The sequence below is a fragment of the Saccostrea echinata genome, unplaced genomic scaffold, assembly GCF_033153115.1.
Source record: "Saccostrea echinata isolate AGI-Se365-2 ecotype Australia unplaced genomic scaffold, CSIRO_AGI_Sech_v1 ptg000083l, whole genome shotgun sequence".
NCBI lineage: Eukaryota > Metazoa > Mollusca > Bivalvia > Ostreida > Ostreidae > Saccostrea > Saccostrea echinata.
Window position 1 is genome coordinate 1,021,827 of NW_026889832.1, and position 72,089 is coordinate 1,093,915.

Genomic DNA, 72,089 nt, shown 5'->3' on the forward strand with positions numbered 1-72,089 from the left:
TTCTTTTAATGGAGATATCGTTGTTTCGCAAGAATGGGGCTTCCTGAAATTAAAAATAATCATTTATAAGCCTTGATGATGTTTCACTTTTTTGATCGACGGAAGATTGTTGTAAATCTATTGTTATCAAATGATACATATTTTAAAATTTAATGAGATCTATATGCTATTTTATCTAATTTCATATTATAATCACCAAAATTGAAAACCTTAATAGTTACACAGAATAGGATTTTATCTGTGGTACAGAAGTTAGCAAAAGATCTGAATTCTTTTAAAAAGAGTTGACTTTTCAGACTGCATTTTCTTTTCTTTTATATACCACATATCAAAATCTGACCTGAAAATTCAGGTATACCCAAAAGAGTTACCAGCCTTTGCTGGTCATGTAATAAGTGCAATGATAATAATCCGCAATGCAAAATTGATTTAATCTTATAAGTATATGAACAAAATTCAATTTCATTAAACTTTTTTGTCGAAGACTGTTGCAAACGTAACTTGTTGCCATACTTTTACGAATGCCTATGTACCAATTTTTATATATGGATATTTTAACATTTGCGATATATGAGACCGTATAAAACGAGGTCCAGTGTCGCAGTAGATGTTGACAAGAAAAAGATCCTTTACTGCTCCATGGCCCTATAAAATTGTATAAAATTGGAGCCCTCCACAGGCATAATTTTATATCTTTAAACAACAAACAAACCTCAAAATATTTTAAGTTCAATTCAGTTTAGAACGTTGCTTATGTTTCATTTCTTGCTTATTGTTTATTATTTTTTTTATTTTGCTAGGGACCTTCGTCATTTCCAGAAGGCTAACATAATTAGCTAGATATTTTAAAAAACGGCACGACCTTATTATATTTCTCAAATGTGATCGATACTGTGCAAAACAAGAGGCCTATGGGTCACTTCGCTCACCTGAGTTCATTGGCTAGGAAGAAGCAGATATCAGTTCAGTACTGAACGGAGGAGGGGGGGGGGGCTTTAATTTATACTACCTCAGGATGCATATCAATACTATTAATCATGGCCTTGCTGATGGTAGATCATTCTGAAGAGTGCTCGCTCCGTGATCGGAAGGTCGTGGGTTCGAGTCCCCGCCGCGACTGACCTAAGTCGATAAAAAAAATACATAACATCTGTTCCTTCACCAAGCGCTCGGCATACTGAAGTGAAAGTTTAGATGAGACCTTAAAGCCGATGCCCCGTGAAACGGCAGGTATGGTGCGATAAAGATCCCTCACTGCTCAATGGCCCTGAGTGCTGAGTAAAGGTCTAAATTTGAAGCCCTTCACCGGTATATGGTGACGTCTCTTTATGAGTGAAAAATTCTCAAACGGGACGTAAAACAACATACATGTACAGTTAATCAATCTTATGTTTTCCTATGTAAAACTCTGATCTCTCATTAATTGTGGCCCCACCCAACCCACTCTAAATTTGAACAAATTTAAATCATTCTACACTACCTGAGGATGCTTCTATAATATGACTAATCATGACTCTGCTTTTCTTGAGCAGAAGCTTTTTCAAGATGACTCCTCGATATTTTCTTATGCAGAACCTTGACCCTCTGTTGTGCCCCCATGATTTGAACAAACTTGATTCTACAATACCTATGGTTGCTTCTGTAAAAATATGACTATTTATGGCTTAGTTGTTCTTAAGTTAATTAAGATTTTAAAGATATTTCCTATGTATAAGCATATATTGGTAGAAAAGAATTAACCAAGAGAAAATTTCAAAAAATTTAATCTAATTTACAAAGCAGTAATTAATTAAGAAAGATTGCATTGAAATCTCTGGGGACAAGCGATTTCTTTAAAACAAATTCAAACAAGCTTTCTGATAGTATTGCATTAGCAATACTAGTCCCCTACCGGCAAGTGTAATCTGGTTCCCATTAATAATCGAAAATACCATAATTCAGTCAAAAATCAATCAAGCGTAACGATATGCAAACTTGATCTATAACTCATCAAGATACACTCACATACCAAAAATCAGTTCAACATCTGCAAGCCTTTAGAAAAAAATTGCGGAAAACCCTGAAAAATTGAAAAGGTTGTAATTCCATCAAAAATCATTGAAGCGGAACGAAATGCAAACTTAATGATCTGTAACTCATCAAGATACACTCACATACCAAAAATCAGCTCAATATCTGCAAGCTTTTAGAAAAGTGCGGAAAGGACTAATAATAAGAATATCAATAAAAACTGTGGTGGAAAGATGCATTTAAACAACAGAAATAGAATGACAATTGTAAACGGGTTTTTTTTTCACCAAATAAGATCTTAACATTGATTTTTTTTTTATTCATTAAAAACAGAGGAAGATAACTCACCAAAATTCAAGATCATAAATTAGTACACATCCCATCCTTACATGCTAATAGTAATAAATGGGAATTATGTCTAAATATACTGAGTATTCAACACCTGCACATCTGTTATGTATTCATTTCATTGAATCTGTTGCTATCAGGGTTGGAATACCTTAACTTCTGTATTGCTGATTCAACATCCAACTTCTTCAGCTAGCTTCTGAATGCCTGACTTTCCCAAACCTTTGCCTTATATACCCTTTAGTTTGGCTAGTCCATTCCAAGGGTTGTCAAGTCATTCCATTATTTGAGGACTTCAAGGCGTTTTTTTCCCTCGAAAAAGCATTTGCTGAATAGATTTGTGTAATTTCAAAAAATTGCAGTAAGTTGTCGAATAACTTAAGTACACATAAAAGTAAATTTTTCGCCATCAATTTACAACAGTTGTATTTATGCATTTAACAATTAATGCCAGTATTTATGTAAATGTTTTCACTTTGATTTCGTTTTTTTTTTCTGTAAATTCATGGATCCACGCCTTGGCCGATCTATTCGATGCCATGTTCAGTGCATTTTAACACACATTCTCTGTAAGCACTAAAAATCTTGGAAACGACATGTCTCGGATTTTGATGAAATTTGCATCACAGGAAAATATGGTGTCGGAAGTTCCACACGTGCATCTGGTTGCCATGAAACCGGATCCATTGAATTTGGCCCTTTTTGGCCCTTTTTGACCAAGTGAAAACATGAAAGTCGAGGAAATGTATACGAATATTTATCGGTATCTAATATATATACTCTAACAAAAATCATTGGATCATATGATAACATGAACTTTTAAGGTACGCAGGGCATATAATCATTTATTCTAGAAATATTCCCATTCTAAGAAAAAGGTCATGCAAACTGACATGGTTTCTGAAAATTTAAAAAATTGGAAAGTTAGTATTTTTTAAGATCTTTAAGGCTAAATAAGAAAAATTGTCAGTGGAAAATTTCCAAAATTTATGTGTGTTTATAAACTTGACAATTATCGGTGGGCTTTTAATCCTATTTTTAGTAACATGTATCTATAAATAGATAGATTTTAGAAAAATGTTAAAATCACATTTTGGCAAAGATTTAGATGTCACTGCTTGATATATAGGACGTATATTGTAAATTTTAAGATGTTAATGACAGTAGCTGGACACCCCTAGCTGGAGTGGACAATGGTTGAGGGGTATTCCCATTTCTATTTATAGTATCAAGCACCTAAATATAGATATGTCTCTGAATATTAGGAAAAATGACAGTTTTATGCTAATTGGAAGCTTTATAGAAAAAGTGTTAACAAATATAAAGCTTTCTACAATATGCCTTCAAAAAGAACAAGTGTTTTTACAATAATTGATGCAATATTGAGGGTCGACTCTTGTTTCCTATTATAGCAACAATGGTCTAAAAATAGATTCCTCGAATAATCGAGAAAATGTAGATTCTTGCACTTTTTCAGGTAATGTCGGATGGAAAAAAAGCAGACTAACTCTTATAAACATAGTGTGACTGACAAGTACTAGGAACCATTTACTGAAATACTCACTATCTGAAGGGGGTTCCCTTTTCTATTTATAGTACCAAACACTCATAAATACAAACATCTCAGCATATGAGGAAAAATGACTGTTTTCCACCAGTTGTAAGTTTCATTGAAAAAGTATTTACAAAATATACTGCTGTCTACAATATGTCATGAACAAGAACATTTGAGCAATTAATAATTAAAAAACATTGAAGATGGGCTCTCTTTTCTTTTTATAGCAACAGTTGTCTAAAAATAGATGCAGTGAATTATTTAGAAAATATACATTCTTGCACAATTTTAGACATTATGGATTGAAAATTTGAATACTCTCTATTATAAATATAATGTGACTGACAAGTACTAGAAACAAGTGACTGAAATGCAAAATGTTTCAAGGGGATTCCCATTTCTATTTATAGCACAAAAAATAAAAACTAAGATACGTCTTAGTATATGAGGTAAAATAAAAAATGTCCACATACAAACATGTATTATTGAAGGTAGGCTCACAATTCTTTTTCTTTTTTAGCAATAATTGTCTAAAAATAGATGCTGTAAATTTGCACCATTTGAGATATCATGGATGGAAAATTTGCAGACTAACTGAATGGTGAAAGCATAATGTGACTGACAAGTACATATACTAGTTACCATTTACTGACAAGCATAACAACAATGAGGATTTCCAGTTCTATTTATAATTGAAATACACAAAATCAATGGGGATTTCTATTCTATTTATAGCAACAAAATTATACAAGAGACCAGAGGGTTTTAACAGTCATCTGAGAATAACCCTGTAACGGATCAATGAAATGGCAATTTAACAAGAGACCCAAGGGCCAGAATCGCTTTCCTGATAAATTTTACAACCGTATCACTTCTATTCTAAGCTTCTTAGTATCTTATATATTTAGGTAAATCCTTGAAATCCCAAAAGTAGCTCTGTGACCTACTTTTTGGATAACAACTCTGTGAATTTTATTGTAAGCATCTTATAATTTGAAATATTTAGATATTGCCTTAAAAGTCCAAAGCTGGGTCACTGTAACCCATTTTTTGTTCACAGATTTTGAGGACCCAAGATGCTTTAATTGACAAAGTTTGATGACTCTAAGCCTCTTATTATCAGAAATATTTAGATATAGCTGTGAAATTCCAAAATTAAGTCACTATGACCTACTTTTTGGTTAACATAGTCCGTGATCCCAAAATGCATAAAATGAGAAGATTGATGATTATTAGCCTTTTACTATTTCAAGTATTTAGATATTCCCTTAAAACTACAAGTGGCCTACTTTTGTTTGACACATCCTGAGGGCTAAAGATGTATAACCAGACAAAGTTTGATGAATGAAATATATGGAGATAACGAACAGTATCTAACAGAATCTAAGCCAATTGGTCTCTGAAATATGTAAATATCGTCAAGAAATTCTAAAAGTAGGTCACGTTGATCTACCTTTTAGTTGATACATTCCGAGGACTCAGTATGCATCAACTGACAATGTTTGATGATTCTAAGTTCACAATGTCCAAAATTAGCCTCTAAAATGATTTGAAAATAAATACCAGCAAAATTTAAATGCATCAACGTACAAGGTTTAATGAGTCTAAACCTTTCAGTATCTTAAAATATGAAAGTATTTTTTTTTTTTTTTTGAAAATGATTAGCCATATAAGTCAGAAAGTAGGTCACGGTGACTTAATTTTCTACTTTTTAGTTGACACATTTTAAAGCCACCTGATGCATCGACTGATAGGTTTTGATGATTAGAGGCTTCAAAGTACCCGAGATATGCATCAAAATCAAATGAAAGATGAATACCTGCAAAATTAAAAAAAAAAGGTGATCATGATCTACTTTTGAGTCAACTTGACATGAGGTCCTAAGATTCATGAATTGAAAAAGAATCTTAATTCCAGTCATTATATTGGGCAATAAAATAATGCCCCAGGGTGATACCTTAAACAATTTTTAATCAACAATATATTTTCATCCATGTTAGCGTATAATTAAAGTTTGGTGATAATCTTCCCAGTGGTTCTCAAGAAGAGGATTTTTTTAGCAACCAATAATTTTTTATTAGCTTACCTAAGCTGAACACCTCTTGTCTGTCGTCCGTCCGTCTGTTTAGCTGTTTGTCCATCCGTCTGTAACCTTTTCACATTTTCAACTTCTTCTCAAGAACCACTGGGCCAATTTTAAACAAACTTATTAAAAAACATTCTTGGGTGAGTTTTAATTGTTTAAAGAAGAAGGCACGGTTTGGGCTTAATTGTGCCCTAAAAATCTAATGTTCTTAAAAAGATGAATTTGGCTATAACATGAGTTGAGTAAATGAATATGATAAACCATTAAAGAATATTGCATGAAGGATGACCATTCTGGAAATATGATGTCATTAATTTGGTATATTTCTTAGTTTTATGCAGAAAAGCCTCAAAATGACTCATTTCTGTGCTTATTTTCCTTTAGCAAACATTTTCCGCAGCCCTCGCCCACTTCAATTTTTAGATATATTGTGTAAAATGCTTTGAAAAATGACATATCTCAAAATCTTTGTGGGCGATGCATGCGCTGTTTGTTTTCTGAAAGAAAATGCCACTGAAAATTGATGTCTTCTGCAACTTTAAAAGAAAATACGGGAAAATGCACAAGTTCATGACGTCACAATTAGCATTTAGGTGGTCATATTGGAAAATGATTCGTATGTTTTTACTGCATGGAATTTCAATAATTCAGAAAGGATGAATTTTTTTTTTTTACATCACTTTTAAATTTTAGAAAAATACAGGGCCAGATTTGTATTGAAACCGTACCTTGTTCTTAAAGGCCAAGCCCCATTATAAGGGGAGAAAATCAAGAAGAAACAAAAATAGTGTGGGGTCATTAAGACATTTTCTCAAGAATCAGTAGACCAGAAGAGCTGAAACTTATGTGGAAGCTTCCAGAGGTAGTGTAGATTCTAAATTCTTCAAATCATGATCCCCAGGGGTAGGGCGGGCCACAATAAGTATGACAAGAGGAAAATCTGGTTAGGAACAGGAGGGACAAAGTTACTTAGCTGCATGAGCGTTGTGGCCCATGGGTCTCTTGTTTCCCTAATTATTCCCCCTTGTTTAAGGGGCACATCCCTATGTTTGGTAAAAATTAGAGTCAAGGATATTCTGTGACAAATTTGACGAAAATTGGCCAGAAGGTTCCTAAGATACGGTCCATATTCCAGAAAGTTGAAACACACCACAGAAACGGCCACAGAATAAGATCTTTGAGTCTTTGGCGAAGAAGAATTAAAAACTAAATAGAAAAAAGTAACTTGCAGATAAAAATACATTGCTCAGAGACAAGAATTAGGATAATCAGGAATTGGACAAATAATTAGCTTAGTAATCAGCAACAACACAGAAAGTAGATGCATGTGGTCCATATTGTCTAAAAGAAAGTACCAATGGTAATTGATGTCTTCTGCAAGTTTTAATGAAAATACAGGAAAATACACAGGTTCATGACGTCAAAATTGGTAATTAGGAGTTTATATATAAACTAGAAGTCTCTGATGACACTGTACATGTAGCTCTATCGGTATGTACTTATAACAAAGGAATAGGAAAGAAGCACCTTGACTTGAAACAATGGAACAGCATTCAGTACATAATGATCCTTGGTTTTGTCTCTTTCTGTGACAAGAATTATTGCAATCAGTCTATATAAATCTGTAGGAGGAGTAGCCTTTAGAAAAAAATACAGAATTTTTTTATTTTTAGTAAACATAGCAACATCAAAATCAAAAAAAGGATAAAGATAATTTGTGTTTATGTTTAGTCTACTTGCATGTTATTATGAAAATCAGACCAAAACTGTAGGATGGGTAGCATTTTGAAAGTATTTCACAGAAATTTTTATATTTAGTAAACATGGTAGCACTGTTCATCGAAATCAAAAACCAAATTATAGAATTGTATAATATATCTTAGTGTAATTTACTTGTGTGCCAGGTTATATTGAAATCAAACCAAAGCAGTAGGAGGAGTAGCGTTTTGAAAGTGTTTAAAAGAAATTCCTATATTTAGTAACCATGGCAAAACCGTTCATCGAAATCAAAAACTGATAAATAGAATTATGTATCTTAAAGTAGTCTACTTGTGTGCCAAGTTATATTGAAATCAGACCAAAACTATAAGAGGAGTAGCATTTTGAAACATTGTTCACAGATAGACGGACAGACATATGACAGCTTATTATGGACACCTTACTATCGCATAAGCTCTTCTGGTCTCTGATCAGTTGAGCTAAAAACTGTGTGAACTTTCTGCATGGGAATTGAACGGTTGAGAAAGCATTAGTTTCTGACCACAATTTCATATTTAAAAAATACAGGGATAAATTTGTATTCAAACTGTACCTTCTTCTTCGCCCTTAACAATATCTGATATAGTGCAAGAATCTACATTTTTTCTGTAATTCACAGCATCACTTTTCAGACAATTATAGCTATAAAAAAATTGAGAACCTACCTATAATATTCAAAGTGTTGTCTAACCACATGTTCTTGATGTTAACAGATTGTAGAGATCAGTTTATTTGTAAATACGTTTTCTATGAAGTTTCTGATTGGTGGAAAATTATCTTTAATGCCTGAAATAGTGCAAGAATCTACATCTTCTTGATAATTCAGGGTTTCTAATTTCAGAAAATTGTTGCCATAAAAACAAATGAAAGTAAATGTTCTTGTTCATGACATATTGTATACAGTTGTATTATTTTGTAAATATCTTTTTAGATCAAGGTTATTATTGGTGGAACTCTGTCATTTTTTCTCATATGCTAAGACAGATTTTTTTTTTTAGGTGTTTGGTGCTATAAATAGGGAGAGAAAAAAACCTCATTCAAATAGTGTACTTTTCAGTAAATTGTCACTAGTGCTTGTCAGTCACATAATGGTTATAACAGTGACTGTTAGGATGCAAAGTTTTCATCTGTTATGTGTGAAATAATGCAATAATTTACATATTCTGGATAACTCACAGCATTTGGTATTTTTTGACAATTTTTGCTATTATAAAAAAGAGAGTTCACCCCTAAAATAGTGTCAAAATAAATAGTTTTAAAATATTAATTGACTATCTGTTCTTGTTAATGACATATTGTAGAGAGTAGTAATTTTGTAAATATTTTTTTCTGTGAAGCTTCTTACTGGGAAATTGTTATTTATTGTCATATATTGAAATATGTAAATTTTAAGGTGTTTTATTCTATAAATAGAAATGGGAACCCCCTTCAAATACAGGGCATTACAGTAAATGGTCACTAGTACTTGTCAGTTCCTGCTGTTAAAATATTGTAGATAGAAATATGTTTGTAAATACTTTTTATGAATCTTCCAGAATGTGGAAATTTTTATTTTACCTCATATACTAAGAAGTATCTCAGTTTTTTTTTTTTATTTTTGTGCTAAAAATAGAAATGAGAATCCCCTTGAAACATTTTGCATTTCAGTCATTGGTTTCTAGTACTTGTCAGCCACATTATGTTTATAATAGAGAGTACTCAAATTTTCAATCCATAATGTCTCTAAAATACTGCAAGAATGTATATTTTCTAAATAGCTCACTGCATCTATTTTTAGACAACTGTTGCTATAAAAAGAAAAGAGAGGTCCATCTTCAATATTGTTTGAATTATCAATTGCTCAAATGTTCTTGTTCATGACATATTGTAGACAGCAGTATATTTTGTAAATTCTTTTTCAATGAAGCTTACAACTGGTGGAAAATTGTCATTTTCCTCAAATGCTGTGATGTTTCTATTTATGGGTGTTTGGTACTATAAATAGAAAAGGGAACCCCCTTCAGATAGTGTGAATTTCAGTAAATGGTTCCTAGTACTTGTCAGTCATACTATGCTTATAACAGTTAGTCTGCATTTTTTCCATCCAGCATTGCCTGAAAAAGTTAAAGAATCTACATTTTCTCGATAATTCTAGTAATCTATTTTTAGATCATTGTTGCTATAAAAAGAAACAAGAGTCGATCCTCAATATTGTATCAATTATTGTAAAAACACTTGTTCTTTTTGAAGGCATATTGTAGAAAGCTTTATATTTGTTAACACTTTTTCTATAAAGCTTCCAATTAGCATTAAACTGTCATTTTTCCTAATATTCAGAGATATATCTATATTTAGGTGCTTGATACTATAAATAGAAATGGGAATACCCCTCAACCATTGTCCACTCCAGCTAGGGGTGTCCAGCTTCTGTCATTGATATCTTAGATTTTACAATATACTTCCTAATTATCCAGCAATGACATCTAAGACTTTGCCAGAATTTAATTTTTTACATTTTTCTAAAATCTATCTATTTATAGATACATGTTACTAAAAATAGGATTGAAAGCCCACCGATATTTTTTCATGAGATGACACTTCGAATACTCAAGTATAAAAACACACATATGTTTTGGAAATTTTCCTCGGACAATTTTTCCTATATAGCCTTAAAGATCTTAAAAAATACTAAATTTCCCATTTTTCAAATTTTCAGAAACCATGTCAGTTTGCATGACCTTTTTCTTAGAGTGGGAATATTTTTAGAATAAATGATTATTTGCCCTGTGTACCTTGATAGTTCATGTTATCATATGATCCAATGATTTTTGTTAGAGTGTATTAGACACCGACAAATATTTGTTTACATTTCCTCAATTTTCATGTTTTCACTTGGTCAAAAAGGACCAAAAATGGCCAAATTCAATGGATCCGTTTCCATGGCAACCGGATGCACGTGTGGAACTTCCGACACCATATTTGCTAGTTTTGTACCAAGACACACCTGTGGTGCAAATTTCATCAGAATCCGAGACATGTCGTTTCCAAGCCCTATAGTAAATTTGTTGGTGCTTATAGAGAATGCGTGTTAATACGCCGCGCTGTCCGTCCTTTACGCAACAGCCTAGATGACTACATGTATTTTGAAGACCCACCACTACCAAAGCAATCCTGTCTCTCTGACTCTTTTTGATTCCCCTCTGTGTGTGTGTGTGTGTGTGTGAGGGTGTGTGAGTGTGTGAGAGGGTGTGTGTGTGTGTGTTGGAATGGCCTGTTAATATTTTGTTTGATAATGAGACAGATCGCTCATTCTTTGAGCAGTATAGGATCTCTATATTTAAAAATCGCGTCATTTGCCAGACCACCAGCTTATCAATGACAGCTTACACTAGATTTCACATCCGGGTTTCAAACTTAATGTCATCTCTCGAGAGAGATGACAATAAAGCTTTCACATAAGTTTCATCTTTTCCTACCCAGTGGTTCTTGAGAAGAAGATTTTTAAATGATGCCACCAAATTTTTACGAATTCTTAATTATCTCCAATTGAAAGAAGGCGGGGCACTTCCTTAAATCCCCTTCACCGAAGGATGTTTTGTGGCAAGTTTGGTTGAAGTTTGCCCAGTGGTTCTTGAGAGAAGTCAAAAATGTGAAAAGTTTACGGACTACAGAAGTCAGACGACAGACGGACGCCGGACACTCTTTGATGACTCCATTTACAATTTGCCTCTGGGACCTTGATAAATATTTGTATGCTCTAATGCATAAAATTTCAACAATGAAAAGTTTCAATGCATTTTAAAAACTTCCTCGTGCATGCATTGAACAATTTTTTTAAAACTTCCTTGCTGTACAAAAGCACATAATGAAAACCTATAGTACTTACTTCTACCATTGCTACACTATCATTTCAAAGGAAATGTTCTTTTAAAGTATTTCAGTAATTAACAGTTTTGAGCAATTGTCAAGTCGTCATGTTTTATATAAAATGCACATGTTAATTACATGTATTAATGATGTTCTTAATCAAGTTGAGGAATGTCAATTAAATGCAAGCCAATGCAGATAATCCCAAGGAATGCTAAGACGTTAAACTGTTTCTAAACGCATATTCTTCAAATTTTGATTTGAATCATGTCTTTTTTCAAAAAAAAAAGTATGGTAAATGACGATAAAAAGGTGGACACTAAACCATCTTATATGGATTTGTATAATGACGATTCAATTCTAATAAAATTTAATAAAAAAAAAAATGTTGTGTCAACTCCATCTCATCTTACATAGAGTGTTGCAGTCTGTTAGTATATTAAATAGATATTTATAGCCTGTAATATTTACTACTTATCATTATTGCTAATGAATTTTTAGTAAAGCCAACCAAAAAAAAAAATGAAAATTCGGTTAAAATTAATATTTCTACTATCTGTATAATTAGAATGTATAATTAGAATGTATAATTAGAGTAATGTCAATGACAAACTGGTTAACATGTATAAGACTAATGTAGTGTAATACATGTAATTATCATTTTGTAAATAAATAACCATCTTTCCTAACGATGTTTTCATCCTGTATATACAGATGGGGATGTCACATCGTTATCTCGCAAATAATTGACACTTAAATCAAAACCTAAAAACTTGTACTCAAGTTTTTTCCTCATAGATTAACGGATGAAGGAAGAAAATCTACAGCATTATTAAGATACACCAATTATTCAGATATACAGTCATAAACCAGGATGCTACGCTCATATCTGTACATCTGATGGATAATATATTGTATACTTTTGTATCATTATTGTGGGCAGTCATATTTATTCTTTCAAATTGCTCAACCATTCCGAAATGCGAGAGGTAAGTACCTGTAGGCAATTTTACAGAAATCGATGGGTGCCACGCAAGTGAGAAAAATATTTTGCGGTCTTCATACACTTATATCATCTCATTTGGCAACTACAGTACCAGGATTTTAAGCATTTTCATTGATGGAAGCCTTAAATTATAATTACATGTATGAGTGGAGTTGTATCTTATTACTTATTATCTACGATATAAGTAAAGTCATACGAATAAACTATAATTGTATTTCGCTCAATACATGGTTTATTTTGACTAATTCATAAAAAATGATTTTACTATTATAAAATTCTTTCATACAGAGGTTTCAAAGGTTGCTGTCCAGATTACTCGTGGGATGTTGAAAGTCAAAAATGCCAAAGTAAGTGAATAAGAGAATCTGCTTCCACTGAAATCCTGTAGTTAAATTTTAACGTAGAACAAAATGTCACTTTTAAAGCTTCCTCTGTGCTATTACATGAAATATATGCAAGTTGCTTTGGCATGCTAATGGACATAACATAATCTGGCAGCATTGTTAAGGCTACGTAAATGTGGCGGGGCCAAATTTATGCTGGAAATGTTTACTGTGTCACAAAAATATCGATTCCTTGAAATACCAGCAATTGAAATAATTTTCGGTTTAAAACTTCTTGAGTAATGAACTATAATATCAAAACTTACCACTTTTATATTTTTGTTGCTAGTTAAATCCCGTACGCCAATGCATAAACAAGTAACTGATCGCAATACACTTTTCGACATGAGGTCGTCATGGTAAAATTTGATACATTTTTTGAGGTATTATGACTTGCATCCTTATTTCAAATGTAGAGGAGTACATGTGTATCTCATCTCTTTATACATGCACATGTGATTTATAGGTTAATGATATGTCCATGCATTTCAGTTTAAATAGAAATATTCAAAGCAAAAAAATAATTTTAAAAAATCAAAAAAAAAAAAAAGAAGAAGATAACACTCCTCTCGAACGCAATCGGACGAAGTAAGCAGATTTTCATGCTCGAATACTTCATAATTACAAGGAATAGCTCATTATCATTGTTTTTTATGCATCATACATATACACTGTAGAGTGATAAAATTTCAATCTCAATAAAACAAACCACGCTGAGAAAGTTAGTATATGAAGTGGTACTCATGATATTACATATTAATAAGCAGCCCAAGTTTTGTGCATGTTATGTTTTACAGGGCCATTATTCTTTGTACAGTTGACCAAAAGATAAACAAGAGGTCCAGGGACCACATCGCTCACCTGAGCACTCTGGCTAGGAAAAAGCAGAAATCAGTTCAATCTTGAAAAGTTTTGATATAAAAGTGGTTGGGGGGGGGGGGGGGTTGATTAGAACTAAATTGAGTCTATACTTCATAGGGATGCTTTTGAATTAATATGACAAATAATGGCTTTGATGTTCTTAAGACGACAATTTTTATTGATAACTCATTTGTACTCCTTTGGATAACAATGATCCCCTGTTATGGCCCCTCTATCCTCCGGGGGAGGGGAGGGGGAGGGGGTCATGATTTGAACAAAATTTGAATCTACATTACCTGAGGATGCTTCAATTAAAATTTGACTAATTAAGGCTTTGCTGTTCTTCAGAAGAAGGTTTTTAAAGATTTTTTCCTATTTATTCCTATGTAAAACTTTGATAGTCCATTGTGACCCCAACCTACCCCAGGGAGTCATGATTTGAACAAACTTGAATCTGCACTACCTGAGGTTGCTTCCATATAAAAATGACCAATCATAGCTTTGCTGTTCTTGAGAAGAAGATTTTTGAAGATTTCTCCTATGTAAAACTTTGATCGCCTTAATTCGGCTCAGGTGAGCTAAAAACAAAAAGTCTGTGAGCGAATGCTTACTAGTAATACTCCTGCTGTGAGGTGAATATGCTCAGATGTAATATTTCCGCTGTGATGTGAATATACACTCTCATGTTGACATCAAATTCATACAAAAATGAATCCCACCATTTGGCATGTCTAAAAAAAAAAGACTGTGCTGAAATTTCAATTATCTGTGATGAGTAGTTGCTGAGAAAACTGCAACGAAAATTTGTTACGGACAGACACACACACAGACACACACACAGCTACACGGACACACACACAGACAGGCAGACACCAAGAGTAAAACAGTATACCCCCCTCTCCTTCGGAGCAGGGGTATAATTACTGAAAGTTAAGTTTCAACCTAACCTTTGTTTATGTCAAAATTAATGTTAAGTTAGTGTCTTCTAGCAACTCTGCCCGTTTTGGCAATGTTTTCAATTTGACATAATGACACGGCCTTTTTTTCTTGTTGCCTAAAATGTTTTAAAACAGCTATTGTAGAAAGTAAACTTTTTCCAAGCTAACCAAGAATTAACATCACTTTAGAATGCTTACCAGGATATGGTGGAATAAACTGTACAAAATGTCCATTTCCTTACTATGGGGAAAAGTGTCAAGGATCCTGCCAATGTTCAATGGAATTGTGTCACATTTCTCAAGGTTGTCCAATTACATCAACAGGTAAGTCTATCTCGTTCCTTTAGCAAAATCGTTGTATATATGTATATTGTCTCGGAAAAAAGGAGGGGTATCTAAATTCTCCTATTATGAGATAAAGGACGACTGACCACGACACTTCTATCTCTTAAAGTTTTCAAACCAAGAAACATGTTAAAACCCCCTACCAACACTTTGACTTCTCCCAAAATTAACAAGATACAATTCCTTCAGTGTTGAAAGACACTAAACCCGCATTTTTGTTCAGATATTCGTTAGTTAAAAATACAAAAAAAAAAATAATAATAATAATAATTATACGAATACAGATATATTCAAAATATTGTTTATGCAATATTTTATTCATAGAATCGGAAGAACTATCTACGGTCAGCAGTATAGAAGTGGAAAACCATACCATTTGGACAACAGGGATATCCACGTACACACAAGATACAAGCAGTGTTCCGACAAAGGAGCATTTCAGTATAAACATTATTATCCTGATTCTTATAAAGGTGTTTGGTTTTGTGGACATAGTTATGATTCTTACTTGCGTTGCTATTTGCATTTATGATCGGAAATATACCTCCAATACTCGTGAGTTGAGAGACACAGTTGTAACGTTTACCGAAAACAACTCGATGTATGAAAACGTTCAAATTATACTTCCTCGTACCTGAGTTTATATTAGACACATCACTGTTTTTTTTTTTTTTTTTTTTTCCTTCAAAGTTTACGTTCATATTATGTACATATACACTGAGTGTTTCATAACATTTCTCGATCTCAATTACCCGATAAATCTTAGATATGAAAGAAATATGATAAAATAAAAATACGGTATTATTCCAATGGAAGGGATTTTACATCATATATACAGTTTTACATCATACGATTTCATGATTTGTTTACGATATGATATTGTAGATAGTTATCACGTCATAAGTGGCTTATGACTTAAAATGACTTAAACCAAAGTGTTACCAAATAATTATCTACTGAATGATTCGCTTTGAGTTGAATTTAAAACCTCATACATGTATGATAATCATGCAGCATCTAATTCAATTGGACACTGAAAGTACTCTGGTTCAGAGGACGATCACAGGAATTTCCAAACAATGTTGACGAAATTTGATTTACAGATAAAAAAAAAAAAACATTTGAATGCTTCTGCGAGTAAGAGAAATTGCTGCTCCCGGGGAACAATTTTATCCCGAAAAGTCAATACGAGGAAATACTAAAGTTTTGGGCATTTATTGCATCAGGTCTGATGGTTCTTGGATGGCAACGTTCTGACTGTCAGTGTTAACCGCTACCAGAGAGTTTATATATTTCAGCCTTCGCTAAGAAAGGCATTTATTTTAACAAGGAACTGTTACACCCACACACTCTCTACCATCGGCTCATACATTCACCTCTGTCGTTGGCTAGCGTAGATCACAGTGATAAGCACGAGAAAGAGTGGCCTCTTCATTCTCAAGATTCTCCACCCCCTTACATTTATTTTTTCTTTATGGTTATCTGATAGATGATTTATACCAACTTGTTCCCAAAAATTATCCTCATATGTTTGTCTGCTATCAATTAAGTGAGAAATTAAATGACATCGCAATTACCTCATCGACCACAAAAGTGACGTTATCTGAAATACATGATGTAAAACAGAATAACTGATTATTTGTGAAGATGGCTCAACTAAAAGCATGGTAATCGGAAACTTCATATGATATTTGATAGTCGGGCACTGTCCAGCTACTCTTAGAGCGATTGAAACGCTATAACTACCAATTGTTACTATGAAAGGCCTGATTTTTATGGATAAAACCTGGTCTGGGCCGCTTGGCCTGACCTCTAATTTAGCCTCTATTAATTTGACTCCAAACCAAATTTGGTCCCAGGCCTCAAAACTTGGCCTAGCCTCAAATTTGGCCTCTGTAAAAAAAATTGGCCTCACCCAAAAATGTCTTCTTTTTTTTTTTTTTAGAATTTGATTGATTTTTTATTTGGTTTTACTTTTTTCAAAGTCGATAAATATTTCTGTTGCTTTGTAAATGTGCACATCAAAATAATCATGCACTTCCACCAATTTTAACGCTATTAAAAATGTTAAGCAGCCGGAGTCCTGAAAGGAAGCAAGGATCCAAGCTACTATTAAAGTACATAGCAAGAGCGATAACTTTTGCAAACCTGACAGACATATTAATCAATATGCATGAAATATTTTAAGAAGCCTTAAAATTCTTTTATCCATCACTGACGAATCTGTAATAATAAACTGAGAGAGCTAGGTATTTCAAAATTGATCCCAATGTGACAGGTAAAGATTAATCTCTGGGTTTCAATGACTTTTAAAATCGCCTACCTTGCAGCTTTCACAGTAAACATTAGGAATATTTTCAGCAGTTATCTCTCTTAATTCTATCATCACGACGTCAGGGGTCCTACAACGAGCTGCCTCGTATGTTGGCCCCACTCCTCAAGTCCCAATGGGAATAAAATTCATTAATTCTGTTTCTTTACCCATATTTAATTTGCTGCACATCAAAATTTGTTGTACTATGTTAAGTCATTTGAAAGAAGCAGGAGATGTTCAAAAGTTTACCAAAGATGATGGAAAGAATAACAAAACATACATTGTAATAATAACAAGCATTCTGAGAGTATTGCATTAGCAATTCTAGTCCCCTTCCGGCAAGTGTAATCTGGTTCCCGTTAAACATTAAAAAATGCCATAATTCCGTCAAAAATCAATGAAGCGGAACGAAATGCAAACTTCGTCTATAACTCATCAAGGTAAAGTCACATACCAAAAATCAGCTCAATATCTGCAAGCGTTTACAAAAAAAATTGCGGAAAACCCTGAAATATTGAAAAGGGCGTAATTCCGTCAAAAATCATTGAAGCGGAACGAAATGCAAACTTGATCTGTAAGTCATCAAGATACACTCAAACTCCAAAAATCAGCTCAATATCTGCAAGCGTTTAGAAAAAAAAGTGCGGAAAACCAAGTGGGACAGACTGACAGACAGACAGAGAGACAGAGAACAGACAGACAGAGAGATGGACGGACAGACTCAGAGGAAACCTATAGTCCCCTCCGGTTTCACCGGTAGGGGACTAATAAAAAATGAATTCACATTTGCTGCAGAATTAGAATTTATCATTATTACCTTGGTGTATAAATACAGTGTGACAAGTGGATTAATCTAAACTGCTTCGTTTTTTTTAATTAAAACCTGAAAATTTCCAATTTTCTAAATCCCCCCTAAAAAAAGAAAGAAAAAAAAAACAGGAGGCCCATGGGCCACACCCCTCACTAGAGCAAATTGGCTATGAGAAAAAAACATCGGTCATTATTGAAATTTAAATATAAAAATTGTCCACGGAAGGGGGGGGGGGGGGTCATGATTTAAACAAACTTGAATCTGTACTTCCATGACTAATCATGGCTTATGTAGATTTTTTACTTTACATTTATCTGCTATTCTATTGTAAAACTTTGATTGCTCAGTGTGGCCCCTAACTACCCTCGGGGGTCAAGATTTAAACAAACTTGATTCTACACGTAATGAGGATGCTTGCATATAAATATGATCATAGCTTTGCAGTTCTTAAAAGACTTTTCCTATACATTCCCATATAAAACTTTGATCGCCCATTGTGGCCCCATCCTACCCCTGGGGTCATTATTTTTACAATTTTGATTCTACACTTACTGATGATGCTTCCATATAAATATGACCAATCAATAACTTGCTGTTCATAAGAAGATGATTTTTAAAGATTTTTTTCTACATATTCGTATGTAAAACTCTGATTTCTAATTGGGGCCCAGATCCTTCTCCTGGGGCCAATAATTGGAACAAATTCGAATCAACACTACTTCAGCAATTCACCTTTTCTTTACAAGAAGAATTCTTAAGATTTTTCCTATATATTTCAAAGCAAAAATTTGATTCCCTATTGCGGCACCAACTTACCCTCGGGGGCCATGATTTGAACCATTTAGAATATACACTACCTCAGAAAGATTCCACATAAGTTTCATCTTTTCTGGCCCAGTGGTTCTTGAGAAAAAGATTTTTATGACCCCACCCTATCTGAGTCTTTTCTTGGTTATCTTCAACTGGAAGGGGACTTGGCCCCTTCATTTTAACAATTTAAACACTCCTTCACCTAAGAATACTTTGTAGCAAATTGGCCAATTGGATCTCGAGAAAATGTTGAAAATGTGATAAGTTACAGACACACGGACAGACGGACAGACGGCTGGACAATGGGTGACCAGAAAAGCTCACTTGAGCTTTCAGCTCACGTGAGCTTAAAAAAAGAAAAAGAAACAAGATTAAAAAATTCAAACATTTAATGAAATTTGACAAGCACAATGCACTGATTTCACATTAATAAAAGACAAACATTTATACATCCTATTTACAATGATTAATATATGTATGCTGTAAAACTTAGATTCAGATAACTAGGAAGTCAAGAAAAAACTCTTCCAAAAGACACAGTAAAACTCTGAGAAATTGTGATGACAAGCATCGCTAAATGCAAAAAGGATAAACGAAAGAACAGTGATCAATTCCTTTAAAAAAAATCCAGTAAGTAAATCAAATTGTAAAGCAAAAACACGGACTTCTGGAAACACCGGAAGTGGGATCAAATGCCAGATCAGAAGAGAATACCAAATTTAACATCACAGTATAACTCGGTTAAAGCGAAGTTCTTTACGTTGTGATTTTAAATCGCTATATCCGTAATTCATTATATCATAACATACAGCAAATTCGTGATATACATTTTCGAATGACTTCCAAATATCTTTAGAGAATTATTAAGTACAAAACGACCTGCCGAACTAATCATGGCGTTGCTGTTCTTGAGAAGATTATTTTACAGGTATTTCCTATATATTTCCATGTTTAACTTAGACCCACTGTTGTGGTCTTACCCGACGGTCATGATTTTCACTAGTATGAATCTTCACTGTGTAATGAAGCTTTCACTCGTACCTTCTTTTCGGGAACAATGGTTCTTGAGAAAATTAATTGATTGTATGTTGTTTAACGCCCCATCCGAGAATTTTTCACTTATATATAGACGTCAACGTATGCCGGTGAAAGGCTTCAAATTTAGACCTATACTCGGCACTCAGGGCCACTGAGCAGTGGGGATTCTTTATCGTGCCAACGCATACCGTGAAACGGGACCTCGGCTTTTAAGGTTTCATCCGAAAGATCTGTGACAAGAATTTGTCTGCGAACTTTTCTAACAATTAACCTTAACATAATTAGTATAACAACATGTATATTTACGCAAAATTATACATAAGTGCCAGTTGACAAGATAGCATTAATACATACATACATGTATCAGTTTCCAAGCATTAGCAACATATCTTGAAAGATTAACATTATTTAAAAAAAAAAGTTTTAATCTGGTGGTAAATACTCATTTTCTTGATCCTTCTGTCTTCGAAAATACCTCTCCAGGGACTCCAGTTCTGCTATGTGTTCATGTATTGCTGTAGAAGTCTCATTCGAAAAGTTTGTTTCGTTTTCATATATTTTTCTTGCAATTACATTCAACTTTTTATTGTCTTCATTATAATTTTCACTGCTGTGTCCTGACTGAAGAATTGCCAACCTTTCTAGTCCATCACTAAGCGCATTAACCAACGTTTGACAATCATCTTCCTGAAAAAAAAAAACTGAATAGTTTAACAATTTAACTATATTTACAGGACAGGTACATGTATAATAATTTGAGCACTATATTATCATTGGTTGAAAATGATCCATGATAATGAGAAAGACTTGTGTTTATTTGAACAATAACGATAAAAAATTTAGTCTCAATGGCCTCATAGCATTGTTTAAACTTGAATTTATGTGATACACATTGCCTGCACTTTGGAAGAAATGTGTATATACGACAGATATAAGATGACATATTTTCATTTCATATATTTCCTAACTCTCTTGAAAATAGGAATTAGGCCTTTATTTGAATATGCTTGGGGTCAAGTTTGGTTGAAATTGCCCCAGGGAATTATAGAGGTCAAAAGAGCGAAAGCGTTACACACTTCATGTGAGTATTGGTACTATACTTCGAGTAATTACCTCAGTTACTTCTTTTTCTGGCTTTATCAGATTGACTGGAAAAAAAAATGGAAACAAAATTTATGCACCCTTTACACTTCATTACAAAAATGTCTTTGCCTGCCGAATGGCACGAGAGAGAGAGAGAGAGAGAGAGAGAAGCATAAGTGTCTCAACAATCACCTGAATATTTGCACATATTTCGGCTTGTCTGTAAATATGTGCCGTTATCAAAGCTATTCTCCTAATAAGATTGTATTAAACTAAAATTGATTAGGATTAATGTATTGTATATATCTAAAATTTTGTTTATTTAATTGATAATTTTGTGTATCTGCCTGTGCATCCGCACTTCCTCTTTCAATCAACGCCTGAAATCCCCTCGGAGCTCCTCGAGTGGCTCGTGCCTCGCACACTAACCTCGGACGTAAACGGTGTTCTACCAGTTTGCTGATACATTTGAAATTCCTCCAAATGTTATATTTTTGAAATCTGAGTTACTTTGTGGCACGCCCAACACTACATGTATGTTTTTGCTTTCAAACATTACTAACATAAGGTTGTAATCAAAAACAATATATAAAGGAAGAATTAGACAAGTTGAAAAACTTTTTGAAGAACTTTATGTAGAGCGAAATATGAAATGAGTTACAAGGCAGTTTCCGGCGGAGAAATATATCGATTTAATGCATATTCCTCCACCAATTACATCCGAGGTTTGTATGGAGCATAGCGAAGTCAGCCGAGGATTGACGATTGCCTGAAACCAGAAGACGGTTTAGAAATTCAGGGCTAAAAAATTTTAAAATACCCTCCCACCTCTACCCCATATGATATCTTTGTTTGACTTGTTCAGTGTTTCTGCCGTTTAAGTTTTATACTTTCAGATACCATAAGCTGTCTGCAGACACAGGAATCCTTAGACCTACATCTCTTCACAGGGTAATTTTAATGGTTTGAACAAAATTGAATCTACGCTAACTAAGGATGATTACATATTTCTTTGACTAACTGTGGGTTTTTTTCCTACAAGTTGGAACTTTCATTGTGACCCCACCCTAAGCCCGGGGGTCATGATTTGAACAAACTTGAATCTACACTATCTGAGGATGCTTCCATATAAATATGACCAATAATTGCTTTGCTGTTCTTGAGAAGATTTTTAAAGATTTTTCCTATGTAAAACTTTGATCGTCCGTTGTGGCCCCACCTTTCCCCCGGAGATCAAGATTTGAATAAACTTGAACCTACACCACCTGAGGATGCTTTCATATAAATATAACCAATCATAACTTTGCTGTTCTTGAGTAGAAGAGTTTTGAAGATTTTTCCTATATACTCCTATGTTAAACTTTGATCGTCCATTGTGGCCCCATTGTGGCCCCACCCTACCCAGAGGTCATGATTTGAACAAACTTGAATCTACATTACATGTACCTGACAATGATTCCACACGAGTTTCATCTTTCCTGGCCCATTGGTTCTTGAGAAGAAGATTTTCAAAAGATGCCATTAATTTTTCACTATTTTGTAATTATCTCCCCTTGGAAGAGGGCGTGGCCCTTCATTTGAACAAACTTGAATCCATTTCATCAAAGGAAACTCTGTTCCAAGTTTGGTTGAAATTGACCCAGTGGTTCTGGAGAAGAAAATGATATTGTGAAAAAGTTAACGATGACAACAACAACGACGACAGACAATGGACAAATTTCAATCAGAAAAGCTCAATTGAGTCTTTGGCTCAGGTGAGCTAAAAAGATTTTCAAAGATGTCATGTATATTTTCAATATACAATAGGCCCAAGGGCCTTGAATCACTCTTCTGATAAATTGTACAACCTATCACTTCTATTTGAAGCCTCTATAAAGTATCCTGTATATTTAGATAAAGCCTTGAAATTCCAAAAGTAGGTCATCATGACCTACATCTTGGTCAAAACACTCTGAGAACCCAAGATGAATCAACTGACAAAGTTTGATGATTCAAAGCCCCTTAATATCTTAAATATTCAGATATAGAAATGAGATTCCAAAAGTATGTAACAGTGACATACTTTCTGGTAAACATACTCCGAGACACAAAAAGGTCTCAACTCACAAAGTTTGATGATTTTAAGTGTCTCTTTATTTGAAATATTTAGTCATTGCCTTGAAATTCAAAAAGTAAATTACTGTGACCTACATTTTAGTTGACACATTCTGAGGACTCAAAGTACATCAACTGACAATGTTTGATGATTCAAATCCTATTAATATCTCAAATTTCAAAAGTAGGTCATGGTGACCTACTTTTCAGTTTACACACTCTGAGAACCCAGGATGCATCAACTGACAAAGTTTGATGATTCTAAGCCAACTAGTATCTGAAAATATTAAAATATAAAATTGCAAAAGTAGGTCATAGTGACCTACTTTTTCGTTGACGTTTTCTGAGGACCTAAGATGCATCAACTGACAAAGTTTAATGATTCCAAGCCAATTAGTACTGAAATATTTAAACATAGCCATCATTTTCAAAAGTAGGTCACCGTGACCTACTTATCAGTTGACTTACTCCGAGGACCCAAGATTCATCAACTTAAAAAGTTTGATGATTCTAAGCCAATTTGTAAATATAGCCATAAAATTTCAAAAGTAGGTCACAGTGACCTCTTCTTCAGTTGACGTACGAGCATCAACAATGCATCAACTGACAGATTTTAATGATTCCAAACTAATTAGTAGTTGAAATATATGAATACAACCATAAAATTTCAAAAAGGGTCATGGTGACCTACTTTTCAGTTGACTTACTCCAAGGACCCATGATGCATCAACTTACAAATGAAAATTTGATGATTTTAAGCCAATTAGTAGCTTCAATATTTAAATATAGCAATAAAATTTCAAAAGTAGATCACATTGACCTTCTTTTCATTTGACACTCTCCAAGTACCCAAGATGCATCAACTGACAAAGTTTGATGATTTTAAGACAATTAGTACCTGAAAATATTTAAATATAGCAATCAAATTTCAAAAGTAGGTCATGGTGACCTACTTTTCAGGTGACTTACTCTGAGGACCCAAGATGCATCAAACAAGAGGCCCAAGGGCCTTAACGGTCACCTGAGTATAATACAACAATTTAGAGGATCCATAAAGTATAAAATGAACTGAAATCTCTTACATTGGCCTCTCTTGGTCTTTGATGAACATTTAATAAGACAAGTCATTTTTGTCTCATTTTTATTTATCTATTACTTACAAATTTACCTGATCATTTATACTATGAAAGTACTTTTTGTATTATACAATAAAAATTCTTGCATAATTCTCTTATTCTATTAACCTTTTAAGTACATTATTTACAGTGATTAATTATCACAAGTAAATGGCAAAGGGGAATAACTCCTCTCAGTAGAATACAAATTAATAGAGCCCTGGCCTGGACCAGAACACTTGACCAAATGGTCCTGATGTACAAAAATCTGGTAAAAATACCCTTCCTTATTAAAACTTTTGCTCTTTTTGCCTCTGATATGCCCAGGTGCAGAGAAGATTTTTAAAGCATTAATGTATTTTCACTATATAATAAATAGAGCCCCGCCCTTACATCAGAACCTCTGATCCAGGGGTCATGAAATTCACAATTTTGGAAGAGGCATCCTTGCTTATCATAACCATGTATTTGTTTAAATAATACACAGGAGAAGAGAAGAAGATTTTCAAAGAAATAATTCACTCTCACTATATAATAAATAGAGCCCCGCCCTTACATCAGAACCTCTGATCCAGGGGTCATGAAATTCACAATTTTGGAAGAGGCATCCTTGCTTATCATAACCATGTATTTGTTTAAATAATACACAGTTTTTGGTAGAGTAACTCTTGCTTATCATTATTATGCATTCAATTTGTTTCAATAATACCCAGGAGTAGAGAAGAAGATTTTCAAAGAAATAATGCACTTTCACTATATGATCTATATAGCCCCGCCCTAGCATCAGAACCCCTGACCCTGGGGTCATGAATTTCACAATTTGGTAGAGTCACTCTTCCTTATCATAACTATGTATTCATTTTGTTTCAATAATACCCAGGAGTAGAGAAGAAGATTTTCAAAGAAATAATGCACTTTCACTTTATGATCTATATAGCCCCGCCCTACCACCAGAACCCCTGACCCTGGGGCCATGAATTTCACAATTTTGGTAGAGGGCTCAATGCTTATTACAATCATGCCAACAGTTTGACTGCTTGATGTCCAGGAGTAAAGAAGAAGATTTTTAAAGATTGCATTAATTTTGATGGTTTTGGCCCCACCCCTCAGGCCCCAGGGGGGCAGGGGCCACGAATTCCACAATTTTTGTTCCCTTTCATCCATAGATGCTATATGCCAAAATTGGTTAAAATTGGTTTGCTGGTTCCAAAGAAGAAGCTGAAAATGTTCAAAAGTTTACGACCGACGAACGACGGACGACGAACGACGGACGACGCACGACGACGGACGAAAAGAGATAGCAATAGGTCACCTGAGTGACTCAGGTGACCTAATGACAAAGTTTGATGATTCTAAACCAATTAGTACCTAAAATATTTAAACACAGCCATATAATTTCAAAAGTAGGTCACGGTGAGCTCTTTTTTAGTTGATGTTCTCCGAGGACCCAGGATCCATCATCTGACAAAGTTTGATGATTCCACACCAATGAGTACCTGAAATATTTAAATTTCAAAAGTAGGTCACTGTGACCTACTTTTCAGTTGACGTTCTCTGAAGACCCAAGATCAAGGCATCAACTGACAAAGTTTGATGATCATAGGCCTTAAATTGTGCAAAATATGCCTCTCAAACAATTTGAAAATGAATGCCTGCAAAATTTTAAAAGTAGGTCACAGTGACCTACTTTTTGATAAATATGTTTTAAGGCCCCAAGATGCATCAACTTACAAGGTTTGATGATTCTAAACCTCTCAGTATCTGAAATAATGACCTTAAATGTTTTGATGAGGATTAGCCATAAAATTCAAAAAGTAGGTCACTGTGACCTACTTTTCAGTTGACGTACTGCGAGGACCCAAGATGCATCAACTGACAAAGTTTGATGATCATAGGCCTTAAAGTGTCCAAAATATGCCTCTAAAGCCACGCCATTTGCCCAAGGCTGATGCCTTGAATAATTTTTTATCTACAACATATCCTCATCCTTATGTTTAAGTTTGGTGATAATCTACCCAGTGATTCTTGAGAAGAATATTTTTTAGCAACCAGTACTTTTGTTTTTATTTCCCTAATTATCTCCCCTTGTTTAAATGTCACATCCCTAGTTTTTGTATAAATGTGAGCCCTTCTTGAGATATGACCCATATTTTAAAAAGTTTATGCACACTACACAAATGGCTATAGCATTAGCTCTTTGAGCCTTTGGCTCAGAAGAGCTAATATCCAATTAAGCTCAACTTCAGTGCTGAAACCTTAGACCAGGGGCCTTGCAATTTATAATTTTGAAAGAGGGCTAAGTGTTTATTATAAACAAGCAAACATTTCGTCAGCTGGATACAAGTATCCCTGTGGAAAGATGGGGACTTTTATAGGTGAAATGTATTTTCAATCCAACTTGGTGCCACCCCAGAGCCTAAACCATAAATTGTGGGGTCATGAATTTCACAATTTGGTAAGTGATAATGAATCCAACAGTCTGGCTGTACATGTATTGTGCCAAAAAGTAAAGAAGATCTTAGAAGAGTACAATAGTTCTGATGATTTAGTTCCATTTTATCAGGTTCCGGTGAGAAAGAGACAATTCTCAATCTTATAATCCCCTTACAAATAGATGCCATACACAATATGTATTAAAATTGGTTCAACCATCTAAAAAAGCTACTGTAAATGTTAGAAAGTTTATTACATACACAAATACAGACAAAAGCAGATATGAACAGGTAATCCAAGTGATTCAGGTGGCCTTAAGAGTGAATAAAATTGGTCACCTGATCAAGAGCAACTAAAAAGATCGTGAATTTCATTTTAAAAATTACCATCACTAAAATAATACACTTAGTCTATTACAAATTAAAATATACAAACCTGGCTGCTCAACTTCAACTTTTTCAATTTTCTTCTCTTTTTCTGAATATTAAAAAACAAGAGGCCCAAGGGCCTTAATGGTCACCTGAGTATAATACAGCAATTTAGAGGATCCATAGAGTATAAAATGAACTGAAAGGTGAAGCTTTCTTGCCCAAAAGCAAGAAAAATCGGGTGATCAGGATTAACAAAATAATTAGTCTAGTATTCATTAACAGTTCATAAATTAGGTTCTAATCTGTTCCCCATTTATCACTCTCACCAGACAGTATATTAAGAAACTATCGGTGCTTCTGTACTCTTTTAATTCCTTGTGGAAATCTCTTACATTGGCCTGAGTAAGACTGAAGCCTTGGTCTTTGATGAACATTTAAGTACTGGTATTCCATCCCTAATAGCCTCAGATTCAATGAATTTGAATACATAACAGATGTGTATGGGTGGAATACTCAGTATATTTAGACATAATCTCCATTTATTACTATTAGCATGTAAGAATGGAAGTGTCCTAATTTATGACTTGACCTTTCTTGAAGAGTTATCTCCCTTTTTTTAAGTAATAAAAATCAATTTTAAAAAAATATATGGTAAAAAAATTGTTTTCAATTGTCATTCTATTTCTAATGATTTAATGGATCTTTCCACCACAGTAGTTATTGATATTCTTATTATCTGAATTTTTATTTAAAAAAAATTGCTTGTCTCCATATACTTCAATGCAATTACTATTAATTAAATATTGCTTAGTTAATTACGTTTTTGAAACTTTCACTTGGTAAATCCTTTTCTACTGTAAAGTTCTTTGAATTAATATCAGAGTATTATATACGTGACTGATATTTAAGGATAGAGAATTAGTTCCTATTAGGGATGGAAAACCTTAATAAGACAAGTCTAACTGATCATTAAAACTATGAAAGTACTTTTTGTATTATACAATAAAAATTCTTGCATAATTCTCTTATTCTATTAACCTTTCAAGTACATTCTTTACAGTGATTAATTATCACAAGTAAATGGCAAAGGGGAATAACTCCTCTCAGTAGAATACAAATTAATAGAGCCCTGGCCTGGACTAGAACACTTGACCAAATGGTCTTGATGTTCAAAAATCTGGTAAAAATACCCTTCCTTATTAAAACTTTTACTCTTTTTGCCTCCGATATGCCCAGGTGCAGAGAAGATTTTTAAAGCATTAATGTATTTTCACTATATAATAAATAGAGTCCCGCCCTAACATCAGAACCTCTGATCCAGGGGTCATGAAATTCACAAATTTGGAAAAGGCATCCTTGCTAATCATAACCATGTATTTGTTTAAATAATACCCAGGAGAAGAGAAGAAGCTTTTCAAAGAAGTAATGCACTTTCACTATATGATCTATATAGCCCCACCCTAGCACCAGAACCCCTGACCCAGGGGCCATGAATTTCACAATTTTGGTAGAGTTACTCTTGCTTATCATAACTATGTATTCAATTTGTTTCAATAATACCCAGGAGTAGAGAAGAAGATTTTCAAAGAATTAATGCATTTTCATTATATAATCAAAAGAACCCCGCCCTAGCACCAGAACCCCTGACCCAGGGGCCATGAATTTCACAATTTTGGTAGAGTCACTCTTGCTTATCATAAATATGTATTCAATTTGTTTCAATAATACCCAGGAGTAGAGAAGAAGATTTTCAAAGAAATAATGCACTTTCACTATATGATCTATATAGCCCCGCCCTAACACCAGAACCCCTGTCCCTGGGGCTATGAATTTCACAATTTTGGTAGAGTCACTCTTGCTTATCGTAACTATGTATTCAATTTGTTTCAATGATACCCAGGAGTAGAGAAGAAGATTTTCAAAGAAATAATGCACTTTCACTATATGTTCTATATAGCACCGCCCTAACTCCAGAACCCCTGACCCTGGGGCCATGAATTTCACAATTTTGGTAGAGTCACCCTTGCTCATCATAACTATGTATTCAATTTGTTTCAATTATACCCAGGAGTAGAGAAGAAGATTTTCAAAGAAATAATGCACTTACACTATATGATCTATATAGCCCCGCCCTACCACCAGAACCCCTGACCCTGGGGCCATGAATTTCACAATTTTGGTAGAGGGCTCAATGCTTATTACAATCATGCCAACAGTTTGACTGCTTGCTTGATGTCCAGGAGTAAAAAAGAAGATTTTTAAAGATTGCATTAATTTTGATGGTTTTGGCCCCACCCCTCAGGCCCCAGGGGGGCAGGGGCCACGAATTTCACAATTTTTGTTCCCCTTCACCCATAGATGCTATATGCCAAAATTGGTTGAAATTGGTTCACTGGTTCCAGAGAAGAAGCTGAAAATGTTCAAAAGTTTACGACCGACGAACGACGGACGACGCACGACGACGGACGAAAAGAGATAGCAATAGGTCACCTGAGTGACTCAGGTGACCTAAAAATAGAAACATCAGCTTCAAAAATCAGTTTGAATATAAGAATTCACCATGACTGGAGGGCAAAGCAAAAAGGAACAGGAGCTTAGCCCATGCAGTTTAAATGCTGAACAATCACTAAGGAAACCGAGTAAATGTTGTATGAATAGCAACCAAAACAAAATAAAATCTGTTAGATCTGTATTCTTACACCAGAAGTCATTGATAAGACTGGAGAACTGGGACTGAACTAGCTTCCACATAGGTCTTTTGAAATTGATCAAAACTGTAGGTTAAGCACCATTTTTACATTCTTTTTTAAGGAAGAATGCTTCACCACAAGTTAGTGATCTTTGAGACATATCTTTTAAAAGATGGTTTTGGCAAGGAAAGATTGAAATAAGCTCTTAATTACGATACATCAATTCTTTTTTTAGAGAAAATATATATAAAGGACAAGGTGTGTTTGGTGCAAAATTCGGCCCCGTGTCAAAATTAAATAATACTTCTCAAAACTCTTTGAGAGAGTATATATTTTCATGAAATTATCAATATATGCATGTACAAAGCTTTATTTTTGTTTTATGTAAACGTAAAGGTAGCATAGTTAACGATAACGTTGTGATATTTTGACGTTGCTTTATGCGACGTCATGAACAAGAATTTAACGTCATGTTTTAAAATAAATCCAGCTTACGTGTATATTTTATTATGTACGTTAATTAAATCTCATTTTCATAAACGTAGATTTCGATGTATTGGTATACATGTGATAGCATATCATGCTTACTAAAGACAAATCTATAAATCAATTGGTATGGTTGGCTTTGGAAACTTTTGAATCATAAGGGGAAAAAAGGGGTGTATATGTACAGTACATTCTTAGCGGATTTCTCTATTTCCGCGCCTCGCATTGACACAAGCAAAGTTACTGGCTTTGTTTGTTAACTTGACGAACCGTGATTGCCAAGCTTTGCAAAAAAGACTTAAAGACCGTAAGACTTTTTCTTGGATTTTGATTGCAGGTGTTCAAGAAAATGATTTTGTGTGTAATACTATGTCAGTATGGCTAGCAAGATTTTGGTCTTCCTGCTTATCTGCATTATATTTAAAAAAAAAAAAAAAAAAAAAAAAAAAAAAAGTTCTCCGCAAATGCTTGACTGCTTTTCTGTGGATTGATTTACATAAGTTTAACCATGTCCATATTATAATACTTTATCTGCGCTGTCCAGAGGCAGAGCCCATTCTTGAAAAAAGGAATGCATGCGAACCTTCGTTTATTCTTTTCTTTCAGCAGTTTCGGAAACGTTCCAACATCGAATTATCAGCTATTAATATCATTTTTTTCCTAAAAAAAAAATGCAGCTTGTTCCGACACGAATATATTAAGATCTACGGGTTATTGAACAGACAGCATGTTTTAACGATGTTTTAACTTTCACATTAAATCATCCCCGTGGTGGACAAGGAGCAAAAGGTACTACCTGGTTCATAGAGGATTTCGCGGAAAAAAAGAAAATACTAGTACTTCACAGTAAAGAAGGATTTTTCGCGGAAAAGCAATGTCGACTCGCGGAAAAATGTAACAGCGCAATTGAGGAATTTTCCTGTGATTTTTCCCAGAAAAGGGAGTGAGGTGTTCCATACCAACTCAAAACAAAAAAAAAAAGATCGACCCAAAGGAGAAAATTTTTTAAATAAAAGAAAACTAACTCTAACCCATCCTCGCAAGCCAGGGGTCCTGAGTCAACATTTTGACTCAGGACCACTGGCTTGCGAGGATGACCCCAACCTGAAATACCTATTTTGAAAGGGAGGTGTCACTTTACCTTCCTACATACATGTATCATATAAACTTTACAAAGTTTTCTTAATCCTTCCCCCTTCATATTTTTTGTATTTTTACTGTATGAATTTTATACAAGTGGTGGGTGTTGGGGTGGGGTCCGGATACCCCCCCCCCCCCTGCGGATCCTTACTGCTTCCTCTAAGTAATTGATACCTTTGTGACGACAACCTAGGCAAGCGGGTGTTTCAAGGAAAAAAACATTTTTCAGACTTTGAGAACATTTTATCATATAAAGGTTACATTATGAACTAATCTAGATTATTTCAAGGATAAAGTGCCTGTCTTAAATTATTTCCCCAGGAAAATTGTTCAAAGACAATCAAGTGTTAGTGAACAGATTTCACTGTTGTTTACTTATATCGGTAATCAATGTGTAAATACATGTACTGTATTCAATTACTTTATCTTGGTCTAATATAATGTTAAGAATACCTCAATTTAATATTGTGAACCTAAGTTAACCCTTGAAAGTAGATGGTCTTTTGTTCATAACAAACATAAAGCAATATTAATTTTATTTTGTTATTCGGGGAAAGGAAAAGGACAGTACAGTTGATACTATTTACATGTTTTATGGGGGGGGGGGGGGGTTCTATTCAATGAGAACTGTGATTACATGAAATATTTATAGTTCCTGTATCACATATTGTAGGCGTAGAAATTAAAGCAAAATAGTTCTATATTCAGTTATTGAATTGATAATTAATTAAATGTATATTTTCAAGATGACAAAAATTAAAAAAAAGGGGGAATAAAGTTGTTGTGGGAAAAGTATCATGTTTATCATGGTAATGAAATTTCAAGTAAACCTTTACCATTTATACATGTAGAGGGTAGGTTAAGATTTTTTCGACATGAAACATTTTTTTCCAGTTCGAATCAGCATTGAAACTACGTGCCTGAACGTTACTTGTGGATAAACTGAGGGTATAAACAGATTAAACAAACAAAATGTACACAGGAAAAAAATCTCAAACAAGGGGGGGGGGGGGGGGTGAGGCCCGGCACGCCGGTGCTGGATCCGCCTTTGAATACATATATATTATTATAACAGTAACTCGGTCCGAAGAGCCGTATCACCTCAAGTTGACCGGCGCGGATCATCAGATCAAACGAGACTGATGATCCGCACCGTGGAATCCATTTCACAATAAATCCGATGCTTATACATCGTAATTGCATTTATTAAATAAATCATTTTCTATGTTCTATGACACCCTGTTTATATTTTATTTTAATTTTTCCCTCCAGTTAAAACAATTTACAAGAATAAAATCAGCTATATTTTTTACGATCACTGCATTACATGTATGAGCCCCGTTTGAGAATAGTTCACTTATGCACAGATATCAGTGGATATAGTTTATCATTTCTTAGCAAAGATTAATATCTGTTTTAGTAAACAAGTCAGAATTTATGTTTTGTATGTCCGCGTAGAAAGGCAATACTTTTTCGGATATTAATACAGAAGGATAACAAGCAAACGATGTGATTCTTGACAATCAAAGGGAAACACTTTTTTATCCTCTGCCATTCGTCGCTTCTATATGATGTTTCTATATTCAATTTATATAGGTCTGTCGATCTACAGTTATATTAAGAATATAAATTTAGAGGAGGAATTGGACACGACCCCCCATCCGATATCATCACTCAAGTAGTAATTTATACCCCCTCCCAAGTTTATTGTTTTCTTTTCTTTTTTTCATAATGTACATAATACATCCAACCTTTATTTAATCGCTATTAAGTACATAAAATGCTATATATTACCCCTTTTTGACCATCTCGAGAAATGATGTGACCAAAATACATTTATGTGATGTATATGGCTTTACGGGTATCTTTTATGAATTCTTCAAAAAAAAAAAAAAGCTAACAGAAGTCATTGATAAAACATTTATGACAATCTAGATTATGTTACATAGATAATGTACATAATACATCCAACCTTTATTTAATCGCTATTAAGTACATAAAATGCTATATATTACCCCTTTTTGACCATCTCGAGAAATGATGTGACCAAAATACATTTATGTGATGTATATGGCTTTACGGGTATTTTTTATGAATTCTTCAACAAAAAAAAGCTACCTGAAGTCATTGATAAAACATTTATGACAATCTAGATTATGTTAGGAACTGATCAACATTGCATATATTTTATACTGAGAGGCACATTGTTAAATCTATTGTGATATTTTGCCAATTTAATTGTCTTCAATCTTGGAAACTTAGCCTCTAATTTTTACTACAATAACTCAAAAAATCATATCCAGTGCAGTAGCTGCCATTAGGCACTTAAGGCACGTGCCTACACTTGATTTTTTTTTTTTTCAGAAAAAAAAAACTTAGAAACAAAACTGTAAAAAAGAAAGAAAATAAATGACTAAATATCATTTCGCCATTGATAGAGAGATCATGAATATATAAACAACCACTGATCTGTGCAAAGTAATAAATTTAACCTGCAATAGTTAACCGGCTGTTTCACTGTAGGACTTCTTATAAGATGTCTTGAAAATTTCTATATGCAAGTACATGTCATTAAATATAGATACAAAACTCCCCTGACGCTCACAAGATATGTTATGTGTGGTATTAATTTTCATTTTAATTAATAATTAATTTGAATTAAGAATAATTAAATTTTTTATGGCTGACCACCCAAATTTACCACTTCTTTGTGGGTAGACTAGATTAGCTTTTTTTCTGAAAAAAAAAATCATTATTTATTGTAAAACATTTCTTTGAGTCTGATTATCTTTGAATACTTTTCTTCTTCATGTTCTAAATTTGATTACTGAAAAAATATGAAAACTCTTCTAACTAAAGATTTCTGGTTAAAAAGTTGGACTGCACTTTCTTAGCTTTTCTACTTAATATGAAATTTCATTTTAAAGATACCCAGAATTTTGTAGCTTAAATGCCCAGAATTTGTCACCCAGGGGTCTTAAAATCGTGACATCCATTTTCCGTCAGGGGGGCTTCGCCCCCATGAACCCCTTACCAAGGCGCTGCCCTGGACCCGCTGGGAGCCTTGAGCGGCCCCAAACCCCTCGCCGCACACAGGATAATTTGTGCCTATACTTCATCAAAGTTCTAGCTACACCCTGATTATTATCAAAGTACATGTAAATGGTCCATTTTCCCAACAGGTCAAATAGATCGGCGAAACCATTGTGACGTCAATTTTCAAAAATGACGTATAATTGTTTTATACTGTTCAGCTTGACATGAATATGGACACAGTCACTGGGTAATAAATAAACTAGATGTAAAATAATATTTATACGACAAGTGTAAATACTGCACTTTTTTGTGAACTGCTACTTTTTTCAACCACCTAACGTCCAGATATATAATCTAACTCGGACCACTGTCGCCTAGTTAGGGAGTGCGGAAGTAAGATGCTATATATCGATACTAATATAGGCCCAAGGTATCTGAATTCGAACAACGTGTAAAGAATTAATACAGACCAGATCTTCATAACATTGATATGATGATTTCTTTCTTTATATTAAAGGATTTTTAGCAATACATGGCGAGGTATATTCTCAATATTATTTAGATATAGCAAAACACCGTCGAATGCATGTGTATTGCATGCTGTAAAATGAACACATTTTTAAAAAATAAACATGGTCCGCACAATATCACCATCGTAATTTTTTGCATATAAGATGCTTTCAAATTGATGTTTCATTTGTGAAAATTTCAAAGTGGTGATATGATGCGGACCTATCGAAAAATGCTTTTAAGTCCCTGACTTTAACGATTTTTCCGGAAATACGCATTCCGTGCATGATTTGACCACGAATAAACAGTATACAGGGGACACATTCTCAAAGTTTGGGTTTATTTTTTTAACAAGCATGTATCCAACCTTTATTTTCAATGTAAAGTTTTGATTCAGCGTAAACTTTAATTTTTAGAAATTCTCAGGGCCAAATATTATATCAAATGAACCTTGTCCTTTGTTTTATTTTCAGATACGATTATTACTACAGAATTTAAAAGGTGCTGTTATTTATAAATGCTAAATATAACAAGTGGTGTTTGTGAAACCCTTACATGTATGCCTCCCCTTTGGACATACATTATAGGGTTTGTTCGATCGTACCCAAAACAGAACTGACCTTAATATTCTTATAATAAATCTGTAAACCAAATTTTATTTCAGTATGTGCAACCTCTGCGAAGAAAATGAATGGAAACTGCAAATAATTGGAATTTTTCTAAGTCTAAGGGGCATAACTCTGTCAAAAATTGCCCTATTTGTACCCAAAACAGAACTTCAACTAGATATTCTAATGATAAATCTGTATACCAAATTTTATTTCAGTATGTGCAACCTCTGCGAAGAAAATGAATGGAAACTGCAAATAATTGGAATTTTTCTAAGTCTAAGGGCCATAACTCTGTCAAAAATTGCCCTGTTTGTACCCAAAACAGAACTTCACCTAGATATTCTTATGATAAATCTGCATAGCAAATTTCATTTCAGTATGTGCAACCTCTGCGATGAAAATGAATGGAAACTGTTGGTAGACCGAAAGACAGACTGACAGACAGCAGCAAAGCAATATGCTCTCCCTTCTTCAAAAGGGGGGGGGGGGGGCATAAATATATAATCAAATCAAGATGTGTTTGTGCAACAATGATGCCCCCATACGACAGTTTATGGCAAAGGTTAAAGTTTCTCAAATGCAAGTCAACCTCCAAGGTCAAGGTCAAAATATCAAACATCTTGTTACCCAAAGAAAGGACTTGTGTCAATGAATATATTTGTGAAATATGAAAGCCCAAGCACCAACCATTCAAAAGTTATGCCCAATGTTCAAGTTTTTTTTTTAAAAGTGGGTCAAACTGCTAGGTCAAGTTCAAAGGTCAAAATTAATGGTACCCAAGGAAAAGCCTTGTCATAAGAAATACACATGTGAAATATTAAAGCCCTAGCACCATCTGTTCAAAAGTTAAAGCAAAGATTAAATTTTTTTTTAAAAGTAGGACAAGGTCAAAAGGTTGGTACCCAAAGGAAGGTCTTGTAACAAGGAATACACTTGTGAAATATGAAAGCCATAGCTCAAACCAATCAACATGATCAAAAGTTATTGACAAGGTTAAAGTTTTTGCAGAAAAACAGACACAGACAGACAGGGCACATTTTTTGTGCAATAAATATACACTTTTTTAATAGGTGGCAGTTGAGCACTCTGGTCATCCATCCATTTTTTTTTTCAGAACAGCAAGCTACATATCTGCAGCTAGCACCATTCAAGATATTGATTATGTCTGACTTACTTTTTCTGGGACAACCCTTGTAAAATTGAATTATATTTATTCACAGCGGTGCTTTTTACAACTGAAATTACATATATAATTATTCCTTCTTAAATTATGAGGTTTAAAATTAAGCAAGGTAGTCTTCATACATACCTACTTCTGCAGGTTTTCCAGACGGCACTAAATTTCTCCTCTCTGAAAATACATCATTAGATTATAAAACAAATGAAATTAAAATATATTATGTAACTCCAATTAATACATACTAAATTTTGATCTACAGAAGTTTCTGCTTCTTTCATTTTGAAATTTGGTAGAGATACACATTGTTTTAAAAGAGAATATCCCCCTTAAAACATGTGTACAAGCAGTGCTCAAAAAGTTCACAAACTATCTCTGTATCTATACATAACCACAATTCAGATCAGAATTAAATTTGGCATACATACAGTAATAGACATGATCTACAAGAATTGTTACGTATTATATTGCTACATATTTATGGTGTCAAAATTTAAAAATGATTTCAATAGGTAGAGACTTGTGACAAAAAATGGTTGACTCAGTTGTACTCGAGCAAGGAACATGTAAGGTTTATAACGACAAAAGACTTGCCAAAAGTTCAACTAGAAATCTGACCAGTCAGCAAGGGCCCCACCGAGGGGTAGAAATATAAGGGTGCAGATTAGGGAATGATAATTTTACTTGATTACAAAAATTTGAAAATATATGAAGAAGAATAAGCAACAGCAACTGTTTCTATAAAATTTCAAGATAATTCCTAAATATCCAACAACCTGTAAATAGTATCCTTGTATTTACATAAGGCAGTAAAAAACATCATATCTATTTTACTCAATTAAATGTATATATATTGAAAGAAGAGTGAAGCATGTGTTTTCTAAAATGCCAGCCTTCAGTGAATGCAAATATCACCGAGGCTTGACCATAACTTCAAAACAAAGATCAGTTGCAGACAAAGGTGTTAATTAATCTTAAAGTGACAGATAAAGATAACCCTCAAAAAATTTTCTGCAATCTGCAAGATAATCAATCCCAGGGGATTAATTGTACTGCTCTCTCATCCTTTTCTTCTAAGTTTACAATAAGAACTTTTTCAGCAAATAGAATGAGATTATTATCTGACTACCTGTTAAAATTAATAGTATTCTTGAATTTACATAAGGCAGAAAAAAAGACAGGAAAAAGAAAAAGAAAAAAAATTAAATTAAATAATAATAAAAAAGATATCTTTATCTATATCCAAATATAATAAAATATCTAAAAAAAAGTTATTAGAAAAAACAGAAAATTTGTGGACTGAAGAAAGACATACTGACAGACAGATGGACAAACAGACAGACATACAGACAGAGTGATTACTATAGGGCACCCGCAAATCCTTGCGGGGCCCTTATTTAATAATTTGATTATTTTAGTGAAGGAAGGGAGATAGTTAGAAATGTTCATTTTGGGTGCTCAGTGAAAGTAAGTTGAGAAAGATATGTGTTCTATGTCAGGCAATTCGTAACAAAAGATTGCCAAATCACAGTAAGAAATAAAGTTGAATATCTTAATTAAAATAATTCTTAATCCCCTAAAATTTACTTTATGTGTTACTCATCCTCCTTTTAAGATTTAAAAGGAAAGTTTATTTGTCAATTTTTTACATGAGCTTAACAGAAGAAATTGTTTATGCATATCTGTATCAATCTTCCAATGATGAGTAAGTCCACACTGTAGATGATCATTATTTGCATTTGTAACAGAAATTTACACAATGGATGCATCATTAGATGCATGTTATATAAAGACCAGTCAATTATCAGATGATTTGCATTTAAACAAAACATTGGATTCCTCTTCTTGCAGGGGCATTAAACATTTTTATATCCGTAAATATTAAAACATGATTTCATATTACTATGATTTGTTTTTGTTTAATTTACCTTCAAAGGTTCCTTCTTCTATAGCTCTACCAGGATTTCTATCAGTTGCAAAACTTTCATTATCAAGTGCATGAAGTGGTTGTTGACCTTTGAACAATATTGTTTCCAAGTTAAATTTAAAAAAGCAAACAAGATGTTTTTGTGAAACACTAAAGCTCCTATACAGAAACTCATAGCTAAGGAGAGGGTTTTTTTTTTCAAAAGTACTGGTAGGTCAATTCCAAGGTCAAGGTCACAAGGTCCAAAACGGTGGTATTAAAAGAAAAATCTTGTCACAAGGAATATACAATTGAAATACACTACATGTAACTGCTTAGAAATTATTGCCAAGGTTAAAAATTAATTGAAGTGTGTCAAACTCTAAGGTTAAGGTCATGAGGTCAAATGTGTTGGAACTCAGAGAAAAGACTTGTCAAGAGATACACATGTAAAAAAAATTCAATGGTCACGTTCATGAGGTCCAAAATATTGGTATTCAAAGACAAGTCTTGTCACAAGGAATAAAATTTGAAATATAAAAGACCCTGAAAGGTACTGTACATAAACTGTTCAGAAGCAATGACAAAGGTTAATGTTCTTTGAAAAGTAGGTCAAACTCTAAGGACAAGTTCGTAAGGTCAAAATTATAGAAACTCAAAGAATTTGTCACAAAAAATACACAATAGAAATATTTAAAGCACAAATCGTTAAGAAGTTATTGCCAATGGTATTGTTTTTAAGAGGTTAGTCAAACTCTAAGGTCAAGGTCATAAGGTCAAATATATTGAAACTCAAACCATGTAAATCACCTTTTTTTCTTCGTGAATACCGTCTGTATATAAAAAATCCGCCTAAAGCAAAAGCCACAACAACAAGAACCCCAACTACTATCCCTATGACAGAACCATTGTCTCCTCTATCTTCTGTATCTGCTGCAGACCTGAAACAACAAATGCAAGAAAATATACAAATTATTGTGATTTTTAAAAATTGGGGAATAAAAATCCTTAAAATAAACATGAGGCTTCCTGAGGAAACAGATATGCTCACTTGCCTACAGCCAGTACCATAAACCTTCGTGCTTGGTCAATATGTTTTCTCTAAGGTCTATATATCTAGGGAGTGACCTCTTGAAAGACTGTATTTGTATGATGATTTTTTTTTATTATCATTATTTTTTTTGGTCAAATGTGTAGAGTATTGGGCCACTAGAATGGTAGATTATTTTTTTTTTCAATCTGGCATGATGAGTTGTGTGTGCAACAGTTGTCATAATATAATTATGGAAAAAATAGATTCTGCACACCTTCCTTGTAAATGTAAACATAAGAGCTTAAGTATAATATTCAATACATCTATACTTTTAATGTATCTTTCCCTGGTAAACACACATTAAGCTTACCCATTAAGCACAGGCCCTGTTTCAGTGACCACAGTTGTTCCAGAGGTGGAGGGATTCACTGTTGTTGGATTTTCTGTTGTTGATTTCTTAGTAAGCTCGTAGCAACCAGGATCTGAAAAAAAAACTAAATATCAGTTGTTTTATAGACATCATAAGATTCTTAAAATATTATACAATTCATTACTGTTTTGTAAGTAGTCTGTGCTTTTCTTTTTACCGTGATCTTATATTGGCATGCTATGAACAAATGAATCCTAATTTCTGTACATAAATGATGATTAATTGTAATGTACGTTCTTATTGGTCCCTTTTACAAAAAAATTACACTGAGGTTGAAAATGAAATATGAAGATAACGAACAGTAATCAAGGTCAAGAGTCTATATAATTTGAAACATAACAGCTTTGATCTCCCATTGTGGCCAAACTCTACCCCCGGGTAGGGTGTTTTGAACAAATTTGAATATACACTACCTTTCTGGCCCAGTGGTTCCTAAGAAGAGGATTTTTTAAAGATGCCATTAATTTTTCACTAATTCACAATTATCTCCCCTTTGAAAAGACGTGGCCCTGAATCCCCTTTATCCAAGGATACTCTGTGGCACGTTTGGTTGAAAATGGCTCAGTGGTTCTTGAGAAGAAGTCGAAAATGTGGAAAGTTTACTGACAGACAGACTGCCAGCTAGATGGACGCTGGACAAAATGTGATCAGAAAAGCAAGTGACCTTAAAAGGAAACAAGCAAGCCAATATAACTCCCCCCACACCACCACCACCTCCCCCTTCACGAATAAAGGTCATGGCTGAAGAATCTAAATTTGAAGGCCGTGATGAACAAGAATCAGACTTTAATTTTGATAACATAACATCAGAGGAAACTGATGCAGAAATCAATGTTGGACAGTTACTGAATATGAAATGGAAAGAAAATAAAACATTGTAATGTGCAACACAATATAAGTACCCTCAAGTTTGAACAAGCAGTGAAGCTTGGGCTAGTAACTTTCTTAGGGGGCTGAGTAACATTTGCTTGGATGGTAAAACTTTTCAGTATGACTGGATATATAACAGATACAATTCAGCAGTTTGAATTCCTTTAAATGTTAACAAGAGGATTTTTACCAAACATAAAATTGCCTTTATGTTCCCATGCAGGGTTCAACACTAACATTTCTGGGTATTAGTCCTGGTCAAACTAGTGATTCATTACTACAGTGCAGGAAACTAATTTTGTTACAGCATCGATGCTGATTTGAATGCTTCCTTTGCTTGCTGATTTGAATGCTTCCTTTGCTTGCTGATTTAATGCTAGTAATCCTTATCCTGATGCTGTTTTATAATTAGGTCAATGCTACCGGAAGTAGCATCATGCTACTGGAAGTAGATAATGAATTTCAGCATTGCCGTTTAAAGCAATAAAAGTGCCTTTTACAATTATTTTATCATAATATCTCACTATGTATCAATAATGTGAATACTTTAACCAATATTCTTTCTTTCTTTTTTAATTTTTTACTGAATTAAAACTCATTGATTTTCTGATGCTAGTAGGATAATGCTGATTTTATGTAGGTCAATGCTGGTTTTATCCTTTGCTTTCTGATGCTGATCCTTGTAATGCTGTTTTTTAAATGCTGATGCTGATGCTAGCTCGATCCTGATGCTACTAATGCTTATGCTGATGCTGGTTTATGTAACAAAATTAGTTCCCTGCACTGTACATGTATCATCAGTCAAGAGTGGTTTTTAATAATTATTACATCAAAAATATCATAAAAACATCATCCGTTTGCATACTCACATTTGTATGCTTCATCAGAGGGATATCCAGTTGGACATGGTTTTTGGATGAAGCCAGAACAAAGTGTACCTAAACTTTGTTGAATTCTGTTTGCACTGTAGCTGTATTCTGTACAATAGCCTGCAAAATTGTTATAAGCATATTCTTAATGTACTACTGAATTACAATCAGTGTATATGTGCATGCTTAATTGGTTTCGAAGTTGCACAATAATAGCACTATGATCATGAATCAAAAAATTTAAAACATTGGAAATCATGTTCTAATGCAATTGTTTTGTAAAATGATTTTTGATTGGCTAATACAATGATGTTTCAGGAAGTTAAACGAGAGTGAATTTCAAAGCTTTTGATTGTGACGTCATAAGAGAGCGACGCAAAAACACAACACTCCCTGACGTATTTCATATAACAAAACTCAACAAAATAAGACGTAAACATCAAACAAAAGGCAATAAATTGCATTAGATTGGGAATAACTATCTTCTAATTTGGTATTTGCGACCTTTAATGCTGATTTAACAGTCGCAAACATCCGTTCTACCCCTTACGCTTCGCCGGTAAAACTCAGTTTGCGACCATTAAATCAGCATTAATGGTCGCAAATACCAAATTAGAAGATAGTAATTCCCTAATTTAAATAAAGGAACATTAAATTTTATTCAGCCGTACAGGAGTTGCAGATAAAAGATGGGTACCCTTAATATAGTTATAGAGAGAATAGCAATGTCCATGCTATGGAAGACTCAAATATGAGTCTGATTAAAATGTAAATTAGGAGATGCACAATGCCACTATGAAATAAGGATATGGTGAAATTTTCATTAAATTGCATTCAGTGGTACATGTGTAAGAGGCGTTGCAGATAACAAATTGACGGTGTTATGGACAGACGGATGGATGGACATACAATTGGACATCCCACATCACTATATACCCTCTACTTTTCAAGCAGGGGATATAAAAAAAAAACACAAATCAGATGTGATATAAAACATACAAGACAAACCCCCAACCCTACACCAAATTTCTTTCATTTACTCCTTAGCAATCTGGAATACATACCAAACACAATAGTCTTTTTATATACACAAACTTCCAGTGTTTCATTGAGAAATGGGTTAATCACACAATGGTACACAAATCTGTCAGGATTACTACACTGGCTGGCAAATGCTGAGCAGTTTTTCCTTTGAGAAGCTCTCATCCATTCTTTCTCACTGGTTGGACAGTTTTCAACACTTTGTACAGTTTTTTTAGATGCAGGACATGAATCAGTGTTGGCTTTTGTTATCTGTAAAATATTATTAAATGAATGAAAGATTGTAATGAATTAACTAGCTGAATGCAGATAATTTAATTTTTAAACCAAATGCTGGCCTGAGTTAGTTAAAAAAATGTTGGGCCATCAAATAGTTTAAACACAAAAATGTACTGGTATATAAACTGTATAAATATATTTGGGGGCAGTATTTTATTTATTCTCAAATAAATGATAATTTAATTTCAATAGTGGATCAAGAATAAAGAGTTTGTTAATTGCTATTATGTGGACTTTCTTGGTCTTTGCCCCTTCTGTCAAAACTGCAAAGGGAAGGGGGTTATGGGAATGAATGACATAATTTTGTTTCCCTTCATCCACAAATACTATGTTAATACCAAAATGTGTTGTTTTTTTCTTTATACAAGAAGCTGTAATTGTTCCAAAGTTTACAAAACATGCAAAGCAGTAAAATAAAAGTTTGCAATTTCTACATGTTCTATGGATTCAACTGTGCATCAATATACTAGATGGCAAAAATAAGGACTTCAAATTTACCAAAGTATTCTTTGTAGTAAGTTTTTTGTTGAAAGTGATAGAAGAGATGAACATTAAAGTTTGAAAAGTTTTCAAATGCATTTATATAGAAAAGTATATAGAAGTAGCTTAATTAGTATACATGTACATTTTCATAATATTATTGCATGACCAAAGTTAGTTTAGTTTATTAAAATGTATTAAGATTATACATGTAATTGAGAGAGTGGATCAAGCCCAGATGCTTTATAATTATTGTAAATATATCATTTCTAATATCCTCTCTACACTGTTGTTATAGTTTAAGAGAATAAACTATTGTCATTGTCTACATCTGCAGGCACTTTCAGGTATTAGCTTATACAGTAGAACTCATTTAGTGCAAACACGGATAGAGTGAAATTACGGATATAACAAAGTTCTTTCAGATCCTGGCAAAATTCTTAACAAATCCTAGTAAAATTTTACAGTTATAACAAACACGGATATAACGAATTTCTGGATATAGCAAATTGACTTTGTATCACGAAAAAGTTAAAAATAATGCAAAATACATCTTTTAAATTGAATTATTAAGATCACAAAAGTTGAAGTATTGAGCTGACATTATTTTCCATAAGTATGTATGTTTGAAATTAAATTCATCAAAAATTTTTAGTTCTCGAAGATATTTTTGCATTTAATATTTCCCTGAACATATTTTGCAGTCATACAAAAAGGAAAACATGTGCATTGCAAATTTGTTATATATAATTTCACAACTTCATTATATGGATATAATAAATTACCAATATAGAGAAGTAAGTTCAAAGTCCCTAGGACTTCGCTATAACCGTGTTTTACTGTAATTACCTTAAAGTTTCAAAAAAGTGTAAAACTGAGAAGAACAACTTGCGTAATCATGATATTTGGCTTGTAAAACCAACTTTCAAATAAGTACATCAAATGAATAAAATGTTATGTATTGTACATGTACACTAGAAATATGTCCATAGGACATGAATGCCCCGCCGAGGGTTTATTAGTTATGCAACATGAAAATTTGTATTAGTGTATGAAATTTGATGAGAATATCTTGAATAGTTTCTTAAAATTTAAAATGAAATCTAAAAAGTTTGATACAGGTGATAAATTCTTCCCAAATTATGTAAAAGTGCATAAGCTTACATAAATATATCTTAAATGGTTCCTCAATGCAAATTTAAGAAAAGTGAGGTCAAGGTCACAGGAAAGTTCAAGGTCAAACATTTTTTATGCAGTTGAATAGTTCTCATAAATACATATATTCAGCATATTAAGTTTGATAAAAATATTTTGAATGGTTTATTTAAAACTTATAGTTGAAAAGGTTATATCAGTATGTATTAGCATATGAAATTTGATAAAAATATTATGAATGGTTTCTTTAAAATTGAGTTAAACACAAATTGAGAAAAGTGAGGTCAAGGTCAAATGAAAGGTCGAGGTCAAAAGTGTTGATGAAGTTGAATAGCTTTCATCAGAATATATCAGCATATGAAGTTTGATAACACTATCCTGAATGGTTTCTTTAAAACTGAGCTAAACACTAATTTAAGAAAATTGATGTCAAGGGCAAAGGAAAGGTCAAGGCCAAAAAATGGTTATGCAGTTGAATAGCTTACATTAGTATGTATCAAAATATGAAGTTTGATTAAACTATCTTAATGGTATCTTTAAAATTGAGCTAAACACTAATTCAAGAAAAGTCAGGTCAAGGTCAAAGGAAAGGACAAGGTCAAAAAATGTTGATGCAGTTGCATAGCTCTCATCAATATCTATCTGTATAGGAAGTTTAATAAAAATATCTTGGATAGTTTCTTTGAAACTGAGCTTTGAACTCAACAAAACATTAACACACTTGTAATAACACACATACGTGTCATGACACAGTTGATCACTTGACTGTCACTTATAATAAATTTTTCAAAAGTTGCACATAAATTGCTTCGGTGCAAGTGCATAACACCATTTTTATTTACACTTTGATACATAAATAAAATTATTATATCCTAATGTACCTGAAAAGTGTTTGGAACAGGCCATCGTATTATTTAGTGTAAGAGATATTTCATGAGAACTTTAACTTACCCACACATTTGAGGTTGTATTCCTCTCTTCGTCTTAATTTATACCAAAGCGAAGTGATAACACTTCCATCCCAAGCAAGATTCATTTAGAGAACATACTTTTCTACAATTTTTCACAAAAATCTTATTTATCCTTATTAATCACTTGCACCAGCCAGTTTTATACATTCTGACTACCTAAAATCTATAGTCCTGTAAACGTGAGCATTTCAAAGTGAAGTTTTCTTTCTTCTGCAAAATCGTATGAATACACACAATTTCAATCTAGATAAATTGTATGAGGTAAGTTGTAATATTCAACACTTATTACACATCCTCAGACTAGACACATGAATTTTACAATAATGCTCTAAAACTTGACATGTGGTTGGAAATAGACTTTATGACACTCTCCCTGTCATGATTGCTAAAGTACACAATGACTTGACGTCATTTTCAATGTCATATCTTGCTAGTGACAGCATAGGATCTACTGTAATATTTTTTGGGAAACCTTAACCTACTTGTGAAATATTTACTTCTTGCATCATGAATTTTATTAGTTTATTTATACATGTACTTTCATTCATTCCTTCCCTTCTTCACTGCATTTTTAATTTGCTGAAAGCATGAATAAATCAATTAGAAAAATTTTCCTTCCTGGTCAGCCTCTAATTAGAGATCTATCTTGGCAGAGAATTAATTAATCAATATTTATTTATTTTTAACTTGGTCAGAGCATGAGTAAATCATTTATTTAGAAATTTCTCTTTCCTGCTCAGCTGCTAAGTAGAGATCTGGCAGAATTTTTTTTTTCTATGTGGCTTTATACATGTATCTCTGCTAATTTCTAAATATAGATCATACCAAGTTATTTGTTTTAAAAAATATGTACAATCAAAATCAAACTAGGTTATACTCAACAATGCTCAAGTCCCACATTCTATATTGTCATTTTTAATTTCAACCTATAAAGGAATAGTCAGGTCTTTTGTAACAAAATACCAATATACACCACAGAAATTTAAAGCATGCAGGAAAATAAAGTACAAATTTTAAATTAAAACTTTTATACAAATGTAATGCTTGAAATATATACATGGTCAGAATGGACCCAATGTAGACATTGATATATGTCTGAATTTTATAAGGAGTACGGACAGTGATTGAAAGCATGGTTAACTTAATTCTTTTAAAGATTGCATGCATGTATTTAAGGGCTGTCAGTGGTGGATTTATAGGGGGGTGCACCCGGCACATGCTCCCTTAAAATTCAATTGTCAAATTAAGCCTAAATCATAGTTTCGTTGAGAAAATATAAAATGTCTACTCAGTAGACCTCATTTTTACCCAAATAAATCTCTAGAATCCAGAAGCTTCTAGGGGCTTGTGGGGGCTTGCCACCCATGCCCCCATCAGGGCTTCATCCTGGACCCAATGTGGGCCTCAAGGTGGCCCCAAGACCCCCTGCCTACTTTTTGCTCCCCCCAACTTCAATTCCTGGATATGTGCCTACCTGTCTTTACAGTAGACACATCCCTCATAAAATACATTTCTTCAATAATTTTTTTTCTATAATGGTACATGTAGATAGCATATGCTACCGATAGATGACCTTTACATTGTTTTAGGTAATCTAAACTACTGAATATAGTGTCATCAAAAAGGTTAATTTGTTATCTAACTTGGCTAAGTTTCAACATTTGATAGTTTAAGGGTTTAAATCACTTTTTAAAGGTAAATATATACACTGTATTACATATATATTCTTAATGTGGAAATTATGAACTCCATTGGTTCATCATTTTGACAGTTTACATAGTTTTTTTTTTTATTTCTCCTTTTTTTTTTAATTTCTCCCTATCTCATTTTCCGTTATCCTCATTTTTTTTTTTTCAAAAAATGATTTTTGACTTTAACTTTCATTTTCCAGAATCTAAAAAATAAAATGTAGATATCAACAATGGATGGGATGACCATAATTACTTTGTTAGAATGGCTTTTATCATGCATCATTAGTGATAGCAGTAGATATTGACAAGATAATGCATTTATTTTGGAATGAAAGTGCATGCATGCATAAAACTGAGTGATTTCACATTATATGTATTAGTAACCAGTATATGATTAAACTCAAAATGTTAAATCTTGATTGCTAGTTCCAATACCAGCATGCTATTACTATTTCATAAATATATATTTAACTATTAATTTCCCGTCACTGCTACATAACAAAATATGTTCAATATATATCTGTAACAATGTTTTTGGCTGCAAGTAAAGCTTTTAATTTTTTAGTCTAGTCTCATTGTCGGAAACCCATGGTCAATCTCACAGAAGTTTTCCCAGTATCAGTAAGTGTATGTGAGATTGAACGTGGGTTTCCGATGATGGTCTAGTCTAAACAAGTGGTAATGTCCAATTTCTGTTTAAGAATTTGTCATGAATTCAAATGCATTAGAGATGGCAACCAAAATCACAGAAACACTAAATTCTAAGGATATATTCTAAGGATGTATCTGTATATACAGCATATTTTTGAAATTAGCTGATTGTAAAATGTATTTAAAAAATACTTCACATCTCTCATTCTTAATATGGAAATCCTGTAGTAAGAATTGATACATTCACAATATTCGTTTAAAAATGGTTAATTCAATTAGCATGGTAAAAGACAGTTGAAGATTTCTTTTTCATTCTGCAATTTTTTATTTATCGGAATTTTTTATTTATCGAAAAGATATAAGAGAGGACATGCAATAAAGTTATACCTCTAAATTCAGAAGGATGAACATCATGGCTGCATATGATCCTGCAACAAATAACCAATTTCAATTTGGTATATGTATACTTAAACATATTTTTTTAACATACACTTGAAATAGTTTCAGATAGGTGCACTTGTCATTAATTTGTTCTTTTGCACATTTCATTTGTCATCTTCAGTACATGGTTATACATCTGCAAGAACTGCATCTTCTCCTAATGAACTATAACTAAGCAATACACAATCACACTCTTTTTATATACAGTAATATGGTATTTTCAATTTTTGATTTTTATTTTAATGAAGATATTCAGACACACCTACAAAAACACAAAATACACAACATGCACCATCAACCAAGCGCCTATGAATTGAACAAGTTTATAAAGTCATGCATCTTTTCAGTTATGTTAAGACCTACCTGTGAAGCATGAAGTTGAACAATGAAAATGCGTCGGTTAAATAACATTTTTTTTTTTTAAAAAGTTAGTTTTGAGAATCTGTTTTTGGGGGTTTTTTGTTTTTTTTTTTAAATATTCGCTCATCTTCCTTTAAAGTTTTGTTATACGTGTACATACAATAGGCCTGACGTGTAAATTTACGGTTTCAAACAGGCATGTCAGTCGACAGTATAAAAAAAAAAACAAAACAAAACAGAATCCCTCATTTAAACTTAAGTAATACTTTACAAACTCCATTATTTATCTTACTTATCTTACGTTATCTTACGTTTACAAACGAAAGTAGAAAACTGCATGATGCAGAAATTAATAGTAAGACCTTGTCTATAAGGAAGACATTTATATAAGCCCTCTATTTCTCCAATTTTTCTACAAAACATTCAAATACACATAAAATCTCATTACGGTTTGGCCTCAAAACTAGGATTTTCATATTTTCCTTTGTATTTTTCCTGTATTTTTCTTCATCAGTTCATGTTCATTCAACGTTGATTTCCGCGAAAAGTTACTAAAATGCGAAGTAGAACAAAAAAAACCTGGCCAGCCGGAAAGGTATAATGTCCTGATAGTATATTAACCTGAGTGACCTGATCACATGTAATTCTAAAATACGAAGTAGTAATTAAAGTACCAAAAACAATTTTCTTTTAACTGATTATAATTAGGATACTAATTGTCTATGAGATTCATGATAGAAAAAATAAAACAGATATATTTTTTTATTTTCTTTATTTGATAGATAAAATTGGCAGGGGTATAATGCCATGATTTTGGGGTATAATGACCTGATGCCATGATAATATGAAAACCTATTATAAAAGCAAGTTTTCATTATATTTGTCCCGGGCCGGGAATCCGAAACTAAAACGGGTTTTTAGTTATTTTTTTTAAAAATAATATAAAATTCCCCCATCAATCACATCCATATGTCGTTCTGTCCGAGCAGATTGTACCTTTTCTTACGTTTAGAGAATGGCCATGTACGGTATTTTTATTACACCGTACATGGCTATTCTCTAAACGTACGAAAAGGTACAATCTGCTCGCATAGAACGACATATGGATGTGATTGATGGGGGAATTTTATATTATTGAGAAATTATAAGTTCTTACATTTTTTTTTATTAAAGGGGGGGGGGGGCTATCGATCCACACTTCAGGCGCCTGTGGTTAAATCCGATTGTCATAAAATACATGGGCCGTTGGTGGTAACCCCGGTTGATCTGAGTGAGTTCGCCCCATTCCCTATTCGCCATGATTCGCCCCAGTTCCAGAATGCTGAAGGCATTTTTTCCCGAGCTCTGTCGGAAAGGCCAGAGAAAATATGCGATTTGATACTCTTCATATGGCAGCTTAAATTCCTATTCTAAATAATTTACTTACAAATATTACATTTCTTAACAAGGATGTCACCTTCAACAGGCACTTAATTAGTATCGTTTTGAAAGTTGGGGAGGGGGGGGGGGTGGTAGGCAGGGGAAAAAGACAACTTCTATAATTTGAAAAGCAAAAAGAAAAACCAAAATTGGGGGGGGGGGGAGCAACCAGCTTTTCAGTGAACATTTATAATTATAGTAAAGGGTATTGTTCGGAAAAAAGTGGGAAGAGGCCATCCCCCCACCCCACCCCCAATGACACGTGCTTTTTTAAAAAAAAAATATAGAAAAAGTTTAATGTAGAAATTAACGTACAGTGAATAACCAAACCCGTACGAAACAATAATTTGTTATTTCAATTCGAGGACAGAAACAAATAAACATTTTCAATTTGCGTGGGCACTATATCAAGGACTCTGAAGTATGCATGTACCCCGGTTCTTATGGCCAAGATAACTGTTTCACTTATGCCAATGTTCGGCTTATGATATAGTTATACATGTACCCTAAAATTCTTTGCAAATTAGAAAACGGTTCATTTAAGCATTTAGTCATTAATCTTTTTGGATGTCGTCACTAACATCAGATAAACTTTAGTTACACCATACATGTATATGTCTTTGGTCCAAGTGATTCAAGGGCTCTCTCATATAGATAGAAGAAATAATTTCAAAATTTTATAAACTTTTAGGGTAAATGTAATGTAATATTTAAATTAGCATGGAAAGTATATAGATAACTAACAAAGCTGTTGTCACTTGTTAAATCAATAGATTTTTTCGCGTCGCATTTGAGAAGATCGGAAGCCTTGATGGGGGGGAGGGGGGGTTACGCTCTCTTTTCGACTTGATTTTTATCAAATAAAGATAACCACAATAACATTCCGGCTTGTTTAAGTAAATTCATTGCATGAGTGTATGTTTATTTTACGTCCCTTCCAGAATTGTCACTCATATAGGGACGGCACCATATACTCTTGCAGGGCGTCACGTCGACGCTCAGGGTCATTGAGCAATACTCGTTCTTTATCGTTCCAACGCCTACATGTATTCCGTGACAAACTTGGTATTTATCCGAAATTAAAGGAACTGTGACTTTCACTTCTAGTGCTGGGAGCGTGGTGAAGAAACAGTCACTTCCAATGTTTACGTCTGAAGCGGCCTAGCGGCACAGCGAATGAGAATTGAACCCGGGCCTCTCGATCTCGATCGAAGCGAAGGTTCTACAACTACGTACTGAGGTAGATTACAGCGACAGGTTGTTTAAATAAAAAGCAATGAATCAGATATTCAGTACCTTTAAAATCAGAGTCAGCAGAGTAGTGACATTTTTTTTTTCCTTTAATATTATTTTAATAATTATTGTAACTAATTAGATTTCTTGAATTGATATAATGTAAAATTTACCTTCATCAGGTCATCTGTATGATCATTTTCCATATCTTCCATCTAGAAGAACTTGAACCCACGCAGTATGCAGGTATGTAGAACCACGTGTTCACATCTATATTCCAGATTTTGTCACAATTATAAAGCTGGAATCGGAGTTGTTTTGTTTTTTAAACACTGACGCAGGTTTTCACTAATTATCGATACATCCATTTTGGGTATCTTATTCAAGCTCTTTACACATGCAACTTGTGCATGCTTCAATAACACTCGCCTGGCTATCCGGTATTGCACTGCACTACATTGCACTTTACGCTGACTCGGTTGATACATACAATTGTAACGACTGATTTGTTTGTTTGCATGTTGTTTAACGTCCCTCTCGAGAATTTTTCACGCATATGGAGACGCCACCACTTGCCGGTGGAGAGCTGCAAATTTTGTCCTATACTCGGCACTTACGGATATGAGCAATGAGGGATCTTTTTCGTGCCTACTGCGACACGGGACCTCGATCGGTTTATACGGTCTCATCCGAAGGACCGGTCTCCACGACTGATCAGCAACCACAATCAGAGTGCAAACAGTCAGGTTAAACTGACTAAATGTTGGATAAAATGGGGTTGGAATCATGAACACAATATATTTAACAATATACATGTATTTCTCAAAAACATCCACCACAACCCTAATTCTTAATCGGTGCTTAATTACGCTCAAAGTAGCCTATATGCATTGATAAATTCGTTTTAGTCGGCGATCGAATTCTTAGAGGAAAATAGCATAATGTCATGCTTACAATAATATACATGTTTGTGATGTTATTCTTAGCTAAAATTGTCCCACTGCTCTCTAAAGAAGGAATGTTACTTTTGATAAACATAACCTGCCGAATAGAGGAAGACATAACTAGAGACCATTTTGATTATGCGCATGCTAAAATCGCAAAAGCACGTTCCCTCTGTTTTGAGTCTCAGGAAAGCCGGAATTTGTTCTGCTTCCTAAAATATAAAAGAATATTAACATTAGTTTTATTATATCAATGAGTAAGAGAATTAATCTAAAAGATGCAAAAACATTGCTTAAAGAATAAAATTTCATTGATGCCATTACAGCTGTAATGTGAGTCAAGCTACATATGTGAGACTTCTTAAAGTTGAATAGTTTATAACCCATCATTAGTTAAGTGCTTAAAATTACAAATACAATATATCTATATATTATAAATAAATAAATAAATAAATAAACAAATAAAAAGATGAATAAATAAATAAATTAAAAAAAAAAATAAACAATTAAATATATATAAAATGAACAATTATACAATATGAAAACTTTTTTTCAAAATTGATACATATACATGTACAGAGGAAACAATTTAAATACTCAATGACGTACATATATCTTGCTCATTAAAAGAATATAAAAATATGGTTCTTCCGGACCATTTTGAACCAGATACTAAATACATAATTATACATGTACTAAATAATTTAACATTAATTGTGTCAAGTTTGAAAGAAGTCAACACATTATAATTATTATTTACAATAATATTCCTTTATATTTACTTGATCTTGTTTCTTATTTATATCTACTTGAATTTTTTTTATCATGTATATCTCTGAAAAATGTAAACTACTATAATTGAAACACGGTAAAACGCTTCACGATTTGAAAAACAAATAACAATTTTGAAGCAATTTCCTATATCAGAATATTTACATGAAATGACAAAAATAAGACGATATTGAAATATGCCACTTGATCTGTGTATTATATTAAAATTGTATAAATTTTCCTTAATTCTTTGCGATTGTGATACGAGGGGTGATCATAAAGTTCGCGAACTATCTCTATATTTACAAAACCACAATTCGATCAGATTAGAATGAAATATTTGGCACACATATAATCATACACATGTTTTATAAATAGCAGCCCAGATAGCAAGCTTACGTTGGGCCAACGCAAGCCCAACGGTGAAAATTACGTTGGCCCTTTGTCAGTTTTATGCGTTGGCCCAACATCATCTTGCTCATCGGCCCAACATTCAACCAACAAGTTGGCTCGACGTTGGGACAACATTCAACGGTTGGTTATCTGGCATTGGCCCAACGTTTAACTTCCTGTTTGCCCAATGTTTGTTCAATGTTTTTTAAAGCTAAGAATGAATGTTGGACCAACGTTGGCCCTACGTTCTATAAACATGTTGGCAAATGATCGGCGATTGAATTATTTAAGTTCAACAATATGAATTCCTGTAACCTTTTTATTTCCATAATTACGAATAAAACACAATTGATTGAATAAATCCTGCATGGTAAATTAGCTTGTTCCACAAACAAATGTTTTATTTTTTGTCGTTCCTATGGAATGAAATCAACAGAGGGAAATAAAAGTAGTTCAATGTTTTCTCAAGTCTATCCCATAAACTTCAATCACTGTATAATATTCCTCTAGAATAAGAGTCCCAGTGTTCAAATTTGTGAAACTTTGGAATGTTCTCCTACCACATATTACTTCTGAACCATTCACTCCTTTTTTCCTGTTCATGTTATTGTTTCTTTGTCTGTAAATTCCATGTCTCTCACACTGATAATTGAGATAAATCGCTCACTGTCCATTAAATTCCAAACATCAATGGTCTTGTAACACAAAGGGTTTTCTCCCCACCAGATGCTATAAATGATATATAAAATATATGAGTTTAATCCGTTAAAAAATGATGTCACTTACTACTTATAAGTTATTATAACTTAACCAGATCTAGTAAATATACATGCGTCAGTGGCGTATATTCCTATCTGCTAATGTGTAGGCTAGTGAGAAGTCAGAGATTTAACCCGAGGTGCAGAATGTGGGTAGGCAAAGAGAAGGTCGCCTCCTCTCGATATATAGGGATTTGGGGAAGGGGGGGGGGGGGTCGGTGGGATCTTTTTTGCGAAGACATCTACGATTGTCATCTACAATTTGACAAGTAAAAATAATATTGTTAACATATTTCAGTTTCAGTTTATATCATGATATGAAGACTACTTAAAAAAATTGAGAACTTTTAACTTATTTTTACTCTACTTAGAAAATATGCAAACTTCCTTACTGAATAATCTAAATACAATCAATACATTTAATTTCCTACTAACCAAAACTATAGTTCCAGTAATTGTAGATGACATAGATACGATTGTCGTCTACAATTTGACAAGTGAAAATAATATTGTTAACATTTTTTTTAGTTTATATCATGATATGAAGACTACTTAACAAAATTGAGAACTTTTAACTTATTTTTACTCTACTTAGAAAATATGCAATTTCCTTACTGAATAATCTAAATACGATCAGTGCATTTAATTTCCTACTAACTAACCAAAGTATTTTTTTCCAGTAATATTAATTTTATTTCCTGCACTTATCATGGCCTCCTGTTGCTGTCGGTGATTTTGAAAATCTCTGATACAGACTTGATAAAAAACTTGAGTTTCGGATTTAAAAAATCCCAACTATAGGAAGTTTTGTCATTAAATATATAGTAAAACTGTCAACGTTGGATAGGTATAAAAGTACGGATTGCTGAGAATGCTATTTTGGCATTTGCAACATAATAGAATTAATTAATAGATAAGAATTATTATAATCGTTCATTCCTTTTTTCCAACCAATTTTTTTTATCCCTAAGAAAATGATGTGTAGGCTACAGCCTTTTTGCCTATATGGAATATACGCCACTATTGCATATTTTGAAAATTGCAATTCTTGAATACTAGTAACATGTTCAATTTTACAAACTATGCCCAAATTAAAACATTCACAGAGATAAAATTCTATCAATCACACCTAAAACGACTATACTTACATTTCAATGGCTAAAACAATCCATTTTCTCTTTCTTGCGATTCAAAACAGACATGTACATGTATATACTTTGTTCAAGTGTTGCAAGTGATAAGATGTGACCACTCCGAGTTTACGAAACAGGGCTGATTAGGATGACTGTTTCCTAGGAAACCGGCCAGTCACCTGCTGAGCCAGTGGATTTCACCACTGACCTAATTATTTGGAGCTCTAAAATTCAGCACTTTAAGTTCCATGTTGCTAAATATAAAACCTACAAAATTATATACTGTGCAGAATAATTAAAACTTCTATATACATGTATTTGCAATAGTCTCGGACACGAATTACAAACATAAATCAGTATTAAATATCTTATTTTCATAAATTAGGTTCTGGAATAATTTTTCGTTTTTATTAACATATACACTGTAAATTATTAATAAATGGGCTATTAAGATAATCCCTCGTTCATAATATTTTAACGAAAGATGAGATGTCTCTATTGAAAGAAGCTTTAAAGGGGTTCTAAAAGATACACATTTAATATGTGTAATTAACAGATCACCTACATGTATGTTAATGAAAGTTGTTTTCTTCCCAATATTCACTCCGTTGAACCAACTCTGGGCCAATGTTGAAAGCCATATCAATACCTCATTATAATCAAAATTAACTACAATGGGCCAACATTGGACCAACACTAATTACATGCCCAACACACATTTCATGTTTCATGTCAACATTACTTAGTTGGCCCTATGTTGGGCCAACATTACATCCCAACACACAGTGGCTTTGTTTTAAGCCATCATCTACTTGGTTGGACCTACTTTGGGCCAACATCAAATGTCCAACATATAATGTTTCATGCCAACATTTACTACAATGGACCAACATTGGCCCAACATCGCATACCCAACACCAATGGACCAGCTTTCACGCCATCATATCATCCGTTGGACCAATGTTGGACCAACATTTACCGCCCAACGCCAACACTATACCAACCTACCAACAATCAACCAATGTTGGCCCAATGTAGTCTTGCTATCTGGGAGATAATGTTTTGCTCCGTGTTTGTGACGTCACAATGTGAAAATGACGTCAATATATAGGTGACTTGTGACAAACCATGGTTGACTCAGTCGTACTCGAGCAACGAACGTTTGTAAAGTTTAACGTATATCTCGGAAATTCCTTTGCAGTAGAATATGATAATTTGTACAAGGTTTATGAAGACAAAAGACTTACCAGAAGTTCAATCATTAATTGGATTGATTGTTTTAGTGAAGGCAGAGAGATGGTTAAAAATGATGTTTGTTCTGTTGCCCAGCGAAAGCAAGCCGGAAAAGGATGACATTGTGTCCTTAGTTGAGCAATTTGCTTCGAAAGATCGCCAAGTTGCTATTAGAAAAAATAGTTGAATATCGGAACAAAAATATAATCATTAAATCCCTAAAATATCGTTTACTTTAGACTTTAAACATATGAGATATAAAAAAAAAGGCGCATATACTTTTTCCACGTTGGATAAACGACGCTCCCGAGACAGAGAACTCGGGTTGTGATGGTCACCATGCTGATTCTGGGAAGGGTTATCCTTATCTACCCATCCTATAGCCGAGATTTGGCCATTTCTGACAGATGGTCTGTTCTTGTTATAAAAAATAACTTGCATGGTAAGAAATATAAGACTCAGAAAAATCTCTTAGCTTCTGTGAACAGACCGCTACGGAGCATGTCACGTGACCGCCTGGATAACGTGATTCGCGCATGGGCAGAACAATGGCTGATGTGCATTAAAATCGGAGAGGACTACTTTAAAAAATAATGAACACCGAAACCTCATTTTGCTTCTTTTAAGGAAGTAATTCAATTAGTTCGCGAACTTTTTGATCACCTCTCGTACAATTCACAAGTCAACGATAGACTACAAATCACATAAATTTTTTTCACTTCGTAATGTGAAACTATTTTTTCAGGTGCTTCATAAATCCTGATATGCTAGAAAAGGTATTTAAAAAGAACTCTGTTTCTTATTGATGAAACCTGAATATTTTGTCATTCAAAAATTTTTTTATTGATAGTCCATATGCTGTGTTTTAGCTTCCCAATTGGTCTACAACAATGGAGTGTAATCAATATTTCGTATGGAGATATTTAAAAATATATTGATCAAATTATTCTCTTTCATTTTTTTCTATAGGTAAGAAAAAGGGATTTTAACACTAGTAGATAAGATCTCTACACAAATTTCAATTCAGATAGAACGTCATGTATCAAGATTTTTTTTTTTTTTTTTGCATGAGCGTTCAGATAATATCCTGAGGATAAGCAGCTCACCTAAGGACGGATTCTTGTCAGGTTTCTGACTAAATAGTAAATTCAAAGTTTATTTGCACAAATTGCCTTTATATTGAAATGTCAGGTATACGAAAGATAATATTTTTCCCTATCTCACAAATAACAAACCTTGGCACAGAAATGGTAAACTCGGTTTAAAATCTACCAGGAACTACTGAAATTTACTGCATAGGAATGCATTTCGCTAGTTTTTGAAATCGTTATCATGTTGTACATTTTGTATTCACCATTACTCAGTAAATATATTGCACATGTGTAATTTAAATCTGCATTAAAGAACAAGCTCTCTGTGTACTGTACATTATATTAATTTCAATAATATTACAAAAAATACACGAAAAGATCACCCGTACAAAATCAATACCAGTTTACCCAGGGAGGACATAACCAATACAATTCTTAACAATGTCTATCTAATTTTTAGACGTGCTTTAAAATGACTAATTGATTCACTGTTTTGTATACTCTGAAAACTTTTGAAATGCAAATAAAGAAAGTACAAGAAAACATTGATGTAACCATCAATTGTCGCCCGGGAAATAAATAAATAATGGAAATGAGTCTTGATCATCAAACCGCTTCGATATGTGTGAAAAAGGCATGCGTCTAAAAGATAGAGACGATAATCGAGAATATTTTGAAAACTTATAGTCGGATGAAAATCGAACAAAAACGATAACCTTTTAAACTTTATCAATTCCTCAAGTAAATGTTGGCTGCATAAAATATAATTTGAAACCAGACACATGCATCACCTATTTTCAAAAATGCCTTTCACTTAAAGAATATAAAACACGAACTGTGTGAAGTACTTTTTTACGTTTTTATGCGATAAGTAAAATTCAATGTTCTAAAAAAAGGGACCTGTCGTTTTTTCGATAGTAAATGATAAGCAACTTTATATATTAAATATGAAAAAGATATATATTTTTACAGATTCACTTTATGGAAGTAAATATATTGTGTATCTCGTAATTTATAAAGGGAAAGAACATTCTGATCAACATTCTTTTTAATGTTTAGAAAACCTTTAATTCTGAATAACTTCTCCCACCTCAATCCCCATATACCAACACTTAAACTTATATGTATAGAGCAGCCCGGTCCTCCGGGCTGCAAAAACACAGACTTGCATTTTTTTCTCTGTGGAAAAAGGCTAAATTAGGAAGTAAATTTTAGACATTGGAAATAGATTATTGATTCTGAGATGAAAAAAAATTAGTATTCATATAGAGCACTCTGAGAAATTCTTTTGCAGATGTACTGCACATGTAAAACGTAAAAGTGCTGTCTCTCTACGGTCAACTTTAAAATGATTGAAGAGAAGGTCAAACTCGTTCTGGGCTTGTCATGACGCATATTAAAAGTTAAAGTCCGATCTTCTTTCATTCAAAAGTTATGACATACATAAAAGTAGAAAAGTTAAAGTCGATTCTGTTTATCGTAAAGCTGCCATTAAGTCCTTTTCTAGTGAAATATCCAAATATGAAACAGATGTGTCGGAATCTGTGATGTCTTTTATCTCGAGTTCAAAGGAATGTATCGTATCAAATGGAATAAAAATGAACATTGTTAATTGATAAAATGTTTCGTTTTCTTACATGTAACAACTGGGAGGGAAATCAATGCAAAATTGTGAATCTGGCCAATCGTTACATATAACAGCTGCCATACAGGTATCATATTATTACTTTATTATGCGCGTTTATAAACACTCGTCAAGCAGCCCCGCTATTTATCCCTAAAATCAATTTGCCTCATCTTACATCGAAGGAAAATTATAATTTTTATCATTTCTACCTCCTCAACAACAAGAAGGAGGAAAAAATTACGACAACATTTATGACTCAGTTATAATAGAGTATACAGTGTACATTACATGTATATCTAGTAACACAGAAAAATATTTTTTTTTTCTTTTATCATCAGTCCTTCAGACACCTATTTGATTCTTTTTTAAATAAGTCTCTACTGAAAAGGGACTGTGTCCTTCCTCTGAATAAAACTTGACTTCATTAAACAAAGGACGATTTTTACCAAGATAAGTTAATTAACAAAGAAAAGAATAGACCGAAAATAAACTTACTTTTATTAGGAAAGCTTAATTGGGATTTTGAACCAAACTGAACTGTGACGAATGGAGCTTTAAATTTATTTCGTCTATTTAGTTAATCTTATCGGTTATGTCCGTTATTGTCCTTTCAGACCTTATTTGAAACTGATTATATAATGATACATTTTTCTCTAACGTACTCCATTTTAGCTATCTTCCAGATTCCACGTTCTAGAATTACATTTCATGTTACAGATTTTCCACACTGTTTTATTCGTCACAAAATCGTTCGTTTCGTCCTTTATTCCCACGTTTTCATACTGCAATTATGCTAGGTTTAAACCTAAACCTATAACTCTAGCATCTACATAATAGAAAAGAAGAAAAAAGAGAAGGTTTGGCATTTTGATATTGTAGCTTTTTGATTGAAATTCCCTTTTATGATAAAATCGTGTACTCCCATCCCTTTGTCTGATTTGCATGTTTAAATATCCTGCAGAGATGATTTTAAATTTTAATTATTTGATACTACGGAATAAAGTTTCAGGTAAAATGATTAATAAAAACGATCAATAATATGTATGCCGTCACCTTTAATGTTATTTTAGAAATGCAATGCTGACATTCTTTATAAGGACGTAACGTTAAACACATACCCATATAACCACATTCAAGAGCTTGAATCAAATATTTTAGCATCAGAAATCGATACATTTACGTGCATGTGCATATATGTAAGGAATACATTTTCCCTAGATATCGTCGAACAATATCTTTAGCATTATCATGCATATTACATTACATATTTATTGTAATGACTTTTTGGGAGTTACGCACATTCCTGTACTTCTTGTTTATTCCCTAGATGGTTTCTTTTTCTTAAAGTATTTAAGTGTTTCATTTCATCAACTTGCAAATTTTGGTAAGTGTAATTTTCATAAGTATGTTGTATTTTCTTATGTCATAGATGGAGATTTAGATGCCATATTTGCAGCATATTAACTACAAGGATACACTAAATGTTTTCTATGGTCAGAATTTATATAGCGTTTAATTCCTTTTCTTATCAAAGAAAATATAATAAAATTATATATCATTTGAAAGCTTGTTAAATGTACTCTCAGCATATCTTCTTTTACATTATTCTTATTGCTCAGTAAAAAATAAAATTTAAAATATTAGGTAAATCATTGTATATTAATAATTCATGTGTCAACTTTTTTTTTTTTTTTTTTTTTTTTTTTTTTTTTTTTTTTTTGTATTTCATTTCACAAAGTTGTCTTTTTGCCTCAGTGTAAATAAAGGGTTGATTGTTAAAACCGTATTTCAGATTTTCAGATTTTTTTTTCATAAATTGTCTAATTCAAAAGGTACACACATTTGTACTTCAAAGTTTCTGATTTATTAGTCTAATTAAAAATATCCATCAGTAGCATTAAAAAAAATATCAAAAATCTGAGAGACGGTTTTGTGACCACATGAAAGCTTGGTCAATTTTCAGAGAATTTTGTCCATAGATGAGGGAGTTGAATCCTTTGAAATGATACCACTAGCTGCCTGATCTTACTTTACAGTAGAAATCAAAATCCCATTACACAATGAATTCTACCAAAGCTATAGATATATGACACCTTGGAGATTCATCTTTGGTACCTGTCACTTCGCCATATTTTCAATGCATATTCGCATGAATGTGGGGGTTCTTTTCTCTTTTTGGATGCTTTTAATAAATAAAATCACGCTCAATTCTGAATCAGAAAGATATCCCGGCAAAATTGCTTGATTGAAGCTCAACCTCCAATTTTATGATCATAAGTGACTTGTTAAAACTCCAGCTCTAAATCTTGAGTCTCTGTAGTTTAATTACTGATAACATCTGTGTGTGTTTGTGAAGAATTCCTTAAGTAGTCAAAGTAATTTATTGCATCTTTCATGAGCTAGCAGTCACAAATCAAATCAGAAGCTTCAATAAAGTCACATGTGGTAGTGTTTATGTTTCATTTTTGTAAATAATTTTTTAAAAAAAATCATAATTAGCAAGGATTTTACATGTATTAAAAAGGTCATGCACAATTTCTTTATCTTAGCCAAAAAACTTAAAATTGTTGAAGATCAAAAAACAAAAACAAACAAACAAAGAAACAAACAAACAAAAAAGAAAAAAAAATGGGTTTGTGAAACAATGATGCCCCCGTATGGCAACTTATAGCGAAGGTTAAACTTTCTCAAATACAAATCAAATATGTTGGAAACCAATGTAAGGGTTTGTCCCGAGGAATATATCTGTGAAATATGAAAGCCCTAGCAGCGACCATTGAAAAGATATGGAAAAGGTTAAAGTTTTTCAAAAGTAAGTCAAACATCAAGGTCAAAAGGTCAAAATAAATGGTGCCCAAGGAAAGGCCTTCTCACAAGAAATACACATGTGAAATATGAAAGCCCAACACCAACCATTAAAGGTTTTCTGGAGTAGGTCAAACTCCAAGGTCAACGGGTCAAAGATGTAAGTATCCAAAGTAAGGTCTTGTCACAAGAGTACATATGTGAAGCCCTAATATAAAATGTTCAAAAGTTTTGGCCAAGGTTCAACTTTTTCAAAAGTTTGTCCAAAATCAAGGTCACTGGGCTACAATTGTTGGTATCTAAATGAAGGTTTTGTGACAAGTAATAAACGTGAGAAGAATGAAAGCCCTAGCACCAACAAGTCAAAAGTTAAGGCCAAGGTTAAAGTTTTCAAAAAGTAGGTCAAACTCCTAGGTCAAGGTAAAAGGGTCAAATTTGTTGGTATTTAAAGGAAGGTCTTGTCACAAGGATTACACATGTGAAGTATCAAAGTCCTAGCAACAACTGTTCAAAAGTTATGGCCAAGGTTAAAGTTGGATAAAATTTTGTAAAACTGGTAAACTCCAAGGTCAAGGTCATATATGATGGTACTCCAAGAAAGGTCTTGTCACAAGGAATACACATGTGTGACATGAAAGCCAAAGCTCAAACCAATCAAAAGTTATGGGCAATGATAAAGTTTTTGCGGACAAACAGACAAATAGACAGACGGACGGACAGGGCAAAAACTATATACCCCCGAATCTTCGATACGGGGGCATAAAAAAGCCTTTGGTGTATCCTTAACTTGTAATACAAGTATATAAAACCCTCATTTGGGAACATTCCCGATTAATTGTTTACGGTTATTTTTTTTTTTTAGGTAATCTTTGTTACAAGACCTTCCTTTGGATAACAACAACTTTGACCCTTTGACCTTGACCTTGGAGTTGGCCTACTTTTGAAAAACTTTAACCTTGGCAATATCTTTTGAACGGTTGGTGCTAGAGCTTTCATATTCCACATGTGTATTTCTTGTGAGAAGACCTTTCCTTGGGCACCGTTAAAGTTGACCATTTGACCTTGACTCTGATGTTTGACTTCTTTTTGAAAAGCTTAAATCTTTTCCATATCTTTTCAATGGTTGGTCTGCTAGGACTTTCATATTTCTCAGGTATATTCTTCGGGACAAGACCTTACATTGGGTACCTACATATTTGATTTGCATTTGAGAAAGTTTAACCTTCGCTATAAGTTGCCATACGGGGGCATCAGTGTTTCACAAACAAATCTTGTTTTAAATCAGCAATGATGGTCAAACACACTTGGACTTCAGCTCCTTTTATTAATTATACACGCTATAAAGGAAATCAAAAATTTATGCAACAGCTCAGAAGTTTAAGAAAACGTTCTTGATAGTTTGAAAGTGTCATTCCTGCTGGAATTGGTGTGACTTGTGTTACAGTTCAGTACATTTTGTACATATACATGTACCGCTAGTAATATTTTGAGATTATTAGTTCAGACTTCTGTGTATTTAAATTTCTTTTCCTACATATTAATTGCTAGTAAATGAATACTGTATTATCTTCACTCTCAAAATGTTTAGTTGATTTTTTTTTTAATCAACCCCCCTTACCTTCATATGTATTTTCTTACTATCATATGTGCTTTTAACAACTGATTAATGGTCCAGTTTCTCTTATCTCAAAGATCGAAACATCAGTGCTCGGTATTATTAAATGATCCCTTCGACATGCTGTTCCATTGGTAATTCTGTCCTTTCTGACCGATTTTTATTTTATTTTATCAAATGAACTCTGCAATTTGATTAAATAAAATCTTTCACAAAGGACAATTCTATTTGGGAAGTCATTGCATCATTTCAAACTGAACATTTACGTGTAACAATCGTTTATATAAGTTGAAACGCCAAACGAATTAAAAATAAATTACGTACCTTGATTAAATGAGGAATTACGAAATTATCCTTTCACTGATTTACAAAAACTATTTTATATTGTTTGTATACACCCAGTTGTATTTAAATGCGTACAAAATTATCACCAACACGTACGTTATCAAATGACAATGATAAATCATGGCTTCAATCTTGTCCCAGTATATATCTTATTCGAAAACGAGACCCGACCCTGACGTAGAAGAATTCTGATAGATCTACTTGACATTCACTTTATGCACATTCCGAATTAATGTTAGGCTGGATATAATAATCCTTAGATAACGTTATCAGAGGTAGGTATTCGCTATTTACTAAGTGTCCTCAAGTCCCATATTATTTAAAAACTATGTAAAAGTGCAGTATTATTTGATACCAAAGAAAAACAAATTACCTTAAAAACATCTAAATTTGATATTCAGTGCTACCTGGAGGCTTTGAGAAAAAATATAAAACATTTAATCAGACATGAAATCTGCACTCATTGAGTGACTTACTTATTTAAACAACTCCGTTTATTATATGTTCATGGATGATTATATGTAAAGAGGTATTTAAAGGGGCCTTCTTTCATTTCTTCACGTGTCAATAGACGTGTTAATATATTGACAACTAAAGAAATGTACTTTTCAGTTAAAGCGTTATCTATCCACCGAGTACACAATCAATTCAATACTTAAACGATTCTTATCTAACTTTCAGATGCGTTGAAAAAAAATGCTATTAATATTGATTCAAAATATTTGATACACTATTAAAGCCTACAATTAATGCAACGAAGATTTTGAAATTTGGGCCTGTTTTACAAAACAACGACATATATTAAAATACACATGTATATTTTTGTAAATCATTTTCTTCTTTATTTTGGAAATAAATATAAAAAAAACAATGTAATCTGAGTTTAATAAAATTTGAAAAGACATTCTTCGAATGAAAAATATGAGGTAGGCAAAATATTAAAAACGGCTTTATTTGTTTGCATTTGTCATAAATTCTTTTGTAAAGTGGGCCCCTGAAATGCAAATTAATTAAAACAAAACACACATGTAACAATAACAAAAATAGAATAACAAATTAAAAAATGAAAAACATATTAAACAAAATATGTTTGTGAAACACTGATGCCTCCGTATAGCAACTCATACCAAAGGCTAAACTTTCTCAAAAACAAATCAAATATGTTGGTACCCATGGCCAAGGTTAAAGTTTTGCAAAAGTAGGTCAAACTCCAAGGTCAAGGAAAAAGGGTCAAAGTTTTTGGTATCTAAAGAAAGGTCTTGTCACAAGGTATACACATGTGAAATATGAAAGCCCTGGCAACAACGGTTTAAAAGTTATGGCCAAGGTTATTGTTTTTCCAAAAGTAGGTCAAACTTCAAGGTCAAAGTCAAAGGGTCAAAGTTGCTGGTATCTGAAGGAAGGTCTTATTACAAGGTATAGACCTGTGAAGTTTGGAAGCTCTAGCATCAACTATTCAAAAATTAGGGCCAAGGTTAAAGTCTGAAAAAATATTGCAAAAGTGGGTCAAACTCCAAGGTCAAAAGGTCAAATTTATGGTACCCAAAGAAAGGTCTTGTCACAAAGAATGCACATGTGAAGTCTGAAAGCCATAGCTCCAACCAATCAAAAGTTATGGGAAAGGTTAAAGTTTTTGCTGACAGACAGATAGACAGACAGACGGACGGACAGGGCAAAAACTATATGCCCACGAATCTTCGATTACGGGGGCATAAAAATGTCCATCCATATGAATTACAAATGAAAGTATCCATAGGTGAAAGTAAACTCAGAAAACAATTCCCACTTTACCATCAAAGCGAGTTTATCCATCTGTCAAAGGTGGATTGATTTAACTGTCTGCCAAAAGTTGGGCATAATTTGCGTTTAGACTAAGGGATGCCTATGACTAACATCTTTCAGCAATGATATGTTAATTTCCTTATATAAGTTCATTACACGTTTTTGTAATGCTTAGATGTAGTCTCTCAGTTTAGGTTTATTGACCCTCTAATAAACTACAAAATCATTTTCCAACTCAGGCAGATCACTGACAGAAAGGTTAATGTTACAATGATTTCAACAACCTCGTTTAAAGATCACTGCATAGGGTTTACGGCGGGTGTGACCGTCAACAGGGGATGCATACTCCTCCTAGGCGCCCGATCCCACTTCTGGAATTTCCAGGGGACCGTGTTTATGCCCTGTTCACAGATTTGTATCGTTTGAAATTTTTATAAGCTCAATCACTGTTTGTTATTTTCATACTTTTTCATTTCAAACTTAATATAAATTGAAAATTAGTACCAATTTTTAGTGCTTAATATTATTGCATATGTCAATGGAACGATCAAAATTAATTAAACATTTTACCTACGTAATCTACCTTTCAATTTAGATTGAGCTTGAAAATGATATGTTAGGAACTCTCAATTAAGGTTCATATTGTCTGAATACTTTTGCAAAATTTCTGTATTTCGCCAACGATTTTCAAACAAAAAACTAATTCTAAATTATTGTTACTCTCTTTGACAACAAAACACACACACACACAATGGAAAAATATGAGGGAACCAGGCAACATCCTAATCTTTTTAGGACATTTATTAATACCGAGTATGAAAATAAGTTGATTTCTTCCCGGCAATTACTCACGAATGTGAAAAAAAAATGCATAATTGCACCGGAATGATAAACGAATATTTCTGTTTGAAAACAAAATCAAGTAAAACAAAGTATGTATGCCCTAAAGTTCTTAAAATGATAAAAAGATTGTAAAAGGTATACCTTATTCGTCTGCTTTAAAGAGAGCTTTCATAAAGTCGATAATGGTAATGCGTATAATTTGCCCGTTCCAGGTCATTTTTTAATGATATGCACTATATATAGTTCGAAGACAAATTTTGCTTAATTCTGTGTACGAATTTTCATGCAAAGAAAATTCATACTCCAAGACGTACACGTACTCCATTGTTGTACATTTCTGGAAAATAGTCCATATACAAGTATTATTTGTACCCACACAAACTATGGTCTTTGTTTGAAAAATGAATGATTTCTTTTTTAGAATATATGCTACAGAAACGACAAGTATAGAGGAAGCGCCTACCTTTAGTATGGAGGCCTAATACTTTTTTACATCATAAATATTCATTTCACAAGAAGTCCCATCGGATAATATCTGTATAAACAGAGGTCACGTGACACAGTACGTATTCCATTGCTCAGAATTCTTCTAGCACCCTTTTGAGGCATCCCAACAATTTTTGAAGCGACGTAAACACATTCGACTATTTTTCACATGTTAAATCCTGAAAAAAGAAAAGCCCTCCTGTAATACACATAAGCAAACAGTGTACCTCCAGCCATCAAACTCTCTCCAGAGAATTCTTCAACAGTTACGTATGTTCAATCGCGTGTTGAATAGGAAATGACTGTTTGAGTCCCTTTTTTCCCGACACATGCATGTATATTTATTTTCTGTTTCACAATGGAAAAAATTAAAGGGTGCACGTTGTTTGCAACCAAAATAATCCGTTTATCAATTGCATTATGGAAACATGCGCCACCCCATATTCCAACATAACAAATTTACACCACGTAGACTCATTACATATCTGGAGGTGACGTTATCCTTTATCTGCTAGCTAAAACTAGAAATATAGGAGTCTAATTAACTTCACATTAAATAACTTAAATGCGCAGGTCTACTTAAATTAATAATTTCTTACGTTTATGTATTTAACAATCAGAATTAAAATATGGACGTTCATAATTAACCTTCTTTTAAAGAAAATATTTCAACTACACAAACTGAAAACTGGCAAAATCAAGATGACATTAAGATATATTGTGTCTCTTATTAACAATTTGGGTACATTGAGTTTATGCTTCCTTTAGAGAGGGGTTCCCTAAAATAAAAAAAAATCAAAAGATAATCATAATCAACATTGTATTTAATAAGCATATCTCCTTCCCATGTTAATATTTCTCTCATTCAAATATTTAAATTATTGAGCCAAAATTTATCTACTTTTTTTTAAAAGAGATATTTAGACTATTATACCAGTTGTATTTGTTTATCAGCTGGTTACAATAAATATCTGATTGATTTCTCTCGACGCATAAGAGATATCAGTCAAGCATGTGAGAAATTACGACATTCTAGTTTATAATTATGTCAATAGAACTTAAATTATCTCTACGCTATTTTGTCTCTGAATACAAAAACACATTAAACTTGGATTGAATTTCACTTACCTAATTATTGACATTTAAAAAAAAAAATATAAGACTGCTTTGCAAACACAAAAGTGTTTGCGATAATAATATTAGAAAAAAATAATGAGTGAATGAGTTTTGACTATCCTATCGATTTCTTAATAGTCACTGTAATTTTGATCAATAATCAATAGCAGTGTCTGTAATGCATTGGAATGAAAAATCAACATTTACTTTCCCTTTTGAAAGCAAAGTGATTTGCAACAAGGTATTGAAATAAAAAAAAAATGCAAAAATTCCGCCCTGATAGTGTATACCTTCTCTGGCCAGCGTAGCAACCGTCATACTGTTGATGCCTTCCGCTCAGGCAAGTGTGATAAAGAAACGAAAAACTTTACGAAAGACCATTACGAAAAAAGCATGTTTAAGTATAAAAATTTTTCAGTTATTTTTAGTTTACGATATAATGATAGTTCACGAATTGTTAAAACATAATTTACAATTACATTCAATTTTAGTCGCCCGCGTGGCGCAGTGGTTAGAGCATCTGCTCTAGAGTCGCGAAGTAAGGAGTTGATCCTTACGTCGCGAGTTCGAATCCCACTGTGGGACATGGAGATCGGTCCTTCGGATGAGACCGTATAAACTGAGGTCCCGTGTCGCGGTAGGTGCTGGCACGAAAAAGATCCCTCACTGCTCAATGGCCGTAAGTGCCGAGTAAAGGACAAAATTTGCAGCTCTCCACCGGCAAGTGGTGGCGTCTCCATATTCGTGAAAAATTCTCGAGAGGGACTTTAAACAACATACAAACAATCAATAAACATTCAATTTTACTTTATGTAACGGAAAAAGTGCCGACTCGCTTTAGAAGCATTATGTTTTTGAATATAATCAGATATATTTCTGTATGTTTTTATTATTATCGATACATTGTAATCTTGTTTTCATAGCATGTTATCTATATGTCTTTGTTTCATACGAGTGAAACATTTCTAAGGCAAGTGTCACTTCATCGTAAAATGATGAGAACAGTTTTAGTTAAGAGACATTATAATAAAGGGGGAAGATTATGAACAGTGATCGATTCCACAGAAAAAATCTTTACAAATCTGTGAAAAGAGCATTAAACACCTACCCCCTGGATCCAGAGGTAGGATCATTTTTCAAGGAGGAGTAAGCATCCCCTGTCGACCGGTCATACCCTTCGTGAGTCCTGTGTATTGAACAGGTTGAAGGAACATTCCTTAATCAAATTTAGTTAGTATAAAAATAAAGGTCTGACAATTAGTATGAAATACGTTAACCAAAATACGACTCAATGATAGTCTAAATTTCCAAAACAAGGCCATTATAACGACCATACAATTAAGGAAATACAGACTTTGAAAGAGTTTGTTGAAATGCCTGTAAAATAAACTTATCTGTCAGTAAGTTACCTTGGTTTAAAAGTTTATCATTCTCAGATCAGGCTCTTGAGTATCAAATATGTTGGGAAACGTAAACTCCATACATATGATTTAGCTTTCTAAATGCAGTGCTGTTTGAGAATAATGTTTTAAAGTGATCTCATCTTATTTTCACAATTTATTGATTATTTTAATTAGCTTGGAGAACGGCGGAACCCTTTGGAATAAATTGATATCAATTCATGAATAAAACTAGAAATATGTCCATAGGACATGAATGCCCCGTCGAGGGTATATTAGTAATGCAACATTTTAACACAAATTGAGAAAAGTGAGGTCAAGGTCAAAGGAAAGGTCAAGGTGAAAAAATATTGATGCAGTTGAATAGCTTACATCAGTATGCATCAGCATATGAAGTTTGACACTAATTTAAGAAAAGTGAGGTCAAGGTCAAAGGAAAGGTCAAGGTCAAAAAATGTTGATGCAGTTGAATAGCTCTCATCAGTATGTATCAGCATATGAAGTTTGATAACACTATTTTGAATGGTATCTTCAAAACTGAGCTAAACACTAATTTAAGAAAAGTGAGGTCAAGGTCAAAGGAAAGGTCAAGGTTAAAAATATTGATGCAGTTGAATAGCTCTCATCAGTATGTATCAGCATATGAAGTTTATTAAAAATATCTTGAATTGTTTCATTAAAACTGAGCAAAAAACTAATTTAAGAAAAGTGAAGTCAAGGTCAAAAGAAAAGTCAAGGTCAAAAAATGTTGATGCAGTTGAATAACTTACATCAGTATGTATCAACATATGAAGTTTGATTACACTATCTTGAATGGTATCTTTAAAACAGAGTTAAACACTAATTTAAGAAAAGTGAGGTCAAGGTCAAAAGAAAGGTCAAGGTCAAAAAATGTTGATGCAGTTGAATAGCTTACATCAGTATGTATCAACATATGAAGCTTGATTACACTATCTTGAATGGTATCTTTAAAACTGAGCTAAACACTAATTTAAGAAAAGTGAGGTCAAGGTCAAAGGCAAGGTCAAGGTCAAAAAATGTTGATGCAGTTGCATAGCTCCCATCAATATCTATAAGCATATGAAGTTTGATAAAAATATCTTGGATAGTTTCTTTGAAACTGAGCTTTGAACAGAGCTAAACGCAAAGTGTGACGGAAAGACAGACGGAAGGACGGAAGGACAGAAGGACGGAAGACGGACATGACAAACACTATATGCCCCGGCCATATTCATGGCGGGGCATAAAAACCTTGTTACAAGTTTAGTTCACAAAAACATTTATCCTGTTGATTCGATACGCAAGAGGAAGGATATCAACAGTCTCGTTTGAAGTCATCATTTATCAAGTTCTATGGTCGATACAATGACCTAAGCATCAGATACCATCTATCATTAGGTCAAATGCTAACTGACCTTTTTCATACTAATTGTTATTCCATTATTTGCACACTGAAATTTCCACGGATTTTTCTGTGTACCCGATCTTGACAAGGAGCACACGGCGGGTGTCGACAGAGGATGCTTACTCCTCCGTGGCACCTGATCCCGCCTTTGATGTTTTTGGAGGTCCGTGTTTGCTCTGTTCCCGATTTGTGTTGTTTTAAATGGACTTTGAGAATGAATATTGTTTGTTATCTCCATATTTAATCTATCTATTTATCTCGTATATATTTATATTGTCGAAAGACACAAAAATAAACAAATGAAAGAAAGACGCAATCTTGTTGGAAAAACTCGTCGAGCCTTTAATCAGTTAAGCTTAAATAACCATGTGCCCTATCAATAAAAAAAGAAAACTTTAAAACTGTGTTTAAAAATGCGATCTGATTATCTGCTGATTCAGGACTACTGTCTTACTTCATAATACTCTTAAAAAAGAACTAAAACACACACAAATATTAGTCATCGACAGCTGTTTCAGTTCTATAGCAGCGACTGTCTTTACCCTTTAATAATGCATCACGGATGGAATTAGAATAAGCCATGACAGAATTTCTTTAATAATAAACATCAAGATCTTCATAAGAAAGAAGATGTAAACATCTTGAAAAATTTAAACTA

The 72,089-nt window shown here is 33.3% G+C and overlaps 1 protein-coding gene across 1 annotated transcript; it reads right to left on the reverse strand.

Moving 5' to 3' along the window:
• Window positions 1-20,527: 20,527 nt before the first annotated feature.
• On the reverse strand, window positions 20,528-49,523 carry LOC133176865 (uncharacterized). Its single transcript, XM_061311923.1, has 11 exons — window positions 49,481-49,523; window positions 48,619-48,659; window positions 43,028-43,256; window positions 41,964-42,083; window positions 40,165-40,276; window positions 39,572-39,702; window positions 38,784-38,870; window positions 36,988-37,029; window positions 27,270-27,311; window positions 21,223-21,257; window positions 20,528-20,796 (listed from the first exon to the last, which is right to left on the reverse strand). The coding sequence occupies exons 1-11, from the start codon at window positions 49,506-49,508 to the stop codon at window positions 20,533-20,535; spliced, it is 1,131 nt and encodes a 376-aa protein (XP_061167907.1). The 5' UTR covers window positions 49,509-49,523; the 3' UTR covers window positions 20,528-20,532.
• Between the last annotated feature and the right edge of the window lie 22,566 nt (window positions 49,524-72,089).

Excerpts from the sequence above, each read along its gene's own strand:
- LOC133176865 (XM_061311923.1), bottom strand. The coding sequence starts at position 49,508 with ATGAAAATCCTAGTTTTGAGGCCAAACC. Across the intron at positions 48,660-49,480 it reads CCTAGTTTTGAGGCCAAACC|GATCATATGCAGCCATGATG; the intron begins GTAATGAGATTT and ends TATTTGTTGCAG. Across the intron at positions 42,084-43,027 it reads TAAAAAGACTATTGTGTTTG|GCTATTGTACAGAATACAGC; the intron begins GTATGTATTCCA and ends ACAATTTTGCAG.